The 72,089-nt window shown below is 38.0% G+C and overlaps 1 pseudogene across 1 annotated transcript; it reads left to right on the top strand.

The window, feature by feature from the left end:
- The first annotated feature begins 17,486 nt into the window (after positions 1-17,486).
- On the top strand, positions 17,487-62,691 carry LOC311605020 (lysophospholipid acyltransferase LPCAT4-like; annotated as a pseudogene). The gene is made up of 2 exons: positions 17,487-17,661; positions 61,053-62,691. The product of its transcript is annotated as a lysophospholipid acyltransferase LPCAT4-like (transcript).
- Positions 62,692-72,089: the final 9,398 nt, after the last annotated feature.

Below are 72,089 nucleotides of genomic sequence, written 5' to 3'. Positions count from 1 at the left end.
TTCAAACCATTTATCTACAGATATACCATCACATGATTCATTGCTCATCATTTACAGGAACAGATATCTTGATTTGAGTACATAAAACAAACTTTAGATACTTGAATGATATCGAGCTGACCATGGTAAATGATCTCTCAACTCTGTTGTTAAAGTGACTTTGCCAGTATTTTGTTTAAAATATTAGACTATGTTATTCATGGGTAATTTTTCTACAATGTTCTTTTTTATTGTGTCTATTTGTAGTATCAATGTAATATTAGTTCAGATAAATGAGTCGGGCAGTACTCTCCTATTCCAGAATTTTATTATTTATTTGAAATGTTAAGGAATTCAAATACTTTGGAACTTGTTATTACTAGAGAATAGAAATATAGAATACATAAAATACTTACATTATAAAATTACTCTATAAAATATAATGGGTTTGTAGTCTTCCTATTTTTTATAACCATACATTGATAACTCCATTTCTTAGTCTATAATACAACAATATTTTGCAAAAAATCTTTCACCACACATGCCATATTCATCTTGCTGTCCTGCATACACTCGGCTTCTTCACTTATTATCACCTGTGAGTTTAATATTAGAAGAAAGATAATCACATTGATAAACAGGATACTTTCAAAAGCTTCATGCATTGAGTGTACCTTTCATCACTCATATATGATAATGTTCTTCAAATTCCCATCTGCTGCATTTCTGTTTTGGTTGTTTGCATCAGTGAGATAGAAAATGTTAACAAAATATAATGAAAGATTTCCAAATATTGCTTTTAATGTTGAAGGCTCTGGAGGTGTTGTCACCTCTAAGCATTTGGGAGATGATATTTTACAGTGGAAGATATCCATTACTCTACCAAGCTCAAATACAGTTGGTTTGTCAGGAGGAATGACAGACCCTTGTCTAGAATGAAACATCTTTTTAAATAACTCTTTGTTACCTGCCATAATTTCAGGTATTATCTTCCTGTGAAGATTTCACATAATTTAATCATAAGTCTTGGAAGAATCAGATTGGTACTAAACTGGAAACTCTACTCTACAGAATTTCTCTAATCCTATTCCAAGGTCCTATGCATGATTAAAAAGGAAAAATGTTACCAAAAATTCTTATTCAAACAATGACCAGGCTAGCAAAATATTACTTACAGTACAATAGTGGTTCTAATATCTTAGGAGTGCCAAGTAACTACCTGAACAGACATAAGACCACCTAATACCAGAGAACGCTTGCCTGGTATTGTAAGCCTAGACAAGAACCCAGAGATGATGAGGAGAATCTACTGCTAGCATGTTGTTAAATTGGTGTCTTATCCAACTGCCTTCTAAATGCTTATTATATCCATATGTAAGTGTATCTTTTACCCTTCACCCAAAAATCTTCTTTTTGTCCAACTCAGGTATTACTTCAGAGACCCACAACTAAACAAAGTGCAGAGATTATGGTGTACATATCCAAATGGAACATCTATAACAAAACTACTACCCTGAAGACTACGGTAACACGACAGAAGGTGGGGAGCTGTAATGTGGTAAGATTCAGAGTGTTTTCTAGATCTGCCAGGGATGCTTCTTCCATAGGCTCTTAACAATGCTATTGCCTGTACAAGACATTCAGGACACCATACCAGTTAATATGCCAACACGGATCTTCATAAAATCTTATAACATCTGGATTTGTGAGTGATAGGAAGTCAGTAGATGAGGGAGAATACATTTTATACAATGATAAGCCCCATGTTAACTTTACCAATACTAATTGTAAGTTCTAAGAGTGTGTGTGTTTGTGTATATGTGTATATATGCATATATGTAATATATATGCAACACTAATCAGACTAAATAGGGTATTTGCACGGAATTTGTATGGTATGTAGCAAAAACAGTTACAGAAGAAGTCATGAATTAAGAAGAGTGTAACAAGGACAGAAAGGAAAACATTGGAGTCAGCTGAAAAGAGTGAAAATGACATAACTATAATATGGCCATGTAAAAAATTTCTCAAAAAATAAAGAAAAGTAAGTACAATTAAAAAAATAAAAGTTCTATTTATTTTAATGTTTGTTACTATTTATTACTTTATTTTTATATTTTTTATATTCTCAAATATGACCAAAGTTTCTGGCATTTTACAAACAATTTATCAACCAAGTTGGTGAAAGAAATGTTTATTTACTTCTCTATCACATTTCCCTGCAAGTCTGCAGCTGCTTGAACATGACAGTTTAAATAGAGCATTGCCCTAGATTTTTTCCTATGTCAAGGCCACTCAGCTTTGTATCATATAGGCTTGACTTAAATAAGACTCAAGAGGAGCAAGGTTCCCATCAGCAAAGAATATATCCCATGGGGCTGCCTCATCAGCTAATTCAGCTTCAATTTTGCATTGAAGGAATATCCTATGTTCACTGTCTCATGCAGCTGTCAGTCCCTCCAAAGCTATCACTAACTATTCATCCATCAATTCTTTCATCACTTCTCAGGCATCCAGAAACATTATTTTGCTGGTGAGAACATTGTCTTTATCACCATCGGGGAATGACTCCTTTCCTGGCTGAAGTTCCTTGGACCAGTGCATTAAACACAGATGCAAGTAGCCCATTAAGAGATCCATGAGGCTCGTCTGAAAGGCTTCTTTTATCAAATTTCCTTAAAGCAGGTAGGCCACAACTTGCTGACAATGAATAGGTGCTTCTGATTCGCATCATTCTCTTTGATATTCTCCCACTCCATTCTTGTTATAATATGATTTATGTATAGTATCCAATATCAATGAATGGCTACCTTCCTTGTCTTGGTTTGAAGGAAACTTCCAGATACCTAGACCAACAATTATCACCTTGGCTTTCATACTGAGCTCCACAAAGTTAGCCATGCTTCCTACAACAATTTTGCTGAGATAGTAGATATCTAAGTTCCATTTCTTATTTCAATTAAGTTCTCAATACAGTAGGGAAAGGAGAGAATCTGACATATTAAACTCTCTGTAACACGCAAACTCTCTGTGAAGCATTTGGCTTTCCTATGTAGTAGTTCTTCAATAGATAATGTAGGAGGAATTCACAGTGCTGCACACAGTAGGGGGCATTGAAAAAGAGGCCCATCTTTCCCTCACTCCATACTCCTCTTTAGAAGGTCTGTTGGTTTCATGACCTCTAAATTGCCTCAGATCCACTGTTTCGTCATTAGGCAGACTTATATATTAAATGGGTCCCGGGCTAGATTAAAAGTGTCTTCCCCCAAAGGCTCTCCTTTCCTCTAAACAAGCAATTTAAATTTATATTTCATTCCCTCAGGCAAAACTCTCTAATTCTGACATATATCAAGAATGCTACCTGCAAACTCACCCCTGCTATTATCTTCTTTCACCAGACAAAAGTGCAGTGTGAGCTACCGAGGGCAGGATAATTGCTCAATGCAGGAAATGCTAAATCAGCTTCACATTCCTGGAACTGGACCTAAACTCACCCATTCCTGTTCAATGTTCTAAACCTATTTTCAGATTGTCTCGGATTGATTTTCTTTGGTATAGAATCCACCGAGGCACCAGCATTCTACACCTAAGCAGGATATCAGTATTTACACCCTCTTATATTTACAGTTAACCCATGTTCTGAACAGAGGCTCAGGAACATAGCAACTGGCTAAACCATGCACATTTTTGAAAGAACTAAGGTTTGAGATCAGCAAAATTATTGTTGAATTTCCCTTTGCATGAACTCCTTGTCTACATTTACTTTTTCAGTCATCTTTGTGGATTCACAACCCCAATTAACATGACAGCCTCTGAAATTTAACGAATTTTCCACTGCTGTAAATATAATCATTTGCTGAATCTTTGACTGTAGAAGGAGTACAGTTCATTAAAGGTAAATTCTGAAGTTCTATCCTTCATCTATATTTGTCTGACACCTTATAATTAAAAATTAGTGGGCTTGTTGGGTATCCAGTAACTGGGAAATCAGAAATACCTACAAAAGAATTCTGAAGACTCTTCTACTTCCCTGCTAGCAAATATATGGAGATCTGCCAAGCCTATTGGCAATAAACACACTCCCCACAAAACAGGTATACGTAAAAGAGAAGAGAATAAAATTTAGGCTAGCCTGTCACCTTGCCCCTAGAACTTCACCACTGAAACTCTCTCACATTCCAATCTATAAATGGTGTAGCCCCAATCTATGAATCTACATACATCATAAAAGTACTTAGAAAGGTAGCTTAATCCTTCTCTCTCCCAATATGTTTTTCAGACTCCACTAAATAAATTCATTTTCTTTTATAAATTTGTTTTCTAAATATTTGGGTGGATATGTAAAGGTAATTCACAATGTTTGGATAGGTAGATACCAGGGAGCGGTCGTGTCTTAAAGCAGCCAGAAGCCAGGCTTAGATGAAACAGTCCTAGTGATTGGAATGGAGAGAATCCCCATGTATTGATATGTTTCCCATCAATTCAATCATCCTTGTGTGTTGTTTGCCTACAATTACATGTAGACGAATTTAAAGAGAAGAAGAGTTTTTGCATTTGGAAAGAGGATTTTATTGTTTGCTTTCCAGTCAATAAGAACCTAGTTCAGTTGCATGGCTTAGAATCTGGTGAACTCTCACAGTCTAGGTTAAGGTTTTTTTGTTGTTTTGTTTTGTTTGTTTGTTTGTTTTGTTGTTGTTGTTTTTGCATTCTTAGTGCCCATCTGCAAAAGGTGAAATTGTTGAATTTTGTTTACTAACATGAATAGAACATTCACAGTTGGCTTGACATAGTATTCAATATGTTTACTGTCCTGAGTAATCTATTTTTCCTGGAGTTATTCCGATTGTGGTTTAATCTCTATGCCTACATTTTAGAAACCATAGTTTAGAGTCATTTTGAATAATCTTGCTTTAGGTGATAAAAGGGGATGAGGTACTGCATTTTAGTATTGTGCAGAAAAGATCGGAATAACTTTTAAAACTTTCTATTGTAATTATGACAACGTATAAAATAATTATTAAGAAACTATGACATATTTATTCCTCAACCAAGAATTCTAGCTGAATTTCTGCCTGATAGAATTCCTTTTTAGCTAGTTCATTCCTGTAGTAATTAAGTTTGTAAGGTTGTTGTATATTTTTTTCAAAGGTAGGCATCACCATTTATTTTCTATGTGCCTGTTAAACACTCCAACTGTGAGGGTGTATGCATGCATTTCTCTTTAGAACCTCTCTGGTCTTGCCTAGACTATAGCATAGTATGGGAGAAACATAGAAGAGTCTGAGTAACAATGATGGCAGAGTAATTTGGCTTGGAAAACTGAATAAAGTAAGAGAACAGAAATAAGAATTGCACGTTAAATGGGACTGTTCCAAAGAAGAATTTCTTGAGAAGGCTTAAGAGGGAGGACAGTTTACTGAAGATGACCAGTGAGCCTATGTTTAGGTGAAGAAAATGTCTCTTGTTGGGAAATCCACCCAGGCATTTCTCATGAGGAATGGTTAGTGGTGCTTGCACATGTGATTGTTCAGCACTGATGACTTTTGAATGTGTTGATACTATAACAATATAGAAGCTACATTTGCAGTGGCATCGATGACTTCAGACTCTCAGTTGAGAAAGAGCTACATAAAAGGCCTCTGTGACAACTCCTATGCCCACGCCACACCAATCCCCTCCAAAAAGTAACAGCCTGGAAAGGAAACCATGCAAGAGAAGTCTTGAACATTGTGACAAGGATACTGAAGTTAGATCTTCATAACAGAAGGCTTCTGGCGGAGGTGCTGGTGGGGTGAGATCTGTTTTCTTTAAAGGGATGGCTACCGGGGATTTGACCATGCTCTGGTAAGTACGTATGCAACACCAATCGAACTCCTTTTTCCTTCTTCCTTTTGTGCGTGAAGTCACAATGACTGAGGGGCAGAAATTAGAGAATAAAGAAGTAAGTGTGATCAAGGTTCATGATGCAAAACTCCCAAATAATAAATAAAATTTTATGTCGAAAAAATATATTCAATGCTCTTGTTTGAGCGAATGCTGACGCTAATTAAGCACTGATTCATGAAAAAATTGAAATTCATCAGAGACAGGGAACAGGAGGTTATAGATATGGTGATAGAAATATTAAATTAGATATATTTATATTAAGGTAGGAATACAAAATTATCTATACCAAAGATATCATACCGTGTATATTTTAATTTGGGAAAAAACCTTAAGATTGTGAAATATGTCCTCTTGGGAGATCTGGAGTATATCAGAGAATTGGAGAGTATTACCTTTGCGCATACAATTGAATCGAACGTGCGTAATGATGAGAAATGACAGCCTTTGGCTGTGAACATTGTTCATGTAGCCCTCGGCTTTTTCGTCAGAAAAGTATGGACGTAAACAGGATGTGACCACAAGGTCAGCCTGGAGGCGGACAGACACACTGGAGCCAAGTGATAAGACAAAATTCTAAAGAAGAGAAGTGAAGTCTTCCACGTACTACTGGCTAGTCCAAGCAATGGAGATCCCTCCACCAATGCCTGTCAGTAATCAAGATGAGGAAGACTAGCCAATGGGTAATAACAATTGTCCAAATTGTGTTTATCATAGTTATGATCAAATACTTGATCAAAAATCTAGTTGCAGTGAGGAAGCATTTATTATGGGCTATATTGCACAGAGACACATTACAATATAGCAGATGAGGTAGGCAGCTGCTTACACAGCTCTCATTGTCAGGAAGCAGAGAGAGAGAGAGAAATTCTGTTGCTCCATGGTTTCTACCTTTTTTTATTCACTCAGAGACAAAGCACATGGAAGAGTGTTGTTCACACTTAGAGAGAACCTTCTGCTCTGGCATCCTCATATAAAATTTCCTCATTGAAATGTACATATATTTGTCTTTTAGGTGATTCTTGTTCATATCAATCTGTATTTGTCAGTCTGTATTGACCATGATAAATCTAAACCCTGTTAACCTGACTCAAGACCATACAATTTTAAGCCTCAAATTGTTCCTCATTTCCACATAAACTCATAAACTCATTATAAGCCAATATGCATTGAATCTATCCATGAGTCTCTGTCGCTTTTCACAGTCACAACACTGTTCATAAACCCACAATCTCTTCTGGGATCCAAAACAATCTAACTGTGAGAATCTATACAATTAAAACACAATTCACACTTCCAATGTGCAAGATCACAAAGGTCATTCCTATTCTAAACTGGAGAAATGGGCCACATCAAGGATGATACGGCCACAAGCCTTCAAAAGCAAGCAACAAATGCTGAAATTCTGTGCTTGGCATCTGGAATTCATGATGGAATCGCTTTGGCTCTATGGAGTTGTCTTGGCACCACCCCTCTACCTCTGATGCCTGTAGTAGAGATGACATCTCTCATTGGCTGGTTCCAATTGATGCGTGAAGTTTCCCCCATGGACAGTTTGATGGACTTCACATTTGTAATATACTGCGATCTCTACTGACATTAAGTTGTACATACCATTACAATTTCATCCAGTGGCCTTTCAGAACTCATTACAGGGAAGGCAAACATGCATGGTGGCTCTTTGGAATTTTGATGCAAACCCAAGAAGCCCTCTTTCATGTTGACAAAGCCACCTGTCACATGTACAATGTCATATGTACAATACTGCCAAAATGTGAGGCAAGCTTGAGAGATAGCTTCCCCACTTCTGCTCAAATCGTAGTATCTTAGGTGATTCCAGATCATGTCAAGTTGATAGTTCATGCTAACAATAACAAAAGTGTGCTTTCTAAGGCTAACTGCAGTGGTGCCAGGAATACATGCTATTGTGTATGGTACTGTTCTTTGGAGAAGACAAGTGAAAGAAGCAGCGAGATCTTCACTGCTTATTGGAAGGTCTTAATTTGTTGCTGTTTTGTTATTGAGAATTCCAGAAGAAAGCTTGTTTCCAACACAATTTGTTCTTCTTTGCAGCAGGGGACTCTTCTTTCAAAAATTCTGATGACCACCTATAAAAGGTTGCATTATATAACAGTAACATGTAATGTCCTATAGATTTGGAAAGCCATCTAAAAGAAAAATAAAGGCAGCATTTAAGAATCTAAAGTAAATACCAGGTATGGTTGGAATAAGCCCAAGTAAAATCCAGAACATTATTGAAAAATCCCAAGGCTGGGTTATTTAGGTTTCCTAAGTAACCTAGGTCACACCTGTACAACAGTGAGGTCCGATTGGCCTCCCATTAACACACACTACTACCAGTGGATTAGATGTAAATGTGCTAAAGGTAAGAGATTATGGCATGGGTTCGCTCATGTTCTTTTTGCTTGATCTATAAAAATTTAACTGAAACTGATCTAGTAATGGGTGACTACTTCTGTGAACTATCACTATGGACAGTTATCAGACCAAGTCTCACATATATACTAATCTAATTGTAATAAACATATTGTAGATGCAGCCAAATATGTTCATGCTATATTAAGACTGATTCCCTTGACAGATACTATATTGGTTACTATAATCTAGACTAAAAAAACAAATCTATGAAGTAGAGACAACCTAAGCATAAAGAGAAAGGAGTTTGGTGTTGCTAAGTTAAGGGAACATTGCTTGCACACTAAAAAGCCTCTATACATCTGTATTTTAATCCTGCATTACTACTCTAATGTGCCTAATTTGTGGCAGCAAATGATTAACTATCTTCCATGACTCACAAAGACAAAGGAAAGGATTCATAAAGGTTAAACTGCATCAAACTTATGAATGTTTTTTACATGATTTTGATTATTGTTTCTGTTTTTTCCAAGATATATATTATTTTATTAATTTGTTCTTGTTACATCTCAATGGTTATCCCATCCCTTGTATCCTCCCATTCTTCCCTCCCTCCCATTTTCCCCTTATTTCCCTCCCCTATGACAGTTCCTGAGGGGGATTTCCTCCCCCTGTATATGCTCATAGGGTATCAAGTCTCTTCTTGGTAACCTGCTGTCCTTCCTCTGAGTGCCACTAGGTCTCCCCCTCCAGGGAAAATGGTCAAATATGAGGCACCAGAGAAAGTCATATCCAACTCTCCACTCTACTGTGGAGAACGTTCTGACCGTTGACTAGATCTGGGTAGGGGGTTTAAAGTTTACAGCCTGTATTGTTACTATAGTCTTGCATTCAAATGCTCAGAAAGAAATAAAATAAATAAATGATCTGACTCAAGATTCAGTGAACATTTCAAAATAGGTTATTAAGAAATATAGAGAGCAGAATAAGGTAAGAGAAATATATGAGATGGGGAAATAGAAGGACCCAGAGGGTCCTAGAAACCTACAAGAAGAACATCATGATGGGTGGATCGGGACCCAGTGGGCTCTGCTCAAACTATTGCACTAACCAAGGACAATACAATAGTAAACATTGAACAACTACTATGATCTATCCAATGGACAGGACATTCTCCACAGTTATGTGGAGAGAGGGCACTGATAACTTTTATAATAATCTCAAAGTTGAAGGAATGGTCACTGAACTTTTAAAGAAATCACTGACTTCCAAATATTCTCCCTAAACTGGCCCCCTCCATGTTAACAGTCAGGATGCAGTATAGCCTAATAGGAAAAGCACAGTGATCCAAATGTCAGACAAGAAGCCATCACAAGGATAAGAACACAACAACTGTTAATCAATAGAGCAAGAAAACAGGTTCAAGTGTATCCCCTACTTTCTTTTCTGTCAGAATCATGGTAACAGGTTTATGCTGAGCTCCGTGATCCATTTGAAGTTGAGTTTTGTGCAATGTGGCGGAAATGTACCCAGTTTAAGTCTTCTCCACAAAGCTATCTTGCTTACAATAGTGAGTAAATGAAACAACCCTATATAGCCATCTCCTGATGAATTTATAATGAAAATGTGGCACATTTACACAATGGGATATAATTGAGCCTTTAAGAAAAACAGAATTATGAAATTTGCAACTGAATGACTAGAACTGGAAACAATCATTTTGAGTGAGGAAATCTAGACCCAGACAGAAAGACATCACATTTCCTCTCATTTATGGATATTATCTTTGAGTCTTTGTAATACACAAAGAGGTTGGAAAATTGCTAAGGAGATACAGAGGGTGGCTTTAAAGAGAGGGGAGGTAGAAACTACTCCTTATAAACTCAGGTATGAGTGAAGAAGGATTAAGCTAGGATGCATGAAGAAGATGGAATGTAGTAATATGAAAGGTGAAATGGCACTAATGAAGCAGGAAGAGTTAAACAGGAGAGGGTAAGGATATTAGAATAAAGAAGCGAGTGCAGAGAGAGAGAAGCAGAGGGTTCATTCATGTGACCCTCAGCATCTGCTACTCTTCTTTCCTCACTATTCCAGAAAACAAGGAACAAGGCCCCCAAATTCTAAAGCAGTCCACTGGCCTTGCCTCACTTTGGGTTATGACAGCCTCTACAGCAGGTATGCAAGCACAGCTGTAGGAAAAGATTGGCAGATCAAGCAACAAAAGTTATACAATATAAATAATCATTTATAAGTTAAATCTTCAAATTTATATTTTAACTGATCTATAAATTATCAATGGATAAAAGCCTCTCACCAAAGCCTACCCTCTAGAATGCAATATGTTATTCTGAACGAATATCTGAACTGACACTGATATTTATGGTTTAGTATATATTAATAACAGCTTATACACAGTCAGTGTTTATCATGTTGCTAATGGGGTCTGTTTTGGCAGAAGTTTATAGAACTAACCATTCACACCTTTTACTCACTTTCAGATCTTCTCTAGGTTTCACTTCTGTTTGCTGCTACATGTTAATTTCTAACTGACTTCTCTGCCTTCAACTGGTTAATAAATGAAAGTCATTTGAGAAAGAATTCCAATCATTTCTCTATTATACTCTTCAGCAGAAACCCTTCACCCCTGTGTAGTGATGAGTCTACATATCATACTAAATCTAATTTATAATGTTATGATTGCTCATTGTCTGATTTTCTACCATAAATCATCTGAAAATAATTTACCTCAACCATTATGTTCCACCCTATGCTTCCATTTACCAACATATCTGACCCACCATCCGTGTTTTGATTAAAGACAGAAGCACTTTGTGGGCCTAAAATTCTCACTTTTAAAAATGCAATATAAACAATGAAGTGTAAAAATGGAATTTGAGGAAAACATTGTCTTTTTTTGACAGTTACTAAATTTCTGAAAACTTCACAAAGCACTCTACTGGCCTTTCTGAATTGAACCTTTTCTAAAATCCTGCTACACAAGGTCGCTGGCTACATTTTACATCGTATCATCTACAAAGCTATGTTTCCAGTACCGATATGAATAACAAAGGGAAAATTTATTTCAGCGTCTTTAAGCAAAGCCCACCTCTATTTTTAACTGATATCATCTGACTTCAAAATGATTGTTCAATGATAGTTGCTTAGCAAGAAGTCATACTGAAAGCGGTACACAGTCTGTTGAGTGCCTGGACCAACCCATTGTACCATCTAGTGACTGAAATGTCTGTCATCCAAGGAGCCCCCACTGTTCTCCTATCTAAAACCAGAGAGATTGAGAGGGGAAAAAAAGACACCTGCTGAGAAGAAAGATAATGTTCAGCAAGGTGAGCAATCTGCTGACACTTTTTAGCTTTTCACTTGCTTAAGTCAGGAGGTCTGTGTGACAACGAATGAATTATTAAATGCTTCGCCTTGCGTGATAGGGAGAATGCTGAAAACTCCACCCTTCTAAATGATCATTTTCTCAGAACCTCACATCCAGAGATCTCAGTAGAAAGTAACTTGTCCTCACAGTAATTGGGATATAGTACCTTTCCTGCTCAGAATGGCAAATGCCCAGTTACCTCAGGAAATCTCTGTACAGTCATCCCTTGACTGTTTGCATCTTAAACCATCAAGTGCGAGCTTCATTGGTTCTAAGGAATGGGATTCATGCATTATTTAGAGAATTGATTTCATAGAAAGCAAGAAATAAACGTGATGTAATATCAGAACCCATGAGATACAAAGAATAATTCTGGGACTTTACAGGAGAAATGTAATATTCCTTTAGTAAAAGAAATGAATGAAACTATTGGCTTTACTGTCTCTTTGTCACATCCAGATCTAGAATTGAGTAGCAACTTGCCTCCCATTCATTTGTCAACTCTTGTAAAAGCATACTTTATATGAGATTTCACATATGCCAAAACATCTATCCGTTTGGGTAATCTGGCCCAGAACCATTAAAAAAATATGTATTGGACAATCCTTACTTTTCTCATATATATTCAGTATTTAGAAAGAATAGGGACCCAAAAATACTAAAATAAGTGTCTCACTACCTCACTGATTCCCTCCTTGGTGATTAGATTCAGACTGGAGTTGCAGAAAATTAGGAATGTCCTCTCTGACCCAGACTGCTGTTCCTGGAGTCAGTTAATGAAGGAAACTATTTGCTTTTTATAACCCATGATGCTACCTGCACGAACACTGCAGTAAGATTGACAATTATCTCAAGATCTTCAATTAATTAGCTAGTGGTCCATCACATTTCATCTCAAAAAATAAACCTGTGTTTGAAATATCCCTTGATGCATTGGGGTGAAGCATTCCTTAGTTTTTACCTTTAAAAGGTGTTGGGTTCAATGAATCTGTTCTCTTTTTTTTTTCACAACCTGGAAGCGTACAGTTTCATGTAGCCAGTGACTGCAGATCCTGAGCCACCTCAAGAAGTACACGACAACTGGTCTTGAGGATTTCTTACTCCATAAGAAAATTTCATTTCCTGAATATTTTTTATTAATTTATTCAGATTACATCTCAATTGTCATCCCCTTGCTTGTCTCCTGCCATTCCTCCCTCCCTCCCTCCCTCTTTCACCCTATTCCCCTGCCCTAGGTCTGTGACAGAAGGGGACCTCTTCCCCTGAGTCTGTTCTTTTAATATTAAAAGCTGGCACTTTAGCAATGCTGAAGTCTAAAAAGTGAATTGGTCATAATTTTTTACTGATGTAATACAAAATCTGTCTATCCCATTGTTATATTCTAGTCAAATGCTTCACAAATAACATCTTACGTGTGTGACTACATGATTCACAACTTATTATTAGAATGACAGAAAATCAATGTGTGACAAATTGTTAGACTCAAGGAATGATATTAAGAGTAAATCTACCAAATATATTATGATCTATTACAAAAGCCAGGCACTTTTTATGAGACCACATTTTCAGTGACTTGACCAACAATACAAATAATATGGAACTAGCTCATCCCTAAATAGTCCAAAAATTTTAAATAGTCTGATATATACCATAATACAACTATGAAGTGGCTCGTGATTTCTCTACAGCTGTCATCAACAATGCTCCTTTGTATTTTTATCTCTTTTGCATCACCTTAACAAATTTTATATGTTCTATTCAGACTGGATTAATATGGCTTCTCTAGGCCAATATTAACTTTAACTCATATGCAGTGTTTACTACTTTCCCTCTACCCCCTTTGCAGAATCATCAAGCTGTAAAGACTGATGTTTCCATGATGTTTCATTCTCTCCCTTATTCTGGATTCCCTTTTCTCTGACAGTCTGAGAATTTCAGTGCCTTATCATATGATATCAAAGATTTATTGTTGATTACAATTTAATTCATTCCCTGGAAGTAACAGGTGTCTATGTTGTTGGTTACACTAAAGAATCCCTAAGACATATACAGGTGGAAAAGCTAAAGAATTTAGTGTTTATCAGTGGAACAGTTGCATAGTATAAGCCATCCACTAAAATTTGCTCTTTCTGCCTTCATTGTGGAAGAAATTTGCTCAAAATTTGGTTTCTACCAATAGGCACTCAAGAACATTTTGGTTATCAATCACATCTTGTAATGGCAGTAGATCATTCCAGTTCCCCTTCTTGGTATTGAATTTTTTTTCTCCTTTAGTTCAAGTAGAATCAGAATTGATTTAAAAGCAAATTCTGGGACATAGGGTATGGCTCAGTGGAATAGGCCACTGACAATTCTGGAGGACGTGAGTTGGATTCCCAGCACACACACATAGTAGACTAGCCACCATTTATCAAAGTAGTTCCAAGGAATCTAATGCCATATTTGACCTCTGCAAGCACTACATGCATGTGGTGTGCAGATATACATGCAAACAAAATACCCAAGTGCATAAAGTAACAAAATAAATAAATTAAAATCACAAAGTGAGGTCTATATACAGAAGTTTACTTGAGGGATGGAATGCCATTATCTGTCCCTTTTGATTGTCCCTAACAGTAATTTATAAAGACATTGTCTTTACTCATATGCAGAAAGGTGATTTGTTGAGGGTCTCTCAGCTTTTTTCCTTCTTTAAAACACTAGGATTGTCTCTTCTCTCACTCTCGGACCTTTAAGGGCAAGTGTAGTTGTCAGACTCTTTTCCTGCATATATTAAGGATTTTATAGGAGTTTCTCAGACTATGAGAGACAGTCCAGAAAAAGTCCTCATAAACAGGACATGAAATGTCATGGATTAACTAAAGTGAAATGCACTGTGGGGTGAGGAGAAAAGAAAGACTACAAGGGAAATATGAGTAAAAGAGATGAGATGAACAGAGGATGTTGCCAGAATTCTAAACTTGATAAAAAGGTAAATCTATCTGAATGTAAGGCCTACTGGCAAAATTAATCTCAAAGTCTCCTTTGGCATCCCTTAATATTCTCATTTACTCCTGTAAAATTGTATTTACCATACAAATATTCTGGGCCTTCGTGTATAGGATGGCTGTAAGTCCAGGAGAAGGGAGAAGAATTTGGACATTCCACCTACTGATGAAGACACCACACATCTTGGACAAGAGACTTGGAGGAATTGGGCAGAAATGATATGAAAGCTTCTTCCCTGAGCAATAGTTCTCAGGGTACCAGAAGGAGCTGCACAAGCTGCTAAGAGAGAAAACAAGACATCAGTCTACAGCGCTCTTCATGTCTAGAAAGAACAATGAACAGGATGATGAAACATTCCTAAATGGTTATAATGAAGTGTATATTCTGGAGTTACTCAACAATCAGTTAATTGAATGTTACACTCCACTCAGTAGGAGTTAATTTATGCCTGGTACTCATTACCCATGGATAATATAAGAGAATTGACTATTGCCATTTCACTAAACTGGAATATTTTCTAACTATATTCTAAATACTTATTTTTATACACAGATAAATGTAGCCTAATCTTTTACCAAAGAAACTTTTTTCACATCAGACATAGTTACAGAAAGCCATAATAGCTCCAAACACAGAGAGCAATTGACTGTAATATGCAGAGCCCCAGTTGACCAATTTACAATACAACTCTTATACCTAAGTATAAGAGAACATCACAGAAGGAGTGAAAGAAAGATTGTAAGAGTACACAGACCTACCTCTGACAAAGGTCTAATATCCAAAACGTATAAAGAACTCAAGAAATTAAACACCACCAAACCAAATAACCCAATTAAGAAATGGAGCTCAGAACTAAACAGAGAATTCTCAACAGAGGAATATCAAATGGCTGAGAAACACTTAAAGAAATGCTCAACGTCTTTAGTCTTCAGAGAAATGCAAATCAAGACAACACTGAGATTCCATCTTATACCTACCAGAATGGCTAAAATAAAAAATTCAAGTGACACTACATGCTGGTGAGGATGTGGAGAGAGAGGAACACTCCTTCATTGCTGATGGGAATGCAAACTAGTACAACCACTTTGGAAATCTATCTGGCACTATCTCAGAAAACTGGGAATAGCGCTTCCTCAAGACCCAGCTATTCCACTCCTTGGAATATATGATGCACCAGCACACAACAAGGACATATGCTCAACCGTGTTCATAGCAGCCTTATTCATAATAGCCAGAACATAGAGACAGCCTAAGTGTCCCTCAGTAGAAGAACGGATAAAGAAACTGTGGTACATTTACACTATGAAATACTACTCACCTATTAAAAACAAAGAATTCCCAAAATTTGTGGACAAATGGATTGAATTAAAAATGATCATAATGAGTGAGTTAACCGAGAAGCAGAAAGACTCAAATGGTATATACTCACGTATAACTAGACAGTAGCCCAAGGGACATGTTGCATGAAAGTCTTCACCTACCAAAAAAGTGGGATAGATGTAGGACATCCTTTTGGGACAGTAGGTGAGAGAAGTGTGGGAGAATGGGTAAATAGAAGGATCCAGAGGGTCCTAGAAACCTACAACAGAACATTATGACAGGCAGATCTGAGCCCGCGGGTTCTGCACAAACTATGGCACCAACCAAGGACAATAAGTGCAGTAAACATTGAGCCCCTACTCAGATCTAGCCAAGGGACAGGACATTCTCTACAGATGAGTGAAGAGTGGGGACTGACTTTCACATAAACTCTGGTGCCCCATATTTGACCACGTTCCTTTGATGGGGAGGCCCGGTGGCACTCAGGGGAAGGGTAGCAGGCTACCAAGATTATATACAGGCTATGATTATACACAGGGGGAAGAGGTCCCCCTAGTCACAGCCATAGGGGAGGAGAATAGGGTGAAAATGGGAGGGAGGGAGGAATGGGATGATACAAGGGATGGGATAACAAATGAGATGTAATATGAATGAATTAATAAATAAATAACTTTGAAAAAAGAGAATATCACAGAAGAATTGAGTACACAGACCAGGACTGGATGTCTGATATAAAACACTAACTTCTATATATGGCAGGGAAGCTATTCCTAAGAAAACTTAACAATATGACTGCCTAAACAAGACCCTCCAAATTGATAACACCAATTGAAATGTCACAGATTTCTGGGAAATTATCATGTTAACAAGACAGTTTACTGAAGCGATGAAAAGGTACAGCTATTAACATGAACAAGCTAATGTTGTGAAGGAGACGCGGCTGTGTGAGACTCATCACAGGAATTTCTTCTGCAGAACTAGTCCTGCTAACTGAATTCAAACTGTAAATTATACAGGAGCAATCTCCTGCTAACATGCGTGCTGGATGCTTCAAATGCAGTAAGTCATTGATTAGAAATTCATGATGATTTTTTTTTAATGCATCAGACAGTGAGGAGGGTGGTGTGGATACAGAGGTGGATAATTTCAAGCGAAATGGATTAGCATAAAGTAGAAGTGGGTAATGAGGTCAACAAAAAGTATTGCACAGTGTATATTTTACGTTAAAAGCTTGCAGTATATGTCTTACTGGGACATATGATGAATTTTAGAGTTGGAGAACATCACCCAAGGAAGGGAAATTATCTGAAACTAACCTGTTCATGAGAAAGGAGAACCTTTACTCGTAAGCATTGCTCACTGAGCCTAGAACATCTTAGCAGACAGAAAACAGTGATGAACAGGTTGTGTTCTGCCTGTCTGGTGTCAGTCAGACAGAAGAATCCAGATGATACAGCAAAGTTTTATAGATAAAGATTGGCCCAATCTCATAATCACCCTGGGATGTTCAAGCAATGAGAGGTGCCTATACCTCAGAAACTCAGTGGCCCTGTCGATGTATCACAAAGTGAAGAAAACGATTAAGTTATTGATAATAACAAGTTCTCAGATTGCATTTATCACGGCTATGATCAAAGCCCTGACAGAGGAACCTCTGGTGAGGAAGAGTCTACTGCGTTTTGGGTTGCAGCAAGACACAATTTACCATGGCAAGGAAGATGAGGCAACTGGTAATATTGCTTCTACAAGCAGGAGGCAGAGACAGGTGAATGCTGTTGCCTCGCTTCTGTGTCTTTTTATTTATTCAGTCTGAACACATGAAATGGATTTGTCGATTATGTATAGCTGGGGAGATCAAGAATTCCAACAGCAGAGTGTTCAAATGTTCTACTCTCCAGCTATAAAGAAATGGACCTAGAAACAGTATCTGTCAAGCCTATAATTGTTGGAAATCATATATCTCACAAAGTCTGTTTGTATAATAGACAACCTGGATTTCTGAGATATCTTACCCCTAGGAATATTCCATTAGATTCCATTACATTCCTATATATAAGTGATGTAGCTCATGTATATATATGTATGTGTGTGCATATATGTATATATACATAAACTTGAATTAGATCAAGTTCTACCTCCCCAACATGTCTGTCCAGGCTAAATCAAAACAATCCATTTTATTTCAAATATTAGTTTCCAGAATCTTTGGGCAAAATAGAAAACTGAAGCAACAGATTTATGGACATATGTGGCCAGGAACAGTTTAGGATTAATGCAGCCAGGAGCTCAACTTTGATTAACTGTCCCCAGTGTTTGAGATGGTGGGAATTCCAATCTCTTGTGATGTTTTTGCCCTGTCAGACTCCCTCAAATTATAGCTACTTGTTGGAGATGATCACTTTAACTGTTCATTTTAGTAGCTGTCAACACTGTCTAGTTACATAGTTTCATCAGCAGAAGAGTCTTTGGTGAACTCTTATAGTCCGTGTGTGGTTTTTATACCTAGTACCCATTCCTAAGAAAGGGAAAACTGTTGATGGTTGTTTTGTTAAGTGACAGGAACATTTACAAACTCCTAGTGGCAAGGTATCACAGCACTCCAGGTTGTCACTTATTTCCATAAATGCACTCACTTCATTTCCTACTCATGGTAACCTATTTCTTGTCATTCTTTTGTTCAGATTATACATTCATATTTACCTCTCAATTTTAGGTACAATAGATATTTGACATCACTTGGGATAACACTGCACTGTGTGGTGACAATTAGAGACAAACTTTAAAATAGTAGACCAGATACTGATCTACATCACAAAAGTATTTGGGTCAGTAAACAGAAACTGGTGTCCAAGGTGGCCTAGGCTGTATTCCACATTGGCAGCAGACCGTGGCCATGTGTAAGAGTCTTCCTCACGGTACTTGTTTGAAGGTATGAATGAGTCATGCAGAGCAACAAAGGCTTGACAGTGTGTGGTAGGTTGCTAGCCCGCCATTAAGATAACTACTCACTGAAGTGCACCTTGGTTACATTTGAAACCTTGGGTATTGGAGATGCCTGTTTTGGTCCTGTTTGTAAAATGGAAACTTTTAGGATGGCTGCGATTAGCCAGCCATGAAGAGTCTCGGAGCTTCAAGAGTGAGATGACTATAGATGAGACTACAGGACAAGTTTGAAATGTAGGTAAAGGGATCATTTCCGTAATGTATTAATTTTGTTTTTCAAAACTTTTTCAATTAAATAAGTATCAAATGTATTAGCATTTTTGTATATTTTGTTTATTACAATTTATTCACATTACATCTTGATTGCTATCCCCAAGGTCTTATCTTCTCATTTCTACCTTCCCTTCCTCTTCTTTCCTATTTGCATCCCCTAGACCTCTGATACAGGAGGTGGGGCTCATACCCCACTGTCTGGCCACAGCCTGTTAGGTCTCATCAGGATAGCCTGCATCTCCTTCCTCTTGTGCCCGCAAGGCTGTCTTGCCAAGAGGCAGTGACCAAATCGTGGGCAGCAGAGCACATGTCAGAGGTTTACCATGTGGAGAATCAGCAGTCACTCAGCTACATTTGAACAGGGGTCTTGGTTCTTTGCATGCATTGTCCTTGGTTGGTGCATCAGTTTGTGCAGGATCCCCTGGGTCCAGATCCACAGGCCTTGATGGTCTCCAAGTGGAGCTCCTGCTCCCTTTCTGAACTTCCATGCCCCATCTCTACCCTACCACTCTCAGTGCTCTGCCCAGAGTCCAGCGTTGAGTGCCCATCCCCCACCAGATGAAGTCTCTCAAAGGAGATCTATTTTGTGCTAATATCCACTTATAAGTGAATAAATACCATGGGAGTCTTTCTGGGTCTGAGTTACCTCACTCAGAAAGATCACTTGTAGTTCCATCCATTTGCTTCAAATTTCAAGATTTCTTTGTTTTTAATAACTAAAAGATATTCTATTGTGTAAATGTACCACAGTTTCTTTATCCATTCTTCAGTTGAGGGGCATCTGGGTTGTATCCAGGTTCTGGTATAACACTGCTATGAACATAGTTTTGCAAATGTCCTTGTTGTATGGACAAGAATATTTCAGGTATATGCGCAGCAGTGGTATGTATGGGTCTTGAGGTAGAACTATTCCCAATTTTCTGAGAAAGCATCAGATTGATTTTCAAAGTGGCTGTACATGTTTACACTCCCACCAGCAATGGAAGAGTGTTCTCCTTTCTCCACATCCTTGACAGCATGTGCTGTTGCTTGAGGTTTTTTTCTTTTTTACATGTACATTTATATTATTGCACATAAATACAATAAACTACATACAGCAAGAAGAACTATGAAATAATAAAAAATTATAAAAATATTACATTCATAATGTTTTGGCTATTTGCATTTGACAGTCTTGAAGAGAACATCTTTCCTACCTTGGTGAGTCTAAAATTCTGAATATAAATGAATATCTATCATATCTCATCTCTTTCAACTTAAAATTTTTATATAGACCTAAAAATATCTTAACCCCTAAACAACTAAGCTTAATTGTAAAACTAAACTATCCGGTCTTCAACCCTCTCAGAAACTTGAGAAGGTATAAAATTACCTGAGTATACAGGAGGTGCAGATTATCTGCTTCCAAAATGAGAAAAGGACAGAGACAGTTTGTTACCTGATCAGTCACCCAGAACTGTTCTATAACGTTGGAACATCATCTTCAGCCTTCTGGCCTAATATATCTGAAAGACATATTTGTGAGGCAGGAACTATTGAGGACTTGCTTACCCTGTCTTGGCAGAGTATGGCCATCAAACTCTATTACTAGGCTATATTTATCACAAGAATATACATCCTGGGTTTAACAGATAGACAGGATTCTATAGATATATAAGGTAAATAGTTAGATAAGGTCCTCAAAAACCCCAGATACCTAAGGAATACGGCAGTTAAAGATATTCTTATTATTTTAAAGATTCTTTGACATCAAGACAGGTTAAACCCTGACAGCACCCAGCCTACCTCAAAGAAGATGATGAGTATCAAAGAACTACCTTATGGAGATGGCTTCAAATGTGGCAAACAAGCCACAAAGCAAAATGTCCTCCTTTCTGCCACAGACAGAATTCTACTTAAAAGTTGCTTGAGTTTTTGTTCTTAGCCATGCCTACAGGTGTAAGATGTCCTTTTGATTAGCATTTCCCTAATAACTAGGGATGTTAATTATTTTGTTAAGTATTTGCTATTCCTCTGTTGAGAATTCTGTTTAGCTCTGTACCCCATTTTTTAATTGGATTAATAGGTTTGTTGGTGTTTGATTTATTGAGTTCTTTACATATTTTGGATAACAGCCCTTTGTTGGATGTCAGGTTGGTGATCTTTTCCTAATCTGTAGGCTGTCACTTTGTTCTGTTGACAGTGTCCAGAAGACATTCAGCTTTATGAGGTCCTATTTATAAATTGTTGATCTTACAGCCTGAGCTATTGGTGTTCTGTTCAGGAAATTGTTTCCTTTGCTCTTCCTTTCCTTCTATGCTCTTCCCCACTTTTTCTACTAACAGATTTAATTTGTCTAGTTTTATGTTAAGGTCTTTAATCCACTTCCACTTGAATTTTGAATAGGGTGATAAATATGGATCTTTTTGTATTTTTTATATTTTATTAATTTATTCATATTACATCTCAATGGTTATCCTATCCCTTGTATCCTCCCATTCCTCCCTCCCTCCCATTTTCCACTTACTCCCCTCCCCTATGACTGTGACTGAGGGGTATATGGATCTTTTTGCATTTTTCTACATGTAGACATCCAGTTAGTTAGACCAGCACCATTTGTTGACGATACTATCTTTTTTCCATTTTATGGTTTTGGCTTCTTTATCAAAAATCAAGTATTCATAGGTGTGTGGATTTACTTCTGTCTCTTTGATTTAATTCAATTGATCAACCAGCCTATTTCTATGCCAGTACCATCCTGTTTTTATCATTGTTGCTTTATAGTACAAATTGAGATCAAGGATGTATATTCCTCAGGATGATCTTTTATTGTACAAGATTGTTTTCGCTATTCAAGGTTTTTTGTTTTTCTAAATTAAGGTGAGAAATCAGGAATATGAAGCACATACCTAAACATAGTAAAGGTAATATAGCAAGCCTATAGCCAACCTCAAACTAAATGGAGAGATACTTAAATCAAGGAGAAGACAAGACTGTACACTCTTTCTGTATCTCTTCAGTATAGTACTTTTAGTCCTAGCTAGAGCAATAAGACAACTAAGGGAGATCAAAGGGTTATAGATTGAAAAGGAAGAAGTCAAAGTATCACTATTTGAGGATGATACAATAGTATACATAAGTGACCCCAAAAAGTCTACCAAGGAACTCCACAGGTGATAAACACCTTCAGCAAAAGTTGTTGGATGCAAAAGTCAACTCCAAAAAGTCAGTAGTCCTCCTATATACAAATGGCAAAATGTCTGAGAAAGAAATTTGGGGACTACTTCCTTCACAGTAGCCACAAAAAAACCATAATCTTAGTGTAACTCTAAGAAAGCAAGTGAAAGATTTATATAAACAAACTTCAAGTCTCTAAAGAAGGAAATTGAAGAAGGTATCAGAAGATACTCCAATGCTGGAGGATAGAGAGAATCAGCATGGTATAAATGGCAACTTACCAAAAGCAACCTACAGATTCTCTGCAATCCCCATCAAAATGCCTACACAATTTTTCCATACATAGAAAGACCAATTCTCAAATACATATGTATGAGTATTTCTGACCATTGATTTGTTTTTACAATTTGCAATACAAAAGTCATTGAATTTTTCAATGTTTCTAGGGGACAAAATATATTAAGGGATGACAATTCAAAGATATGATTGTTGGCAATTGTCACACTTCTCTTGGTGCTCCAGAAAACAAGGAACAAGCTAAATGGATTTGAGTGAGTCCTCCTTCATCATAGTTGAATTCTTCTGAAGCAATATACTGGCTTTGGTGTATTGTTAGTTGTACTAACTACTCTATAGGAGAGTTCGAACTGATGATGACACTCAAGTTTAAATATACATTAATGGAAGCTTTTAGGATGCCACAGATATATATATATAGTGGTCTTATTGCACCTTATGTTGCAAGAGTCTTGTATGTTGACTAATTCACCAACTTCTCTTGGTCTTCAAGTATCTGATGTCTCTATTTCTGCTGTTTTTCCTAAGAGTTGAATCCCGATTGCTTTGTCTATAACCTGGGTGGTAATTGAAATCCACCTGAAGAAATGTATCCAGTATATGAGGTGTGGTTTTTCTCATCATACAGCTGCTCCTCTATGTGATGACATATCGTTATATTATGTCAGCTCTAATGCAGTTGCTATCACATCTTTCTTCTGATTTCCTGCTATAAATTACTTAAGATGATTTATATTGAACATTATCATATATCCCTATGCCCATACATACTCCTACACTTACAACGTATCCTCTATGTCTTGCTCAATGGTATAAGCACTCTAAGTCAAAAACTCTCCTTTAAATAACTGTGAACTAAATAAAAGACAATGAGATAAAAGTGAGATGGGGGATTGACATACATGAGTGTTTCCACTACTCTAGAAACTTCACAAAACACTTTACTGTCATTTCTGAAATTAATCCTCTCTAAAAACTAAGTTAAATCCCCTCTAACATATCTCCAGTGGATACATTTTACACTTCTACCTCATCTATTGTACTCAGGAAATGTTTTAAGTATGCATGTGCATTGTCAAGGAAAACTGTATTTCAGCCTTTTTGTACAAAAGCTTTGTCAATCTGCTATGTTGCTCTAGTTTTAGTATGCTTCAATTCTGTTTTATTACTCATGGACCTTACTGAGATTGGTGCCCAAACTACTGAATGCTGGACTATCCCTCTGTATCATCTCAAAAGTTATCATCCAGCTTATATGTAGGTTCTTATTTTCTTTTGTCTAAGGCTAGATATATTCTGGAGAAAAAACTTTAGACTTCTATGAATTACTAGGAACATTCTCTGCGAGGTAAGAAGTCTATTCGTATTTCTCTTCTTTCCTCATAAATTAATGAGGAAACCTATACGATTATGACTAAATTTTGAGAAACATCTTTTTGAAAAAAAGACATTTAAGCATCCAAATAAGTGAAAGCCTCACTATCAACAGATGCTAGTATTCCACTCTTTTCAGGGGTGCTCTGCTCAGAAACTCACACCTTGGGATCCCAGTAGAAAATAGCAGTTCCTTGTAGTAGTTCACTCTCATAGCATAAAGGCAAATTTCTAACTATGTTAACATATACTATTTGCCTATAACCCTTTGATTATTGGTATCTTAATCATGTGCAGCCCTTATTGGGACTAAGTTTTAGAAGACAGAACTAATTTGCCATGAAATAAGGAGGGAAAATGCTGTAATGCTAGATTGCAGTTAGAGACCGAGGACACGAAAAGTTTCTTGTGTAGAAGGAATAGGGAAAAATTATAAGTTTCCTTCATTGTCATTTTATTTAATTCATGTCTAAAATCAAGGAGCAATTTTCTGGTTGGCTGGCTGTCAACTTCTATAAGAAAATATTTTATTATATTATACATGCAGAAAGCCTATTCATGTTGCATAATTCTGTTGAGCCACATGTATGGAAACCCACGTATGTTTAACAAATCTCACTTTTCAAAATATTTTCATACACAGAGAGAGAGAGAGAGAGACAGACAGACAGACAGACATACCAAAATTACTGAAATATAATTGACACTTAGCTAATTCTTCTCATGGTGATTAGTTTCAGATTCAAGATGGAGGGAAAAGGAACTACCCTGCCTGGCCTAGGCTGCCGTCCTTGTAGGCATATACTGAAAGGACTTGTACTTTCACTTAGTATAACTTCATATATTGTCATAAAGATTACCAAAAGATTCTCATTTACTTTGAGGTTCTGAGGTGTCATCATCTCCCAGAAAACTCTCACTATGGTAACAGAAATCATGTTCCCTGTGATGTTCCTTGTTGCCTTGCTATTGTGAGACTTAAGATCTTTCCCTTTAGTATGCATGCTTGATATGAGGGATGTCTCCTTTAAAAAAAATACAAGCTGAGTCTTTGAAAAACCAAAGTCTAAAAAGCCAGTTGGTTGACTTAATCCAAAAGACACCTATGCCAATGGCGTATTCCAACCAAATAATACAGAAACAACAGAAGCAAGACATGCAATATTTTAAGGACCCCAAAAGAAGATCATGAACAATTTTGTTAAAATTTGAAACAAACCAACAGGGTAGACAAACTGTGAATCTTGTCAGCCACCTGGAGGAAGGAAAACTGGAAGAGAGAAAGCCCCATTGCTGTTAACCCTCCAAGAACCTAGCAAGATCAGCTATGGAATTTAGCAAGCATCTGTCTAGTGGAAGTGATGGCAATGTCTCAGAGAAGGTGAAGGAGCATGTCCAGAGCATCAAGTGCAGCATATCTGGCTCTGGCCATATCTCGAGGGGGAAGGAAGAATAGAAAGTAAGAAAGAGAAGCACTAATGCTTCTGAGTTAGACCTCCGAAAAGCAAGCAAGTTGGTATAGTGATGCTCTTTGCGCGCTGCTGAAAGCATCTGCAATAAAACAGGAAGGAGTTTTGGAAGCAAAAGTTCAGTAGTTCAGTACCTGTTTAAGAAAATAATTATTTCTATTACATAGCTTAGACTGCCAAGTCTCTGTCTGGGTCTGAAATAAAAAAAAGCTCAGATTCTGTTCTTCTGACCAGGAAGAAGTAGTTTTATCATAATAAGCTACAAGAAATCCCTGAACTTCAAACATTTTATATGGCAATTTACACTCTAAAGAGATACTTCATTGTTCAGGAAAATGGTAGGTACAAGGGAGATGTCCATTCTTAGTGTCCACATAGCTTGTTAATATCTGCTTAGCTAAGTCATAGAACTTTCTAAACAAAGAAAGACAACAAAATCCTCATAGACATCTATAAGAGTTGTGAGTACAATAAAGTAAGCCAGGAAGGAAGGAAAGACAATCAGAAAAAAAATTAATGAGAGGCAAGGAAGGCACAAAAAGATGCTAGTAAACGTAGTCTTGCTCAAAATCTAAATCTACCATAATATTCTCCCATGTTCTTCTTTCACATCTATTACTACTCTCACTTGTTTTCTCCTAAGTTGATTTACCACAGAATCCTTTGCCTTCATGTGTCCAATGACTATAGCTCCAGAAAAAAAAAAAGTAAAACTTGGGCACTCTGAGCCAGACATCCATGTCCTCTGTAGCAGTGAAAGAACAATTCCTTATATTTACAGGTCCACTATCCAGCCAATCCAAACTCTCCCCTCATACCGCAAGTTTTTGTTTGTTTTTGTTTTTGTTTTTGTTTTATATAAATTCTGTTTCTGCAGTTAGTGTCTGTGAACCCATTCTTTCAGAATATTTGGGAATACAATGCCCCAAATTAGTCTATCAACCCCTCAGTTTTCTCTTGGATGCATGTGAAATGGTAGCTCTGTCATCTCTCACCTTACCCCCACCCTATGCACTTTTAAAACACAGAAGCTTGTGTTCAACATTCTATAATAGTTATCTAAGACATTCGCTTTTAGAAGCACCAAATTCTATTTTGCTTACTATGTAAGTTTCTTCCATCAATTTGAACATTTCTCCAAGGCTTTGGTGTTATTACCAAGATTCAAAATTGGCAATGAGTGAAAATAAAACTATGAAATATTTTTCAAGTGTGCATTTAAGACTTTTGTCAAATCACCAATTTTTTTTTGACAAAAGTCCTCTGCATAGTAGTATTTAGCTGGATTCTGTAATATTCTGGAAAGACTGAGTCAAGACTTGCATGTTATACAGAGTGAGCAAGGACTAGCTGGAAAAGATGTTTGGTGATATACAAACTATTCTCTTTTCAGAAAAAATGAATCTTCTTTCTTGCTCTTTTCCATCTCTCACGGATTTTAAGGATGATTACATTTCACTCAAACAGATGACTCAAAGTAAAGAACAGAACTAATTATTCTGATAGAAACACAGGAAATCTAAACGTTGATAGACCCCATAGGTTATCAAATAACACACTATGGGGACAGTCTGAACTAAATGAGCAGTTATGAAAGTCTGTATTCCAGAATCTCTGTTGAATTTTTTAGAGTTTCATAGGGATGCAAATTACTAAGCTTGGCTCAGTAACGTACCTGATGCTAAACACGAGACAAAGTAAATCTAATAAAGAGTGAAGATAACTGCGTGTGGGACCAAAAAGTTTATGCGAAGTTTCATGGTAATGACCACCTTGAGAGTGATTGACTTCTCAAACTTTATTTTTTAACAGTCTTAATAATATTAAGGTTAAGCTACTTTTGTGCAATTATGTAGCTGTACTTTTGACATATCCACTCTTAAAAATACAATGCTTAAAATCACAGCTGTAACAAAAAGAGTCACAATAAGAGGGTACAAATGAGGAGGCAACTACACACATCATTCCTACAGCAAATTATCCCTCCGCATCCTTTTCTGTCCTGCCTCCCTATGTAGCTGATCACTTCTTGCTTATAATAGTCCTGTTTCAGCTTTCATATAGCACAAACAGACATACACAGACTAACAAACACACAAAGACAAAGAATAAAATCTAGCTTCTCCTTCTCTCATCTTGTCTTCCTCCCTTTAGGACTGACCACTGGCCACAACCCTGTAGCTCGTAGCTTCCAGTTGGGACACTGTAACTACCACATGGGGTACAAACCCAGGTAGCCTACGTGAATTCTCTCTCCACTCTGTCCACTCCAGTCCTCTATACAAAATCAACCAACAGGCCTAGTCCTGGTTGTACCACCTGTGCCTGGCTTCAGTGGGGTGGCTTCTCTATACCCCACCACACCAGCTTCTTCCCTGACCCCATGACCTAGCCACAGTTTTATATCCTGAACAAAAGTCTGGCCTTATGAGCTCCTGAAACCATAGCTAGCCTGCACTACAACCAACCATGAGGTGTTGCCCCTCATATATGTCTATGTATATATCCACCTTAAAGAGTCATTGGAACCACATCTGCCAGTGCCATAGCTAAACCGTAAACCTTGCCTCACAGACTGTACACTACCCTAGTTTCAGACAGCCTGGACACTCATACAAGACACACATTCAAGGAAATAAGTCAGTATGCCCAGGGTCGCATCATAAAAACATGATAATATGAAGGACAGAGGCAGCATGTCTGCCTCTCAAATCCAATCAGTCTTATGGAAATGTGTTCCAATGAGGATTGCCTAAATGAGCCCAAGAACACAATGCTTCTTAAAATCATAAATTGCATGAAAGAATTTAAGCGCTTTATAAAAGACAGTAACAGTTCAATGAACCGAATGAGAAGAGGACTATTATGAATAGGAAAAGGGCATATTATGGATGAATAAAATAGTGAAGAAAGTCCAGGACTTAAAATGTAGTGGAGAGATGGAGATATTGAATATAACTCAAGATGAAATTAATATGCAATTGAAAAATATAATAACCCTTTTACAAAAGTAAGCAGAAAGCATTTCAAGTAGATGATGTAGGAGAAAGAATATCAGGCTTTGAAGATGAAGTATAAAAAATCATACCACAAAAAATTATATTTTCAAAACAGAGAAGCCAGGTAGATAGCTGGTATAAAGAACATTTTCTTCTTTTCCAGATAGTCAATTTTTAGTGTCCAGTGCAGATGCAGCTGATCACACCCATGTGTAACTACAGTTCAAGGGATTTTGATGCCCTCTTCTGGCCTTCTAGGTCACTGCATTCTTCTGGTATCTAGAGTGGGAGACAATCTGCAAACTGAATATCTAGCACAGGATTAATATCCAGAATACAGAATGGACTTCAAAAACAAAGAAATAGGTGGGCAGTGCTGGCACATGCCTTTAGTCTTAGCACTTTGGAGGCAGAGGCAGGCAGATCTCTGTGAGTTTGAGGTCAGCCTGCTCTACAGAGTAAATTCCAGGACAGCCAACACTATATCGAGAGACCTTGTCTCAAAGGGGGAAAAAACAGGAGAGAAGAAAACAAAAGACCCAATAAAAATGGAATAGAGATAAGAACAGATTATTTCTCAAAAAAATTTTTTTAATGGTTTAAAATGTCTTAAGAAGTATTCAACAGCCTTACCAATGGAGAAAAGGCAAATTAAAAGGAATCTAATGTGTCCCCTCACTCCAGTAATTACAGCTTAGATCAAGAAAACAGTTGACGTCAAATGCTGGCAAAGATATAGGGAAAGAGAAACCTCTGCTGGCTGTTGGTGGAATTGCAAGCTGGTGTGCTCACTGTAGAAATTCTTGTATAGAAACCTCAAAGACCTGAAAATAAACATACCATACGACCCAGCTGGTCCACTTCTTTGTACTTTCCCAAAACGCGCAGCATCCACCCCTCAAAAACTTGCTCAGCCATATTTGTTACTGCTCTAGTCTCAGTAGTGCAAAACAACCTAAGTGTCCTTCAGCTGATGGCTAGACAATGAAAATATGGTACTTCTACACAAGGGAATTCTATTCAGCTCTAAAAAAAATGAATTTTGGAAATCTGTAGGTAAGTGGATAGAACTATAAAATATGATACTGAGTGAGATTGACCTGACTCAGAATATCAAAGGCTATGTGTGCACTCTTGTGTGTGCTTCCTAGTTCCAAATGTTTAGATGTGTTTATGTAACCTGGAGTAAGCATAGGAACCAGAAAAGTAAACCTGGACTTGGGCAGAGGGGGTACGGAAGGAGCTCTAGCGATTGTAGAAGGTTGCAGGTTCTATAAAAGGAGAACTGTGATGTTTGTTTACTGAAGAGTAGGGAGAGGGGACAGTACAATAGAGGGAGAGGGAGGGAACTGACACTAAGGATCTTTGAAAATCTCCTAGAGATTCACATTATTTTTGTTAATCTAAAATTGTGTGTGTGTGTGTGTGTGTGTGTGTGCGTGCGTGCGTGCGTGCGTGTGTGTGTAAAATGAAGGTACACTGCTGGTTGTGAAAATGATTCCCCCAAAAGCTGACAAAATCCTCTGTACCAAGCATAAGAATCATCCTTTTATATTCTTAGTCAAAGGAATCCAAAGGATTTCCCAAACAGCATGGACTGTTGTTGCTTTTCATCTCCTCTCTGATTTTGAGGGTAAATCCTTACTGCTGAATATCCACACACTTTGTACTCGGGAGTGGATCAATAGGACTGGAACTGACCTGAAAGCCACCACCCTAGCACCAGCTCTGAAAGTGTTAGAAGGTTCTGTGTAGGCCTCTGAGAGAGAATAGCATTCAGCCGTCTTACCCATCTACAATGCCTGTGACAATGGCCAGTGTGGAAAGATTCCCCTAACACTTATATTTTGGTGGTAACCATCAGCTGTCTAATTGAATTTAAGGTCTGCTGAATGGGAGTGAATTAATGTCTGGTTCTGTAAACCTAGCCAACTGCTGAGGCCCAGTGAGGTCATGGAACTTACAGAAGAATGTACTACTGCTGCATGCCCTGATGAATATAAGTTTTAACTGCATCCTAAAACCTTATACCCACAAATAAGTAGAGCTCTTACTCCTTATCAAAAACAAAACAAAACTCCATTTGCAGTACATAGGATTTTTTTTTAAAGCGGACACATTCCTCATCTTTTAATTTAAAGGAGGACAAAAGAAAAGTCAGATTTCCATTTCACTGTTATGTTCACAGTCCAGAAAATAGTGTTCCATCTCTTTTTCCTGCATCATCAGGTCTATTCTCAGTAAACAACTACTATTCCAAGTATTTGGAATTTATCAAAAAGCAGGGATGACAGTACAGCAAGCCTGAAGAGAGGTTGAGGAAAGACTAAGGAGGAGGAGTCGGAAGGGGTAGCGTCCGAGAATAGGTGACTGAATGTGATCAAAGTACACTATATACGTGTAGGAAATGTCACAAGGAAACCTATTATTTTGCAGTACAAATGTTTAGAAATCTGGATCTTCTTTTGGAAAAAAATGCAGTAAAGCCATTCTTTTCCTCATTACCTGTTGTCTCTTGAGTCATTTTCAGCTTTTACCTCTCCTGCATTGCCCTCTCTATTTATCTCTCATGCCATGCGTGTGTATTTATATTCAGATTTAAGTTGATACCTCATCAGACCCCACAGTCCTTGCCTGTGGTCAGACTGTACCGGGTCTTGGGAGGGAACTCTGTAATACCAGGTTTGTGGTGGCCTTGGAGGAAGGTTCTGTCAGCAGAGACTACTGTGCACATGTGTGATGAATTTACCCCCAGAAAGGCTCCTAAGGCTGGCAGTCACCCACCCTCCCTAAAGGTCGGGTAGAAGACATGCTAGTCATCACAGGCAAAGCAAAAGCCAGAATATACTTTTGAAAGTTTGTGCTCCTCCATCACTGAGCTCTGCTAGGATGTGCCAAGAGGCTCTCATTCCTCAGCACAGCAGGCCACCACTGCCTCCCTTGGCATGGTTTACCCTTGGCAGCATCAGCCTTGGTGACCTCTGCTTTGAAACCAGCTGCTTCTTCCTCAGAGCAGCTGCCAGTGCAGCCCAGGAACAGGATGGTCTTTCCTCTCCCTCCGGACTCAGCCTTTCCAGAGTCATGCTCCACTTGATGCTCACTCACTAACATCCTTCCAATGTGTTTTATATTGTTTTGATTGCCTTCTTGTAGAACTGAAATTTGACCATAGATTTTTTAAAAAGATACTCTATAAGAAAGAAAATAGATAATGCCTGTATTTCCAAAATATGTTAAATTCCACTTCAATGCATGTTTCTCCTCACTGCATAATGTCTTTCTTTTGAGCCACATTAAATTATATTTTATGAGTATTGCAAGTACTCATTTTCTTTTTTTTTTTTTACTGACAAACATCTAAGCTCTCTCCATATCTGTGTAATGCCAATGGATTTGTAACTATCTCTTTAGTAAGTTGCCCCAGAATCCTCTTGGTATATATAGATGGATCCTATGGCAACTCTAGTTTTATTTTTTCAATAACACCAAATACTAATTTTGATAATGGCTAAGGAAGTTTATATTTGCAAAAGCCATGGAGAAATTTTATTATTTCCTCACATCCTCAGCATCATTTGTCTTCTAGATGACAGCCATTCTACTTGGTGCTAGAAGGAATATCAAATCACTTTAAATTTCTAAGCAGTGTAGCCTAAGCATGTTGGCCACTAAAAATATTTAATGGTCATTTGTATTTCTTCCTTTGGTATCTCTATATTTAATTTCTTTTGCCCTTTAATCATTGGGTGTTTTATTTATTTTATTTTATTAATTTATTCATATTCCATCTCAATGGTTATCTCCTCCCTTGTATCCTCCAATTCCTCCCTCCCTCCCATTTTCCCCTTACTCCCTTCCCCTATGACTGTGACTGAGGGGGACTTCCTCTCCCTGTATATGCTCATAGGGTATCAAATCTCTACTTGGTCAAATATGAGGCACCAGAGTACGTGTGAAAGTCAGACCCCACTCTCCACTAAAACTGGAGAATTTCCTGTTCCAAACAGCCTAAGTGTCCCTCAGTAGAAGAGTGGATAAAGAAACTGTGGGACATTTACACTATGGAATACTACTCAGCTATTAAAAACAAGGAGTTCCCGAAATTTGTGGACAAGTGGATTGAACTAGAAATGATCATAATGAATGAGTTAACCCAGAAGCAGAAAGAGTTAAATAGTATATACTTACTTATATCTGCATTCTAGCCCAAGAGGCATGTTCCATGAAAGTCTTCACTAACCAGGAAACTGGGACAGATGGGAGGACATCCTATTGGGACTCTAGGTGAGAGAATCATTGGGTGTTTTATATTTTGATATTTAATTTCTTTATTTCTTCATGTACTATGGATATAAATTCCTATACAAAGACATATCCAGGAATGCTTTTATTCAATTTTGTTTGTTTTATCAGCACTGCTCTTCATCTGCATAGATTTTTAGTTTTATACAATCCCAGTAGTCACTTTTTAAAAATTATATCATGTGATATTTGAGCATAATTTCAAAAGTCTATGGCTAGGTATGTATTTTGCTGTATGTTCACCTACCAGCATTAGAGTTTCATGTCATATATTAAGGCCTTTGAAAGAATTTGGTGTTTATGCAAACAGAGAGAGAGAGAAATGTCATTTCATTCTTCTGCAAGTGAATATACACATTTTACCACACAATGTATTGAAGAGGTTGTGTTTTGCCATATATGGTTGTATAAGTTTGCACTCCCACAAGTAATGGAGGAATGTTCACCTTTCTAAATATCCTTAAATCTATCTTATTGAAAACATTTGCCTGTATGCTCCTCAGGTTTCGGTTTTGTGTGTGTGTGTGTGTGTGTGTGTGTGTGTGTGTGTGTGTGTGTGTGTGTGTTGAGTGGTTTTGGTTTGAGAGTGATGGTGTCTTTAGGAACTTAGTTTAGTAGCAATGCCTCCATTTGTCTTTTGAGTAATACCTTGAGTTGGATTTGTTACTGCATATTTGACCACAATTCTTTTTTTAACTTTTGATGGTTTCCTGCATATTCTTTGAATATATCATACAATATATTTTCATCATACTTTCTCCTCTCCAAATTCTCCCAATTCCTCTTCCACAACCCTACTCACCCAACTAATTTTCTTTCTCTCTCTTAACAAAAGACAAACACAAAATCAAAAGAAACAAAGCCCAAGAAAATCCTCTGGAGTCCAATTTCTGTCGGCCAGCTATCGCTGAGCATGGGGCCTTATACCTATGTCACTCCACCGAAGAAAGCCTTTAATCTTCTAGTAACTGTTTTAAATATATTCTTGCCTATGGTTTAGACTTTTGCCCACTTCCTCTCTCCATGCTGCAGTTTTTTTCTGGCTTGAGCGTGTACAGGTCTTATGCAGACTGTTGTAGTTTCTGAGTTAATATTACATCAGCACTGTTGTGTGTAAAAAAATGTTTTTCCTCTTGGTATCAACTACTACCTCTGGCTATTATTCTTTCTATTTTTTCCTTCCACATAGATACTTGAGTCTTGAGAGGAAGGGTGGGATAAAGATATTTCATTTCAGGCTGAATGTTCCAGAGTCTCTCAACCTGGATATTTATCCAGTGTGGGTCTCTATGTTAATTACCATCTATTACAAGAAGAAATTTCTCTGATGATAAGGATTGAATGACTTATTAATCTATAATTAGATTTAAAATAATTAGAGTTATTTTATTGCAATGTTCACTTAGCATAATAATTGTATGTTTCCCCCTGGGGCAGTAACCTATATTGCCTCAGGTTTTTGGTTTCATTAACAGGGTCAGGTATGGATTCCAGCTCATGGATAGGTACTAACACAATCAAACAGTGGCTGGTTACTCTCATATCTTTTGTGCCACTCTTTCACCAGTGGGCCTATCTTGTAGGCAGCTTGTTATTGTAGCTCATCTGGTACATAGCTGGGTGAGGGTGGTGTTCATTTTCTTCTTTGTAGAATGTATAACAACTTCCAGCACTGTTCATTCTGGTAAGTAGAGATGAAGCTTACATTTGAGTACAAACTCAATATCTCCATACTCGATGATGTGTGTGTGTGTGTGTGTGTGTGTGTGTGTGTGTGTGTGTGTGTGTGTGTGTCTTCAACAATAGGGTCTTACTGTCAGGTTATAAGTGCAACCAATAGTACTGGCCGAAGTCTGTAATATTTGAGGAAGTCTGTAGAACCCTGTTGGCCAATGACCAACAAGATGTAACCTATTCCTGGTAGTGGCTATCTCCATGTAAAATAAATATATGCTTATGATGTTTATAGCAATGGATTTTTATATGAATTTTCAAAGGGCCTTTAGTGTTAGTTATTTCTTCCCATACTTCTTCCTCTATTTCTCTTATTCTCTGCATCCTTTGATTATCCTTTGTTAATTTCCCTTTTATCCATTTTTAAGCAATATCCTGTTTTCCCTTCATTGTAAGATTATCTTCACCTACCTGATACTCACTAGCTGCCTAACCTCTGTGGATATTCTAAGTGAAACACATGTAAATGAAGCTTTAAAACTAGCATCCACATATAAGAAGAAATGCAATATTCGTATTTTGGAGCCTAATTAGGATGATTGCTATTAATTCCATTCATTTACCTGCAAGTCTTACGTTGAATAATAACCCATCGTGTAATGTACCATATTTCTGTGTGCATTAATCACTTGATGAACATCTAGACCATATCCAGTTTCATATTATATTATGAATAAAGCAACAATGACAGTGAATGAGCAAATGACTTTTTAGTAGACATAGAATGCTTTGGGTATATGTTCAAAAGTAGTGTCTCTGGATCTTTTGTTGGTTTTTTTTTTCAATTTTTGAGGAGCCTGTGCAGTAGCTGTCATAGCAGCTGTACAAGTTTACCCTCCCACAAGCAATGAATAAGTACTCCTCTTTTCTCTCATTCTTGACAGAATCTCTGTGATTTGTTTTATCAATCAGAGATGTTCTAACTGGAATAAGATATCTCAAAGTCTCTTCCCACATTCTCTTCCTCCACTGTCACCACCACCACCAGATCCCTCCTCTTTCCATCCCCACCTACCCCCAATCCACTCATAAAACGTGTTCTATTTTTCCTTCTCAGGGAGATCCATGGGTCCTTGTTACTTAGCCTCTCTGGGCCTGGGGATTATAGCATGATTATCATTTAATTAGCAGTAAAGATCCACTTATAAGTGAGCATATATTGTTTGTCTTTCTGCATCTGAGGCACCTCACTCAGGATGAATTTTTCAACTTCCAGCCATTTTCCTGACAATATCATGATGTCATCTTTTTTAAAGCTGAGTAATACTACATTGTATAAGTGTACCACATTTTTAAAGCCATTCTTTGGTTGAGGGATATATAGGTTGTTTATAATTTCTGGCTAATATGAATAAAACTTCTATGAACATTGTTGAGCAAGTGATTTTGTGGTATGGTGGAGCATTATTTGGGTGTATGCCCAAGAGTGGTCTAGAGGTGAATTACTTTCCAATATTCTGAGGACCCGCCATATTTATTTCCATAATTGTAACAGCCTGTACTCCCACCAGCAGTGGAGGAGTGCTCTCCTTGCTCCACATCCTCACCAGCATGAGCTGTCACTTGTGTTTTTGATCTTAGCCATTGTTACACAATGGAATCTCAAAGTGGTTTTGGTTTGCATTTCCTTGGTGTCTAAAATGTTGAACATTTCTTTAAGTGTTTCTGAGACATTTGAAACCCCTCCATTGAGAATTCTCTATTTAGATGTGTACTTCATTTTAATTGGATTATTTAGTTTGTTGATGCCTAGTTTCTTGAGTTCTTTATATCTTTTAGTTACTAGCCCTCATTGGATTCTGTAGACTGCTCTTTTGTCCCCTTGACCATGTCCTTTGCCTTATATAAACTTTTCAATTTTGTGAGGTCCCGTTTATTAATTGTTGATTTTAGTACCTATATATTTTATCAATGTTCAGTTCTTTGCATGTTCTAGGTACTAACCTTTCATTCCGTTCTATAAGCATCCTTTTCACTTGAATGCTGCTCTCCTTTGCTGCACAGAAGCATTGTATGTGAATCCACTCTTTAAAGAATAGAACTTGATTTATTTGGGTTATTGAACCCACGTTTAATTTAGTTTATGCACCCTTCCATTGGAATTTTACTCTCACTCATAAATGCATTTCACCATTAGTTCTTGTGGCTCTTTACATCTTCTGTCTGCTTCATTCTCCCTATAAATTAATAACTTTGTAGTGTCCTCACGTAGTCCTACTTTCTACCTCAATCAGTAATTTTTGGGTTTGGATTTTCTTTCCTTTTTTCAATATCTTTTACTGGTCAAACTCTGAATAACACTATTGTGTAATCAATTTCCAATTTTAGCAGATTTGCTTTCTTGAAATGACATACATTGAAATTCTACTTTTAAAAAGAGTGTACAAGATTCTCAGAATGATATACAGTATACCATGTAAGAAGGAATTATTCTCACCAGAGTTTTCTTATTATTGTGTGTGCAGTATTTTGTGCATCCTAAAGTAAAGAGTAAAATACTACATAGTGCCTAAAATACTGAGTACATCCCAATATCTTATATTGATTTATGTACTGAAATCTCACCTTTCTGTTTGCATCACTTTAGGATGACATTATCACTATACTGAAGAAGAGTAAAAAGGATGGACCTCTTGATATTGTACTTGATTTTAGAAGATATGTTGTCAGTTTTTCTTTTCTTTTTATCTAAAAGATTATTCTCTCATACAATATACCTCAATTCCCCCTCCCTCTACTTCTCCTAGCTCCCCCAACTTACTCTCTTTCTCTTCCAAGCCCACCCCTCCTCCATTTGCTCTTAAGGTAAGAACAGGCTTGCAAGAGACTACAGTCAAAGAGGACAAAACAAGACAAAGTAACACAAGGCAAACATTCTCATGTTGAAGCTGGATAAGGCAACCTAAAAGGGAGAAAAGAATCTTAAGAACAGGTAAAGGAGTTGGAAATACACCTCTCTGCACTGTTGGAAATCCCACAAACCCACCAACCTAACAGCCATAACATATGCACAGAGGATCTGGTGCTAGTCTTTATGGTACTTAGCAGAAAGTGAAACCTGGAGCTCAGCCTAGTTACAAATCCCTCCACCTACAACCTGTCCTGCCTGCAAAATGTGCTTTGGCAGTGCTGGCACAGAACTTGTGGTTGTAGCCAACCAGTGTTACCTTTAACTTAAGGCCAAGTCCACGAGAGAGAGCCCATACCCTATACTTCTTGGATGTCCAGAAACCAGAAAATGGAGGGCCCAGAGACCTAGGATAGAACCAAACAACTGGCAAAAGAGGCAATGAAATGATTCCTAATGATATTCTGCTAGGCTCATAGATCAGTGCCTTATCCAATCACAATCAGAGAGGCTCCTCCTGTAGCAGATGGAAGTGAGTACAGAGACCCACGGCCAGATATTATACTGAGAGTCTAAATTGGAGGTCTCCATCAGGTGCCTCTTCTTAGAGAGCACAGAACCCTGCAGAAGAAGGGTACAAAAGACTATAGGAGTCAGAAGAGGATATGTCCCACCTAATCAAGTAATCAGGGCTCACATGTTTTTAAAAAGGCTAAAATGGCAAAGAAGGGCCTGTTGTCAGTTTTTTCCCATTTATCATCAAGTTGGTTAAACATACTTCTTTTATTTGTCATATACATCTTTTGCTATGTTATATTTAAGTCCTTCTATCACTAATTTTATAAGTACTTTTGATGTTGGAGAACATTGAACAAATTCTAAAATAAATTTTATGTGTACAGAGACAGTCATGTGATTTGTTTCTTTGAGTCTTTTTGTTAACTGTAAATCCTTATTGACCCATATTTTGAGTGAGTCTTGCATCTTTCCAATAACAACTTGTTCATCATCAGTAATATTTTCCTTTGTTATTTGAACATCATATTTGACCCAATATTCTATTGAACATTTCTGTCAACAAACATGGCTCTTCTCAGTCTTGTCTGACAACTGCAGAATTCACTAAATTGTCACCATTGTGCAGAACATTTTCATCATTAGCCACATAGTGATTCCTCAGAAGTTTCACACTCATGGTTAAAAGAATTCATTAACAAATTACTAATCCCAACAACACAATCCCCTGTATGCAAATATGTAAAACTCAAGGGTCAAAGAAAAATGTGGAGCAACATAGATTTTCATATTTTCAGTAAGAAATAATCTTAGATACAAAATAATATGTTGCTGCCACACTCTCCTGACTTCTAAGAAAACAGAAAAAGAAAACAGAAAAAGAAAAAATAATAATTATCATGAAGGATTTAATGAAGTTTGCAGGTATTATATTCTATAATGGTCTAAAATATTGAGCTCCTCACAGAAAGAGGAAAAACTAGGATTCCAATGAGATCAACTCTGTGTGATGGCTGTTCTTGGATGTCAACTTGCCCTAAGTAGGGAGGCATGTCTCTAAGGAATTCTTTTTTGTTGGATTTTTTTAAAGATGTAAAGAGCTACCCTAAATCTGAATTATTAAGGTGAGAAGACCCAACTTAAACCTGGCCCACACCTTCTGGAAGGTATGGAAAGGTAATAGAAGAACACATTTGCTCTTTGCCTGATTGCCTTGATTGCCCGACTGCAATGAAATCTTGTTGGCAAGTTCATTTCTTCACTCGTTTTAGAGTCAATTTCTTTGTCTCTGAGACATCCAACCTCAGAGACTGAACAATTTTTGTCTTCTTGTTTTTCATGGAGAGGCAGCCTTTAGTGTGACCATAGCCTATACACCACTCTAATAATAGTGTGCGTGCGTGCGTGTGTGTGTGTGTGTGTGTGTGTGTGTGTGTGTGTGTGTTCATTCTATCCAGTTCTATTTTATTAGCAAACCCTGACTAGTATAGATGTTGGTATCAGGAGTGGTTCTAGAGCAACAGAAACATAAAGATAAAAAATATCTGGACTAGGCTTTCCAGTTTGCCATAACCTACTTAGTAAAGCCTTGCCTAGATGTATGGAGGACAGCTTTTAAAAGCATGGTTTGAGCTGGGTGGGATGGTGCACACCTTTATTCCCAGCACTTGTGAGGCAGAAGTAGGCAGAGCACTGTGAATTCAAGGCCAGCCTGGTCTTCAAAGTAAATCCAGGACATCCAAGGCCACACAGAGAAATCCTGTCTTAAAAAAAAAATCTCATGGTTGGAACTATTTTACAAACTCATCAGACAAATTCAATTGATTGCGATGATTCACCAGTTATGAGAAGCCAGGAATTTAATGACTTTCCATTATTTTTGACAACTTGTGGGAAAATATGGAAATAATGATGCTTTTTGGTTACTCCTAGCATCTCTGGAAAAATTTATGAAGAAAAAGAATGTGTTCTATGACAAAATTAACTATGATATGAGGATATAATGGTAAAGGTCGACAATGAACTTGGCGATACAATTAACTGGATCCAGAAGCCTATAAACAGTCTATGGTTTTCTAAGTTGGCCTGGAAGGGAAACTTCCTTCCCTCAGGCACAGAACTCAAGTTTCAGAAAATCAACTTATAAGGTTAGCTGGATTACAGCGAAAATTCAAGTTTCAGTTTCAGAGGGTATGGTTAAAGTAAGGACATTAATTGATAAAAAGTGGAATCCTGTCATGGGATGGAGATGTGTACAAGGACCCTACTGAGGCCACAGATTTTGAACCCTCAGATTCTCAGGTGTTTTTCTCACCTGAAGAAGTGTTCGCCCTTAACGGAAGGTACACTCCATTTCCACAACCTGAAGTATTGTTTTGTCTGCCTCTGCCTGAGGAAATTAATCTTTCATAGTGATAAACCAGGAGTGAATGTCCCCAAAGGAAGTGTGATACAAGGCAACACTGATGTCTCTCAGGCATCAATAATTGCCTCTAGACCTATATCCAGAATTAAAGCTAAGCTGTCTTCTAGAGAAGAAATAGATTGAGAGTGTAGACCCTGAAGAGGTGTGATACGCAATTAAAAGGCTTAAGTAGATATCTGGGCAATATTCTGGAAAAAGATTTTAAGGGTTGTTTAATAATGGTGAAAGGAACATGACACTAGGTTTATTAATATGGTCCAACTGAGTCAAATTTCTAGGTTGAATATGGAATCTGACACAATTTAAAAATAATGTGTAGAAATCTTGTTTGATTGGTTGGCAGAAGTATTTGTCAAGAGATGGGCTTCTGAAAAGTGTCTGGAGAAGCCTGATATCCTTAACTTAATGCTAATGAAGGAATTTTAAGACTCAGGGAAATGTCAATCCTAAAACATAACCCACTCCAATGAGAATGTCCAGAAGACATGCCCTTCAATTATCCCATATGATGCAAAATAGTAAGAGGGGCATCAGCCTACTGAAAAGCTTTGTCATCACCCTTTGAAATGAACCAGATCCTAGGGTCAGAGATGCTGCTGCTCAGTTGGATGAATTAAATGCAATGTAATTCATTGGGCCATGAAGTTATAAGGGCCAGGTGGCAGCACTGAATCTCGCAAGGCGAGGTGATCATAGTTATCATAGGCAACACATGCAAACTGATTTTTATAGAGATTTTATTTTATTTTTGGCATATAGATTTATATTATTACACATAAATTTAAAAATTACATACAGTCAGAAGAGCCACAAAACAATCAGGGACTACATGAATGTTACATTCATGGTATTTTGGCTAATTGTATTTGGCAACCTTATAAAAAACATCTTTCCTATCTTGGGGATTCTAAAATTCTGAATTAGAATCAGTACCTATCATATTTTATCTCTGTCAACTTAAAACATCTATCTAGACCTAAAAAGTTCTTAACTCCTAAACAACTAAAGTTAATTGTAAGACTAAACTATCTGGTCTTCGACCCCATCAGAGACTTGAGAAGGAATAAACTTAATTATTTGAGTGAACCAGAAGAGCAGGTTAGCAACTTCCAAAATGAGAAAAAAAAAATGACAGAGACAACTTGGTACCTGAACAGTCACCCAAAGCTCTCTATAACGTTGGAGCATCATTTTCAGCCTTCTGATTCAATATATATAACAGACATATTTGTGAGGCAGGAACTATTAAACATTTGTGTAGGCTGTCTTGGCAGAATTTGGCCATTGATTCTCCTGCATCTGCAAATTGATTTTTATGGTGGCAGAAATGGATACTATACATTGAGCCTCAAAAACATGCACATCCACTCACCAAGGCTGACATCGCTACAGCTCCTGCTGAGTGTCACAGCAGAGACAAACACTAAGCACCTCTCTATGGCACCATTTTCCAGAACTACATCCCTACTGGGAAGGACAGAACTTTGTCCTTAACATAGTAGATACTTATTCTGAATATGGTTTTATGTTTTCTGTGTGCTTCTGCCCGAGCTACCATCCATGGACTTAGAAGATGCCTTATCCACCATCATGAGATTCTAAACAGTATTGCTTCTGAACAAGGAACTCTCTTCACAGCCAGAGAAGTGAACCATGGGCCCTTAGTCATAAATCAATTGGTCATCACATACTCCTCACCTTTCTGAAGCAGCTGGCCTGACAGAACAATGGAGTGGCCTTTGAAGACACAAGCAAAGTGCCAGTTAGGTGACCACAAATTGGAGGGTTGGGATAGAGTTCTCCAGACCGTAGCAGTATATGCTTTGAATTAGCATCCAATGTATTGTATGATTTCTCCCATAGCCAAGATTCATGGGTTCAATAATCAAAGGATGTAAAAACAAACAGTCCCATAGTTCCACCCATTGTCACATCTAGTGCCTCACTAATAAAATGTTAGCTTCCTGTTCTCACAACCTTGAGTTCTGCTTGGCTAGAAGTTGTGGTTTCTGTTTGTTTGTTTGTTTGTTTGTTTGTTTGTTTTCAGAGTAGGGAGGACTCCAGCCAAGAAACACAGCAAACATTCCATTGAACTACAAGCTCAGACTCCTCCCTGCCCACTTTGGGCTTCTGGTGCCCTTAAGCTGACAGGCTAAGAAAGAAATAACAGTGTTAGGAAGGGTGAGTGATCCAGACAAACAAGGGGAAATTGCATGGAGGTAAGAGATCCTTCAGGACATTTCTTGGTGCTACCATATCCTATGATTAAAGTCAATGGGGGCTACAACCTAATCCAGACACAATGACAAAGGGCTGAGACGCTTCAGCAATAAAGGTACAGGTCATTCCTCTAGGAAAAGAACCAAGACCTGCTGAAGAACTTGCTGAGGGTGGAGGAAATACCAGGTAGATTGTAGAGAAAGGCAGTTTTATCAGCTAAGAACTTATGACAAGTTCCACAAATTAGGATTGTTGACATGAATGTTTCTGTCATGCCTTGTTAAAAAATGTGTTTGTGCAGATATTTCTGTTTTCTTGTCTCAATTTCTTTATGATATAATGTAACACAAATTCAGATAATATCAGTGGTTAACATATTTAAATTTTGATATACTAAAGGACTGCCCCTCAGAGAACTGTGGCACCTAATCTAAAATATATAATGTGTTTGCATTGTACACAAGCTAATCAAATCATCTTAGGCATAATTATGATCTGTTTAGTGTTTTTTTATTAAGCTTGGCATAAGGAGATATGATTGTGTGTTGAATTGAAAAGGCATGGTCTCTTCTTGGTTCTCATTTCACAATCGAGAGCGAAAATTTGTCATATATTACCCACACTGAGGTGATATTGTGCACCATGAGTATTCATCCTTATCAGTGTTGCCTGAATTGAAAATGTACACTGTAATTCTGATGAGGATGATGTCACACTTAAACAACCTCAATTTTTTTTCTTTTCACATCTGTCTCCACATCTCTCCATAGCTTGTTCACTGCCCCAGCTGAATTTCAAAAATTCCATGAATTTATACTCACTTGGCTAAGATATACAGCTAGATGGAATTCAGCAAGTTTTTGTGCATAGAAATTTGTAATAAACACATTGTGGTCAAAAAATCCTTCCAAGAGTCCATCAAATAGAAGGACCCAAGTGATATAGCACAAGCAAATCATTTGTGGGTACCTACAAAATATATCACAACTATGATAAGAGCATGACAAAACAAACTGTAGCAAGAAAGAATACATTGTGCATTATATTGCAAGCAATCACAGTTCATACTGGCAAAGATGAGGTCACTGGTCACACAGCTCCTACATTCAGGGAGCAGAGATAAGTGAGTGATATTGTCCCAATTCTTTTGTCTTTTAATTAATTCTGAGACACAGTACATGAAATGAAATGGCCAACATTTAGATGTGTAACCATAATGTAGCCTAATGTGAGAGTGTAAATTCATGGCATCACCAAGGATATCACTGTAAAATATGTTTAGGAAGCTACAAAAAATTCTACTGGCACAGCTGTGTCACTCTTGTGCATAGATCCAAAGTCCTCTGTATCCTACTATACTATTTTAGAAGCCTCATAAAGCACAGATGTAGTTTTATATCACAAGGTTGTGTGTGGAGCTATGGATGTTCAACAGCACAGCCTCACATTCACATACAGATTGTCTACACTAAGTGGATTCAGTGAGCTACAAACCAACAAATGATGTTATTTTATTGTGCCTTGAACATTTGAACAAATTTAAGAATTTTTATTAAAAATTTAATGATCATGAAAAAATCAGTGCCTATATGGCCCTTATAGAGAATTATGGCTAAATTGTGTTCTTTATAGACTTCCTTCTTGCTAGGTCATTCAGTTCATGATAAAGAAGGGAAGATTATTGTGTATTTAATCCAATATAAGCTTCAGCTTCCAAGTAATTTCTACTTGGTAAACAAACTAACCTTATGAGGTTAAACATGGCAATAGGACAAGAGGTTCAATTCTAAAGCTACAAGATCATTCATTGTCTTTGTAAATGCATACATTGACTTCTGGCTCCCTTCCATTAACGGTCTTCACAAGAATGGTTGGGATGAGATTTAGTGCAAAGGAGAAAGGGTCATGAGCCAAATTGCAAACAATGTGGCTTCATAGCCAGAAGAAAGCAATAGATACTATTATATGGGGTAAGAAAATATGAAAGTAAAATATTTGCCAAAATACATTGGTTTTTAAAAATATTTTATTAATTTATTCATGTTACATCTCAATTGTTAGCCCGTCCCTTGTATCCTCCCATTCCTCTCTCTCTCCCACTTTCCTCCTACTCCCCTCTCCTATGTCTGTGACTGAGGGGGACCTCCTCCCCCTGTATATGCTCATAGAGTATCAAGTCTCTTCTTGGTAGGCTGATATCCTTCCTCTGAGTGCCGCCAGGCCTCCCCATCCAGGGGATGTTGTCAAATATGGGGCACCAGAGTTCGTGTGAAAGTCAGTCCTGACTCTCCACTCAACAGTGGAGAATGTCCTGTCCATTGGCTAGATCTGGGTAAGGATTCGAAGTTTACTGCCTGTATTGTCCTTGGCTGGTGCCATAGTTTGATCAGGACCCCTGGGCCCAGATCTGCCCTTCATAATGTTCTTCTTGTAGGTTTCTAGGACCCTCTGGGTCCTTCTATTTCCCCATTCTACCATGCTTCTCTCACATAGTCTCAATAGGATGTCCTCCCCTCTGACCCACTTCCCTGAATTTTTTTCTTTTACTATTTTTTTTGAAAATCACTTTGTTTTACTCTGGTGACATAAGGTACTGAAGAGCATGGACAGGGAGAGAATTGATTCTCTTTCCGTTACTTAATTAACATATTTCTATTGGCATTCTTCATTTGGGGCACTGTAGATAAGACATTAAAGGAAATCAGCAATATATTAAATTATAGTGATTAAACAGAGTGACAAGCATTGAGGTTATATCTATACGTGAAAGGAAATTAATAATTCAACAGGGATAGGGGAAACTTCACAAGGCCCTGCCATAGTTGAAGAGCCATAGGTAATCAATAGCTGCTGAGAGAAGGAAAGTCAGTCATCTTTAGGAAGGAATCTATGGTACTTTTTCCAGTCCCAAGTGTCCATCCCTAAATGCAGAGCAAACAGACTCAGACAGTCTAACGTGTGTGTGTGTGTGTGTGTGTGTGTGTGTGTGTGTGTGTGTGTGTCTATAACTATAGAAGAAGAGGTCATGAATCTAACCAAAATTAGGGTCATAGTAGAAGGTACAGAGGTGGGGAGAGAGAGAGAGAGAGAGAGAGAGAGAGAGAGAGAGAGAGAGAGAGAGAGAGAGAGAGAGAGAGGTGGAAATGGCATAAATAAATAAAATTATTATAATTTAGATATCTCCAAATACCATGAATTAATTTTTTAAACAATTACATTGTGACATAATAAAACAAGGTCTGGTACAGATAGACAAATATGACCTGTCTTAATAATCAAAGCCCATTAAAGGCTGTACGCTGCTTATCCTGGTTAATTCAATGAAGCCAGAAGGACTAAAGAACTCCACACAAGTACAAATGTGCCTCAATGTCATCTATTTATATTTATGTATTCCTGTCATTTATTTTTTTTTACCATTCCTTTTGTTTTATGGTCCATACTTATAACATCTTAACAATCCTTTCAGATTATCTATAACTTGAACAAGATTTTTTTTCTTTTCTTTTCTTTTTTCTTTTTTTTTTTCTTTTTCTTTTTTTTTTTTTTTTTTTTTTTTTTTTTTTTTTTTTTTTCTGTTTAGTTTCTAATCTTATGCCAAACTTAACACAAATTGAAGTCATTTGGAAAGAGGGAAGTCACCTGAGGAATTGACTATAGCAGATTAGCTTGTGGGCAGGTCTCTGTGGAATTTCTTGATTGTTAGATCATGTGAGGTGGTGCATCCCCTGTGGGCAGAACTACTAATAAGCAAGTGCTCTTGGGATGCAATAAGAAAGCAAGCTGAGAAGAAGGCAGAGAGAAAGCCGGGGAGCAGTTTCCCTGCACAGTTCCTCTCTCTTTTCCTACTTGAGTTCTTATCCTGATTTCCTTCAACAGTGGACTGTACTTTTAAAGTATAAGCTGAAACAGCTCCTTTCCTGCCTTAGTTGCTTTTGGGAGGAATGTTTCGTCACAGGCTCAGAGAGCAAACTAGAACAGAAAGCAGCAGCAGGAGAAGCAGAATACTGCTGAGGTGCACCTGATTATGTGGCTTGGGAAAAGGATTAGGAGAGTTTTGGAAGCTTTGGTCTGGAAATTCACTTAATGCTCAGAGCGTAAAACACTCCTGTTCTGTGGGCACTTGTGAGATGATAATGTTGGTTGAAGTGCAGATGACAGAGGACTGGCTTGTGATGTTTCAGAGGATAGCAAAGACCTTCTCGGGGCTATCCATGTAATGTTTTAGATGAAGAGTGTGTGGAAGGGAAACATGTGTTCCACTGGGTGTTCTGGCTAAGTTTCTATTGCTATGATAAAATCACTGGACCAAACCTGCTGGTGAGGACAATTTATTTGGCTTACACTTCCCCATCACTGTCCGTCACTGATGGAAGTCAGGGCTGGAAATAAAGCCGGGACCTGAGGTAGAAACTTAAGTAGAGGTCATGGAGAAATGCTGTTTACTGACTTGCTTTCCATTGCTTGCTCAGCATACTATTTTATGCCACTTAGTGCCTCCTGCCCTACGATGGCATCACCTCCAGTGAGCTTGGCACTCCCACACCTATCAATAATTAATAAAATGCCCCCACAGACTCGCCTACTTTTCAGGCTAATGAAAGCCCTTTCTCAACTTAAGTCTTCTCCTCCAAAATGACTCTGCCTTCTGGCAAGTTGGCAGAACCCCAGCCAGCACACTGGGATAGTGGTAGCTGGCAAGCTGAGACTGAGGCTGAATACTAACAAAAATTCAGCAGCATTAGGAAAAAATCTCCTGAGATGTATTTTTGGGGGGAGTCTGCAAACAGAAAATGTGGTCCAAGATGACTTAGGGTGCACATCAACCTGGCAATGAAACATGGCCATGTTGAGAGCCTCCCTCATGCTGCTTACTTCCTCTGAACCCCACAGGGTCATGGATAGCACTGAAGGTTTGATATTGTGGTGGCTTGGTGGCCTCACAGCATGACCCTGAGAGGCCAACACGAAGGTGCAGTCTTGGTTGCAGTGGAGATTTGAGGTTTGGGAGATACTAACTTTAGTCCTGTTTCTCAAATGATACCTTGTAGAATATGTGAGAATAACCAACTAGGAAGACTCCAGGATATTTGAGAGTTGGATAATTATAGATGTAACTCCAAATCAATGTTTAAAATTTAGGTAAAAAGAATGTTTTCTTAGTATATTAATTTAATTTTTCAGAACTTTTAAAATTAAATATCTATCAAATGCATTAGCACTCTGATCATTGATTAGTTTTACACTTTGGAATCTGCTAGAAATGGAATATTTTATTATTTCCAGGACACACAGTCTGCACTACTATTAGGGCCAAAATCAGGGTCTTCAACAGATGCCATAACTCTTTCCTTCCTACTCCAGAAAACTGGGGCAAGCTGGATGGATTCACATCCATAGTATTTTTCTGAATTCATTAGAGTTCTACTGAAGCCAAACATTGACTTTGATATACTATTGATTGTCACAGAAACCATAATAGGAATATTAATCACACTTGCAGGAAAATTAGCAACAAAAGGAAAATTATATTATACAGCTGACAAATTATAAATGAAATCTAATAAGTAATATTTTAACAGTATGGGTGTCCTTGCATAATACCTACAGCTTCAAAGCTGTACTTACTACTCTGCGTGAAACTTTGAAATGATATTGACATTTGTGCTGAAATATAATATAATATAAGCTTCTGTGATGTCAACACAACACAATGTTACTATTGCACCCTGTGTTGGCAGACTTTTCTATACCTATGAGTTCACCAACTTCTCTTGGTTTTCAAGTATCTCCTGTTTCTATTTTTGTTCCTTTTTCTAAGAGTTGACTCCTGCTCTATCTACACCTGGGTCATAACTGACATCAACTTGAAGAAATGTATCCAGTATATGCTGTGTGGCTCTCCTCATCTTACATCTGCCCCTCTGTGTAGTAAAAGGTCTTCGTATCATGTCAGCACTAATACACAGTTGCTGTCATTTCTCACTTCTTATCTCCTGCCATAAATTACCTATGATTTATATTGAGCATCAGTATATGTCTCAATATAGACCTGCATTTAAAATCCATCCTCTATGTCTCACACAATGGCATAAGTCCCCTGTGGGTCAACAATTCTCATTTAAATAACTATGATATAATGGAATGAAAGCGAGAATAAAAAAGGAAATGGAAGAGATGATATTTATGAGTGTTAGCACTTGACTAGAAACTTCACAAAGCACTCTACAGACATTCCTAAATTTAATCTTCTCTAAAATTCTGTAACACGTGGTCAGTGCCTATATTTTATACCTCTATTGCTGTCATTTTCAAAGAAATATTTTAAATATGCATGTGGGTTACAAAGAGAAACTGTACTGCAGCCTCTTTGAGCCACTAGGTGAACCTGCTGTTTTCCTTTTTTTTTTTTTTAAGCAATTATTTGATTCTAGTTGCTTAAGGCACAATTTCTACTAAAATTGGTGTCTAGAATACTAATGCTTGGAAAACCCCTTGGAAAGATCTGATAACTGAAGCATCTTAAAGAAATGGATCCCCTTGTTTCCTCATCTCCGATTTCAGATATAGTAAGGAAAAATTAAACAACAACAAAAACCCAGAGGATTTAGAAGTTGTTGCACAAATATTCCCCAACTTAGGCAATTGCCTTTCTCGTTCTCACTGAGACGTCCTGAGCTAAAGTGGCTGAGTTTTGAAACACTTCTCTTTACAAGGAAGAAATTCATTTTATTTTAATTTGTCTTCATAGCTGCTTTGTTTAGTAAGTAATAAGTTTGTTTTCAGGTTTGAATAAAAAACCTGTGACTCGTGACCCACTGAGTACACGTGGACTCATTGGGAGTGGCATAGGAAGTGTGGCCCTGTTGGAGACTGTGCGATATTGTTGGAGAAGCTGTGTCACTGGGCTTTCAGGTTTCAGAAGCTCAAGTAAAGGCTCCCTGTCAATTCTTCTGCCTGTTGATCAGGATATAGAGCTCTCAGCTACCTCTCCAGCCATGTCTGCCTGCACACAGCCATGCTTCCCACCATGGTGATAACGGACTAAACCTCTGAACTGTAAGCAACGCCCCCCCCCAATTAAATGTTTTCTTTCATAAGAATTGCTATGGTCATGGTGTCTCATCATAGCAATAGAAACACAAACTAATACAATTTTTATCCGTTAAGAAGTTTAGCCTCAGTTACAAATAAGAATAAAACCTATTTCTATTTTCCACTATAAACTTAAAAATTAAATACTCATAATCCACTGGGGAGTAGCCTTCCCTGTTCTCAATTCTATATTTAATTCTTAAAATTATCTTTCTTTTTCAAAGCATATCTGTAGGCAGAGATATATTAATTTATCCATATCCTTATGAAATATGATCATTTTGCATTAAAATAAATATGCACTGAGCCTTTTGTGATACAGATTTAGGGTAATACAATAAAAACTTCTATCTGATAATCTGAAATAGTCTATGCAAGAGATTTCATACAGCTTACATACTTCATACTTCAACTTTGAGCTCAGACATACAGAAGAATAAAGTCACTCAGAAACATAACTTTTCTCCATTTAATTAAATTTCAGTTGACTCTATAAGTCAAAAGCCCACTATTTCAGAGGTGTTGACAACTTGAACTTTCTGGAGGGCACTTCACACAGAAACTCCCATCCAGGCATTTCAGAAGAAAATAGCCTCCCCTGGCAGTTGTTTACACTTTACCTTCCTGGGCAGAAAGATGGATGCCCAGCTACCTCCACACATCAACTACACCAGCCATGCCTTGACTATTTGAATCTTAGTCATCGAGTAAGCTTTTATTGGGCCTAAGGTTTAGGATACTGAAATGATTTGCTCTGAAATATGAGGAATAATAGTGATAATAGTGCAACATCAAAATTCATACTATATTGAGAATTGTTAAAGAATGAGGATATGTCAACGTCATTCAGTAAAATAAGTGAAACCAGTTTATTCATTGTCCATTTGTCAAATCCATGTCTAAAATCAAGTAACATCTTGCTGGATGTCTATCTGCCAATTGCTGTAATAATATATATTGTATGATATGTTATGCATAAAGGAAGCCTATTTATTTGTGTTCCTAGTCTACATGCATGAATTCATATTTATGTTTTACAATATAATATGTTTATGTATTACTCATACATTGTATTTATATATATATGATGTATAACAAATATATAACATCTATGTGATGAAATTATAATGTAAACATATAATTATAGCTAATATATTCATATCTTATATATATAATTATATGATATATTACATCTTTCCTTTTCACAAATCTTTTCATATATCTTCAATTTTGAGAAGAAATATCTATCAAAATTTCTAAGCATATGTGATACTTGACTGACTCTCCTGCTCATTAGTTCTAGATTAAAAATGGAGAAAAGGAAGACTGCCCTATAGTCTGGAGTGACATCCTTATGGTCAAAAAACAATGACACTAGATTTTGTTTATTATAATTTTTATACTGCCTATGCAACTATTTCCATAAGGTTTACACTGATCTGAAAATCCTGAGGTCCCACATGCTCCATGGCAACTCCTGCAAAACTAGCAGAAGACATTCTATATGAGATACCCTTCGGTGATGCATTACTGAGGTGAGACTTCCTTTATATTATTACCTTTTGAATGTATGCTTGGTACAATGGATCTCTTACTTAAAGATAAAACTGAGTCCTTTAGAAATACCAAAACCTAATAAACTAATTGGCCAATTTTTTTTTGCTGATTTAATGTAAAAATCTACCTATACTATTGGTATATTCCAAACAAATATTACTGAAATAACAGGCATGCAACAAAAACATTTTGCAATTTTTTTAATAATCAGAAATATAAATGTGCGTCAAGCTGTTATGTAAAAAAAACCAATAATTTTAATCATTCTCTGCAGCTTTTCAAAATGATAGTGGTATCTATTATGAAAATTCACCATTCTTGTGGCTATTCAACCTGTATTTACAGACAGAATGTACAGAAGAATAAAGTCATTAAGAAACATAACTCTTCTCCATTTAATTAAATTTCAGTTGACTCTATAAGTCAAAAGCCCACTATTTCAGAGGTGTTGACAACTTGAACTTTCTGGAGGTTACTTCACACAGAAGCTACCATCTGACCCATTCTGACAGACAACACAAGTGCTATGCAACTCGCCTCTCCCTAAGTACTTTGAAACTTTATCTTTTTATTTTTATTTATTATAATTTATTCAGATTACAGCCTGAATGTTATCCCCTCACTTGTATCTTCCCACACTTCCATTCCCACCCTCCCTCCCTCTTCTGCCCTATTCTCCTCTGCTAGATCTCTGACAGAAGAGGACCTCCTCCCCCACCACATGGCCACAACCTATCAGGTCTCATCAGATAGCCTGCTTCCCCTTCCTCTGGGTGCCTACCAGGTCTCTCCACCAATTGGAAGTGATCAAATCAGGGGCACCGGAGTTCATGTCAGAGGCAGTCCCCATACTCCCCACTACTGTAGAGAATGAGCTGCCCATTGGCTAGATCTGAACAGGGCCTCTAGGTTTACTACATGCATTGTCCTTGGTTGTTGCAACAGTTTTGCAGGCCCCTCCTGGTTGCAGAGTCACCAGCCTTAATGGTCTCCTTGTGGGCCTCCTGAACCCTCTGGGTCCTTCCATCCTCCCATTCTTCCATAGCACTCTCAGTGTTCCACCTGGAGTCCTGCAGCACATCCCAACATCTGTCCTGATCTCCTGCTGGGTGGAGTCTCTCAGAGGACATCTATGTTGAGCTAATATCCACTTATAAGTGAATATATACTATGTGTGTCTTTCTGGATCTGGGATACCTCACTCATGATAATCATTTCTAGTTTCATCCATTGGCCTGCACATTTCAAAATTTCCCTTTTTTCTTTTTTGATAGCTTAATAGTATTCCATTGTACAAACGTACCACAGTTTCTTTATCCGTTCTTCTCTTGGGGGACATCTAGGTTATTTTTAGATTCTGGCTATTACAAATAAGGCTGCTGTGAACATAGTTAAGCAATTCGTAACCTTTGCAATGTGTTTAGATACACATATGGAATGGATCTCAGTTTCTCTATATTTTATTTCAACAAAACTTCTCTGACTTATTCTTCTTAGCATCATATTAGACTTATTCCATGTGTTCAGTTGTAACTCATCAAGGCAATTTAATTTTCCAAAAACACAGCACCAGAACCCAAAACATGCTAGCAAGGACATTTAGCAAATATGGCTTCTGCCTTTCATTCCTGCCATTGATGGTGACAATTTTGTATCCCAGTGGTGGGAGCTCAAGTTTACAAGCTGATCTGATTGGTCAATTGACACAAAAGGGAAAGGAGAGGTTCAGGAAATATAAGCCTTTGCCAAACTGAACCCCTTTGATAGAAAAAGATCTTACTCTGGACATGAGAGTGAACATCTGTAATCCCAGCACTTGAGGAGGCAGAAGCAAGCAGATCTCTGTGAGGTCTAGGCCAGCCTGGTCTACAAAGTGAGACTAAGACCATGAAGGCTACACAGAAAAACTTTGTGTCTAAAAAAAAAAAAATCTTATGAACATATGAAGCTTTCTAGGACAAACAAAACTGCATCTCGTAGTTAAGTTGCTTAGCACTAGCCCCTCACTTCCTGCATCTCACACTTGCATTGTGCTGTGTGCACTATTGCCTATTTCCCTGCATCTCACAATTATCTCATTCTCTGGTGGTTGAGTCACAAATCTAGAAAGACGGGGATGAGCAGAAACGTCTGTGAGGTTTCCTCCCCTTCTTACTTATGAGTGTCTATTCTTTTGACTTTCTGATATTTGGATAGAGAATTGGGAGACGAGAGAAAATTATGAAATTTATTGCTGATTAAAACACAAAATTAATTCCCTGAGGACAGCAAGATCCTCTCACGAAGGACAAGCTAATTATTTCCTTAGACACACAGTTGAGATGACTCAGAATTCAGTGCTTTCAGCAGTTTGAAGAAACAGTGCCGGATATGGTGTCTCTTACAGTCATTGATGATTCAAACTATGGTTTTTACCAAGAGGCCGGCAGGAACGTCCCAACTCTAAGACACCCCTTGTGAAGAGCACCAAATCACTCCTGCTTCCCTCTTGGGTCCTCTACAAATTCTTATTTCTTCCGTTCAAGTTTGTTTGAAATCCAAAAGACTTTCTTCACCTGAGGAATGACATGTCACCTTCCCTTCCTTTTTACCCTATACAAAATTTCCTCTACCCAACAATCAAGGAATAAGCTAAGACGATATTTTCTTCATAAAGTCGAGAGAGAAGCGGTATGGGGGGCAGCTCATCTTATCTTCTGATTCTAAGGAACATAAGCTTTTGACTTCTTTCACTCTTTGATCTTTAATGGCATCATGGTTGCCAGATGATCTCACAGTTCATGACGTTACTAGAAAGAGTAAGTGTTCCTTCCAGAGTTCCCAGTCTTATCAGTAAAAGAATTCTTGAGCAGACTCAGGAGGAAGTTTGAAGACAATTTTAGTAAAGATTGAAGGGAAAATGGAAGAGCAAGCAAGTTGTGAATCTTGACAGTTGCCTGGAGGAAGAGTAGCAGGAAGTAAGAGAGAGAAATCCATGTCCTGTGAATTAGCATCCAAGAACCCTCGCAGTTCCAACAGTGGAATCTGGGAAGCAGCTGTACTGGGCAGCAGTGGAGTGAGGACGCGGAGCCCAACTTCATCCGTTTGACCACAGCATTAGCAAAATTAAAAATTGTATCTTGTCTTTTTGTACTAAAATTTCAGTTTATATTTCTGTATAATATAACAAAAAATTGAAAATAACAACCTAAAGAGGCTTGAGGAGAATTTAAAAAGAAAAGTAGGAATAAATTGAAATAAAAAAGTATTTAAAATATTTCATGTGATAACTAAAATTATGCAAATGGAATCGTATATTTCTTAAATCCCCATGCAAGCCAAAAAGAATTTAACCCAAAATACCATCAACTAAAATTAGATTATCTTGAAGTTTTCACCTAAAATTATTTATTGGTACAGCCTAACACTGTTACATCAGAATTTCTGCAGGACGTAGTAAAAACTAAAGCCTCCCAGTAACTTCTTCCTCTGTGGAACTGTTGTGCTGTGATTATTTTTCCACTTGCAATAACCTGAATATAAATTTTCATTCCTACACAGGAAACCACAATTATATAATTATTTTTCGGATAGTTCTAAATATCCCATTACATAGTAGGAAGTGTTTTAAAACTCAGGACTAAAGCTGTCTTATAATTTAAAGATCCCAAATCTTAAGTTAAACCCCTTAAGTTTATATCTTTAAAGGTTAATAACCACTGCTTATTTAATGGGTTTTGTCTATTCTTTGGTTTTCTGCTTTGCCTTGGTTTGAAAAAAGATCAGCCTCTGGCAAGAAAAAATAGTTGAAAGAGGCTCCTCTGTTAAAGGCATTGTCTTATATGATATAAAGACAATTTTTATACAGCATTCTAAACTGCTAATGCATAATTAGTACTGAGTGGCCATCAGCTTGACATCTGGAAATATAGCTATGTCTTCGACATTCTCTGCTGTTAGATATGTCACGATCTATGCTTAAAGTGCACTACAGTCACGCGTAATGCCGCTCCCTAACTAGTCAGCTACAGACCACAGCCCCAGGCATACCATGGGACCTTAGAAACTCCAGAAAACTACCACTGCATCACTCTGAAACTTGAAAATGAAGTTATGCATTTCCTTTCTAGGACTCTCAAAGAAGTTAAGCACTATTAATAATGGTCCTGCTTGTGCTAGCAAATGATTTGGGAAATTTTAATATTAATCATGTTACTGAAATCTCTTGCTATCCAAAGAGTCAAGCTATTATGAAATGACACAAATCAGATACTTAATTGACAAATAAATAAGTAAATAGATAAATAAATATGAGGATAGCTACACTGACCTAAATCCTCACATACTATTTAGCTATAATAACTTTAAATTAAAAATAAGTTTTATTTTAAAGGTTAATGCTTTTTCCCCTGTCTCAAAGCATCTTCCCTAAAGGAAACACAACCTAAAGTAAATGCTGAATAAAAACAAAGGAGCCTGGTGTTCTAACATTGAGGCAAGGGTATGCTTAGGTCTGTCCAGAAAGTGAGCAGAGTACCAGATGGACATACAAAGACCACTAGACGATGAGACATCTAAAACATCTGACCAGAGACCACAGGATGAATGACGCATCTGAAGGCAAATGACAAATCCATCAAAGGAGGTGTCCTAACAGGAAGAATAAGCTGACAACCTGGAGAGACATCAGAGCTTTAAGTCTTCAAGCCAAGCCTTTGGGAAAACAAGTGACTGTGTCACATGTTAATTTTTGTCAGTGCAGATTTCAAATGCCTTTGTCAGGGAAAATAAAGATACACCTATGAGAGGAGACAGTATTATATTGTTTTGCCATGCTAAGAGTTATTTTTTATTTTTTTTATTTTTATGTATTATAATTTATTCACATTATGTCCCGATAATTATCCCATCACTCTTATCTTCCTGTTTCCACCCTCCCTTCCTCTTCTGTCCTATTCCCCTTCCCTAGACCTCAGACAGGTGAGCCCACTTCCATTACCATCCGACCTCAGCCTATCAAGTCTCATAAGGATAGCCTGCATTCCCTCCCCTCTGTGTGCCTGCCAGGCCACCCCACCAAGGGGAAGTGATCAAATTGCAGGCAGGAGAGTTCATATCAGAGGCAGTCCCTGCTCCCTACACACACACACACACACACACACACACACACACACACACACACACACACACACACACCACGGAGAATGAGCTGTTCATCAGCTACATTGAACAGGGGGTTCCTTCTTTGCTTGCAATGTCTTTGGTTGGGACATCAGTTTGTGCAGGCCCCCTGGGTTCAGATCCACTGAGCTTAACGGTCTCCTTGTGGAGCTCCTGACCCCTCCAAGTCTTTCCATCCCCCAATATATGTGGAATAGGCTATATCACATCCCTTTTGGTCAAAGCAAAAATGCTAGCAGAAATTAATCAAGAGATGGGTAAATTAAGGATGACTTTCCCCTTTCCACAGCCCTCTGTTAACTACTATTATAAATCTCTTATGGTTGCCTGTATTAATTAAACTACCCATATCAAAGGTAATGCATTCAACACTGGCCCCTAGTATAGCCACTATTTTCTTTTTTAAAAATTAGAAAGGAGGGGATATTGGGGACACCAAGGTCTTTGTGCGCTAGTACTTTGTACACAGACCACTAGGAAAACCATGAATGTTAAACACACTGAGGCCTCTTCTCAATGGAGGAGATTAAATATCTATTTAATATCTGCAAGTATGTGGAGGAATTTTAAATATACTCTGGCAAAGAATCACATCTGAAGATGTGGACCTGTGTGATCCTGCTGGAATACAAACAGGCCCTTAGTATATACCTTTAATTAATATTTAAGTAATATTAGTCCTCTGGGTGGTATACTCACCTTTAATTGCTCTCAGTAGAATATAGGTGTGCTTTTATTATAACCTTCGATGCCAAACAATGATGTCTAATTGAGGGAAAGATAAAGTGACAAATCAGAAAAATATTCGACAGAATGAGTCAGAAGTAGTATATGCCCAACTGTCACCAAAACTGACAGGAAAGAGAAACTGCCTAAGAGAGCATCAGAGAGAGAGAGAGAGAGAGAGAGAGAGAGAGAGAGAGAGAGAGAGAGAGAGAGAGAGAGAGACAGACAGAGACAGAGACAGAGACAGAGACAGAGACAGAGACAAAGACAGAGACAGAGAGACAGAGAACAATACAGTTAGGTGCCGTTGAGTTTGTGCAGTTCAATTCATGGAGTTCAGGGCCAGTTTTTCCAAGCAGAACAATTCAGTGAAAAGTTGAGAGAAGCCAGTCTTGATCACTCAGTTTGGGGAGGAGTTTTGAGCCAGAGCAGCTGAATTGAACCAGTGACTCAGAGTTTAGAAAGGGTGGGCATATTCAACAGTAAGTCTCAGAGGCTGATAACACTCTAGGCATAAGATAGCAGGCAGAGGCTGGAAGCTGAAGATTTCAAGGTCCAAGCTTGCAGGAGATTAGATTGTTTGGAGGCTAGAAGTTTCCAGGCCTCAGCCTAGGGATAGCTACAGAGAAACAATCTGGGCTCAGCTCAAGTCATGTGTTAGTAAAGCTTGGATATAGTTCTCATGTCATCCCATCTTCTGAAGGAATAAAAAAAAAACATTTACAGGAGTGGATTTTGTTAATTACCTGGTGACCTTTTTGCTATTGTGGCTGCAGACCTCAGCCACCTTTTGCTGTAGAAGCTGACCTCATCCACATTCCCCACAATGATTATTCCAGACCCTTCCTTCCATAGACTGCAACCTGTCTTTAGAGGAGATGTCCATGTATTTATATCATGCTGATCTACCTTAATGCTATCAGAGACCTCACTAGGTTCTAAGCCTTTTGGCTATATAAGCCACTCTCACGGTCACATGTACCTTGTAAAGGAGTTTCCATGTGGTTGCATCTTAAGCTTCATTGTGTGCCTGTAATTGGAATGATTACTTCCTGAGAACCTTTTTCCAAATTGTACTGTGTTTTAAATATGCTGATAAGGAACCACCTGGCACTGGACTCCCAAAAGTCTGGTCCAGGTTGATGAAGTTATTCTGAACTGGGTTTGCATTCTTGTCTCTTCATGGGTCACTGCCTGTGTTGACAGATGCAGGTCCACCTTCAGTCAGTGTCACCCAGAGCATAGAGACCTGAAGATATAGTATGAAATCCAGCCATTCTTGGGCATCTCTTGCAGTGTGCTTGCCAATAAGACAAGTGTAATGCAAGTGCTCTATCTCAACGTACTGTGATGCTTTTAAAAGTTTACAATGTGTTGGGACAGAAACATGAAGTGGCTTATGAATCCTCGTCTCCCCAGTATCATGTTAGACAGGTTGGCAGCATTCTATTCTCACTGAACCTAACATGGCTTCTCTGGATTCTTTCTACTTCATCCCATCGTGACATTATTTAGTACTTGTTCCAAATCTTCTGGTGGCTAATGTTACATAATAGGAATGATGTGGCTTTGCAGCTCCTACAATGCTGCTGCTTCTTATTTGTTGTTCTAAAATTTCATCCCTTTGACTATGTGAGAATTAGATAGATGGTTCAGAGAAACTCTCAAGTTCTCGCATCACTGATTTATGGCACGATATCAAACATTTCTTGTATACTGGTGCTTAAAATGAATTCCCTAAGAGACAAGTGCCTGTCATGGGCACTCTAGTGATTGTTACTGGGTATACCTCAAAGTATCAAGTGACTTTATCAGAAGAAATTCCATGGTTACATTCTCCATATCAACTCCATTCTCTGCCATCTGTTCTCTCCTTTACAATCTTTTCTTATGCCCTCACTACCACAGAAGGATGACTCAAATCAGGACTTCTGCCAATGGACACAGTAGCATCCTGTGCATCCTGACAATTTCACTGTACTGTTTAGCTAAGGCTGCCATCCTGAGTTTCAAGTATGATTTCTTTCTTGTTCATCTAGATCCACTGTGGATCAGAAAATAAACATCATGGGAATAAACAGGTCTGAGGAAGGACTTGCCACTTTGACCTTCTTTAAACCCCAAGAATAGTGTCCTTTATCATCAGTCATCATAAAATAAACAAAGTAGACCTTTTCTATATCCACTTAGGAGAGACATGATGGGTTGACAGTAGATCAGTTTGTCAACCTGCTCCTTGGCAGCTTAGAAAATGGGTTCTTCTCACCATTATATCATCATAAAAGGATTGCCATATTTGACCATATCCCCTAGACGGGGAGGCTTGGTGGTACTCAGAGGAAGGATAGCGGGCTACCAAAAGAGACTTGATATCCTATGAGCATATACAGGGGGAGGAGGTCCCACTCAGTCACAGTCATAGGGGAGAAGAGTAAGGAAAAAATGGGAGGGAGGGAGGAATGAGAGGATACAAGGGATGGGATAACTATTTAGATGTAATATGAATAAATTAATAAAATATATTTAAAAAGAATACATTGCAGATATTGCAGAGATCTCTAAACAATGGGAGAGAGCCCAGTAAACATCCTCACAGGCTCATTGTTTCTGAGTTCATTGCTTTGATATATAGAACACAGAAGCTTTAAGAAAAAAAAGCAAGATCTTTTGGTAGTTAGCTTGAGAGCTGCTCACCTTTTCTGTATGTCTGATAAACACACTGCTTTTGTTAGTGCACTGTGGTGATAATCTGATAGAAGGGAGAAATTTAAATGTTTCACTGTAGAATAGCTACTCACTCACTGGCTATGACTTCAGCCTAGAATCACGTTTATAGTGGGAAGTTTTGGGTCATGCTGAGTGACAGACAGGAATGGAAATCAGATTAGTAGGATGCTAAGAAAAAAAAGTCAATTTTTGTTGTCGTTGTTGTTTTTTTTTTTAGAAAGCAGAAAAAAGGTACATTGATTGTGTTTACCTTCAAGCAGGGTTTCTTAGAAACTACAAATGCAGGGGGTGGTATGTTGCTCATCGACCTCAGGGAAGCTACAAAGTCTGAAGGACAGTTTGCTGATGGGAGGAATTTGGTGCAAGTAGTTTCTCCAGCAATGTGTGGAATGTAGCTGCTTTGGTGAATGTCAGACCAAGTGGGAAAAAATCATCCATGACAAAATCTGCTAAAATGTACTGATAAGTAATGAGCATCCGTTCCTGCACATAGAGAAGAGCAGTGATAGTAACAGACTTTAGCACGTCCTGGGTGGGCGACAGGCCCTGCTTCAGCTAATAGAGAGAGTGTAGATTGTTCTTTCCTCCACTGAAAAGAAATTATGCTGAGCAGAGGATTCGCTGCTAAGACTCATCGTGTATACCAGAGTTAGAGACTTCTGTCTCCACCATGTGATGTAGCAGGAACTTGTGTAGGAAAGAGAACATTTGGGGATGGAAACCACACAGCCCTGGGCCTTTTCAGCAGACAGATCTGAGCAGTAAAAAGGCGATGACCACAGGATAGCCTAGAGAGAGTGGAGATAGAATCTTGAAGACACAGGAAAGAGTACATCCTGTCTGCTCTTGACTCTGGCCTACGCCAAGCAATGTGATCTACTCTACACTAACCCATTCCAGGTAATTAGTCAAAAGCCTCACTGATAATGATGGTTAATTACAGAGAGCTAAATAATGTGCTGTCTCTCATTTACCCAGCTATACTCAACAATGACTGTAAAAAAAAAAAAGTAAAGAAACAAGTAATGATATATTCCTGTTTTTACTAGAACACTCTTACTTTATTATTTTAAATGCTAAATACTAATATCAGTCTTGTTCTATATAATGCTTAGAGTCTCAGCCTGAGGAAGAGAGAAAAGGAAAACCCAGGAGATATAGATGTGGCAGGCAAAAGCCAGACTCACTAGTTGAGCAGTCAAACAAACAAACAAATAAGCCAGTCTTCATTTGAAAAGTACATATGGTCCCGCAAGAAGACTCTTTCAGAGGATAGTTTTTGAAGTGCCTTGTTCTACAGAGCTGGACCGGAAGTGGGAGTGGCTTCTGGGCTGGCAGCAAGGGGCAGCAGCCCTCACCCCTACTTCTCCCACAACGAGCCAGGGAAGTTCTAGGTCCTGGGACCCCTAGATCCCACCTCTATGCCCTCAGCATCCCCGAACCTATTCGTGCATGACTTACACCTCTCCAGCCAATGAGAGTTAAGTTCTGTTTCCTGGAGGTAATGCTAGCCCCAATCTGCATGCTTGTAGCTTTTATCGTCCTCTTTCTTCTTTGACCCTTCACATGGCTCCAAGTAGCAGGTCTCACTGAGGAGCAGCTTCAGGAACCAACTGCAGGATGGAGGAAGACTGGTTGCCACAATGGGCTCTTAGTCTGAGCCGTCTGCTTCTTCCTGCTTGGCTTGCTCTAGATCCTTTCTGGGGACAGGGAACCTCTCGCCCTGAAGTCCCTGCCCTGGTTGCTGGCTTCCACTCGACTTTCTTTGACCCAATTGCTCTATTCCCCTGTGACTGTGACCTGCCTAAGGTTGTGTCTTGAGTTGAGAATCTTTGCGTGCCTGTCATCGGAGCCCTTCTCATTTCCATCAAGCCAGCCTGGTATGCGGGCATGACCCAGCCTCTCCACACCAAGGACGTCAAATGGTTGAGGAGGCCCAAAGGCGGAATACCTCAAAAGACAAGTGGCCTTGGGTACTGTTTTTTTTTTGTTGTTTGTTTGTTTGTTTTTTTAAGACACCTTTTACAACAAGAAGGCTTTGCTGAAGTGCAAACCAGGAGCCTTTATTGCAAGGGTGCCTGTTCTCTTCTAGTACCCCAGGAGTTTGGACACCACTGGCGGGGCAAGGACGGGCCCTGGCGTACCCAAAGTTCTCTGGCTTGCAGCTTCTCAGCCCTGTAGCATCGTAGAAGTAGAATTCAGCTCAGCCCTAATGAGAGTAAGCACTCCCTCCCTTTATGCCAACAATGCCTGTCCAGAGAGTCATGGCACAGCACCTGGGCAATCTAGCCGCTGAATGTGAGTTTTTTGGGAAGCATACCTGTGATTGCGGTGGGGCAGCTGTGGGTAAGACTGGAGCCAGGGCTATGGGAACTAGGAAAGGTGCTACGGGAACAGAAGGCCGGGCTGTCGCCTGGCTGTGTAGACATCGGGGCAGAGGAAGGCCAGAGCTAAATCATCAAGCAAGAGGCATTCGTTGCCCAGAAGCTACAGCTCTCAGAACCTCAGACTATGGCTGATGCCTCCCATCTACTTCCAGCAGGATGCTAAGCGTTTGGTGGACTTCTGACATGTGTCCCTGGATGGGGCCTTGAGCCTGGCGGAGCTGACTCTGCTAGCCTTTGAGATCTTTGCTGAAGAGCAGGCCGAAGGACCTGACCACTTGCTGTACAAAGATGGCTTCAGCGTCCTCTTCCTGGGGCCATAATTTTGCACACCAAGCTGTGCCATTCTAATTGCAGCCAAGGCCTTTCCCTTTGTCAATTCCAGAATATCTCCCTCCGCGACTTTCTGTGTGGAAAGCTTTTGAGCATCTACCTATGCCCCATCAACAAGCCAAGAAGCACCTCCCAGATGCCAAATGCCTCATCCTCCACCCCCACAGCGTCACTGCCCTGGCCAATGTGACTGTGCAAGGCCCCAAGCAGAAAGATGACTGAGCACCTCAGCCCCCTATTCTTTCCTCAGCTCTAATGCAGGATTGCTCTCAGGCCAGGTCAGAGGGCTACTGAATGCCTCAACCCCATCTCGGCTCCTTTTTGTTTGTTTGTTTGTTGCTTGCTTGCTTTTGTTGTTTCTTTGTTTTAAGTTAAATTTAATTTTTTCTTTGGTGGTGATTTTTTGGTAAAAGACTATTTTACATATGATTATATATCTATCAAAAATAAAGCTCAAAAATAAACAAACAAAACTTTCTGAATGCACTAAATCATAAAGTCAACCAAAGAATTGATAACTTTCCTGGATAGCAATAATAAATTTCTCTAAAATGTAATCACAAAAAAATTACATTCAAATAGCTTCAAAGTCATGTAAAATAACTAGGAATATCTCAAACCAATGTAGTGAAATGCTCAAGCTTTAAAATTTTAATAAAATAGAGATATGAATTGAAGGACAAACTAAAACTACTAAAAGATAGGAAAAGCCTCCTATACACATTGATTAGCACAATGGACATTGGGGAAATGGTTCTATTACCAAGATTTATGTACATATTCTATGCAATCCTATTAAAATGTGAATGAAATGTTTTCCAGAACTACAAAAACAAACAAAAAGAATCTGCTACCCATAAGAATTGAAATTTTCTAAGTAGCCAAAGCAACTTTCACGAAAGAGCAATGTTGAATATTTGTCTACAACCATTTTGCATTTTTTAAAAAATCAGAATCTTTGTATCAAAAACTCACAGAACCAGTACAAAAACAGACACACATAATACCGTAGAAAACCCAGAAGGAAACTCATGCACACACTACCACTTGTGTTTCAATATATGCTCCAACATGTGTGTTAAAGAAAGAGCCTTTCCAACCAACAACACGGGGGAATATTTATCTCTATGTAAATAAAAATCTAGATCCATTTCTCTCACCCTGTAAAAAATTCAAGTCAAAATATATCTGACTTGAATGGAAGACCTAAAACACAGATGCTGCAATGTTAAAACGATTTCAACTTACACACAGAAATAAGAATTTTCTCTCATGGCTTACAGTAGCAAGTCAGGGTGTCTTCCCACTACCCAAAGACAAATGGAATTATACAAAAATTTAAAACATTTTCATATTAATAGAGAAATGCTATGGAGAGGGAAGATGAAGATGTACTGGATGAGTGAAAAATAGTTCCTAATACTTCTGACAGGGATCAATATATAGACAGTCTACTTAACTCAAAAAATTAAATACCAGAAAATCACCCAATCAAATGTCCAAATGAATTACAGGTGCTAGTCAAAGAGAAAAATAAATATTTAAAAACATGTTTACTCTAGAAAACAGGAAAATTGGAGGGTCTGCTCAAACTACTACCCACATACCTACCAACACTTGATTTTTTTAACAAAGAAGCCAAAACCATATAATGGGGAAAAAAGCATCTTCAACAAATGGTGCTGGTCTAAGTAGATATCTACATGTAGAAAATGCAAAAAGATCCATACTTATCACCCTGCACTAAACTCAAGTTCAAGTGGGTCAAAAACCTCAACATATGACCAGAAACACTAAATCTATTAGAAGAGAACGTGAGAATAAGCCTTGAACTCTTTGGCACAGGATACAACTTCCTAAACAAAACAGCAGCAGCTCATGCAACTAACAACATTTAATAATAATAACAATTAGTAAATGGGACTTCATGAAACTGAAAGTCTTCTGTAAAGCAAAGGCTACTCTCAAAAGAATGAAATTTCAGCTTACAGATTGAGAAAAGATCTTTACTAACCCTACATCTGAAAAAGGACCAATATCCAAAATATATAAAGAACTCAAGAAATATATAAAGAACACCAATGAAAGGTAACAAAAATGGGGCTCAGAGCTAAACAGAGAATTCTCAACAGGACTATCAAATGACTAAAACACATGTAAGAAGTGCTCAATGTCCTTAGTCATCAGGGAAATGCAAATCAAAGGGATTCTGAGATTCCCTCTTACACCCATCAGGATGACTAGGATCAAAAACTCAATTGACAGCACATGCTAGTGAGGACAAAGAGCAAGAACACTCTTCCTTTGTTGATGGGAGTGTACAACCACTTTAGAAACCAATCTGGTACTTTCTCAAACAACTGGGAATAGCTCTACCTCAAGACACAGCTATACCACTCAGGCATATACCCAAAAGATGTTCTGCCATACAACAAGGGCATTTACTCAACTATGTTCATAGCAGTTGAACTGTTAAGTACATCTGGCCAACTAGAAAGAGATGCTATAAAGTTATCCTCAGTTTCCGTTGTGACGTGAGCCTTTGTAGGCTTTCAGCTCTTTTTAATCTGATTTACCTTGAGGCTCTCTCAATCAAAACCTGGAGCAGTTATGTATCCTGGTGTGTCTGCTCCTGCTGAATCATTCTTGCTCTTGGGACTTCAAGTTCCTGTCCGTTGGTCATAGAGCACGGCATCCGAGTTGAAGCTTCTCATATGAAGGGGAACTCTGCATTCGAGGCTAGAAGTCGGTTAGTTCCATCTCAGCAGTGTGTAAACTGAGCTATATTCCTAGCCTTGCATGGTAATGACAAATGTGACTATAACAAAGAAGAGACACAACACAAGAAAGAAGAGGTGACATCACTGAACAAAACTCAGAAGTGCATCTGGAATTGTTGTTTGGGCATTGGGAAGTCTCTCTGAGGTACTAATGGGGAAAACCAGCAGGGAGGGTAAGAAATGATCCAGAAGATCTGACCAAACATGACCTAAATCTCACACTTCAGTTTAAAAACACATTGTCCACAAAGAATGTGGCAAAATCACCAGCAAGTTAAACAATATACTCAAACATACATCAAAGTCCAATAGGCTAAAAGTCCTGAAGCTGCACGAAGTTTGCTCTGATTGTGATAAGCAGTGAAACCACCCATTTGGATGACTCTGTGAGCAGAAAGAGAAGGTTCCTGGAGGAAGAAAATGGCAGCCTCTCTCCGAGGACAGAGAACAGCAGCCTGAAAGGATATTCACCAGAGTGGAGATCTTGGCACTGACACAGGCTGTTTAGATTGATCAGGAATTTGAGGAGTCAGGCTGAGGTAAACAGTATTACCAGTACTCCCATGAGGGGTAGAGGATCTCTTTGGTTCTTACAATTATAATGACACAGAAACAGAAATCAATAAACTAAAAGTGAGAAAAAAATCTAGATTCACTTGTTAATTAAATAGGAAAGTTCTAAGAAAACCACAGGTAATGAAGGGGATCTCAGAAAAATTAAAAGTAGAAAAAGCTAAGTAAAGTATATTACATAAATATAAGAGGCCAGCTAAAGCATAGCTATAAGGAAAAAATGTAACACTAAATAAAATTAAGGAAAAAGGCTAAATCAAGCAACATCTTGTTTGATAAACATAAAAAAGAAATTTGGAAAAAGAAAAGAAAAAGAAGGAAAACAAATAAGTATAGTAGAGACCAATGATATAACAACATGAAATAGAAAATCAGTGTAGCTAAGAGCTGATTCCTTGGACGAAAAGAGCCAGGCTGGAGAGGTGTCTTGGTGGCTAAAATCACTTTCTGCTCTTTCCTAGGACCTAGTTTAGATCCCAACATCCACATTAGACAACTCACAACTGCCTTTAATTGCAACTCTGGGGAATCTGATGCCCTCTTTTGGCCTCTTTGGGCACCTTCACACACGTGGCAGACACATGGACCACAGATAAAAATAAAAATAAATCTCAATTAAAAAAAGGAAAGAGAAAAATCAGGTTTTTAAAAAACTCACAAACCACCAACTACCATGGGTTGAATTTAAAATGTCCCTACAGGCTCCTGTGTCTGAACACTTGTTCCCCAGATGGTAGGGAAAGAACCTTCCAAACACATTTTAAACTCTACATTTCAATTGTTACTGACTGAGATAGACCAATTTTTCAAAGAGAAAACAGTAAAATTAAAAAGAAATCGAACAGAATGTCATTAATGCCACAAATATGTCAAAATAGTCATCTTAATAATGCTCATATATAAAAGATACTGTGAAATAATTATTTTCTCACACAGTAAGTTAAAATCTATAAATATAAAACGAGCACACATATATTAGACAGTTATTTATAGGAATTCTAGGAGCTGCCTTGAGCCCTCCTCCTCGCTGTGTTTGTAAAAGCTCATCTTCATGGCTATAGCCACCAAATTTAGTGCTAGGTAAGTATATTGGATCAGTAGTATGTGCTGCTCCACGGAAATTTCTATCTTGGATTTTAGATAGACATGTCAGATATGTAAAATAAAAATTTCCTAGTGGAGCACATAGCATCTACATCATGGCTCAAGACTTGCAACAACAGCAGTGTGTTGTAGTTTAAGGTACAGCGGCGGCATGATGACCAACATTTTTCTGTGAGATGCTGTACCCAGGACTTCCAAGGCAAAAATAGGCATATTTTCCTTCTCTGTTCCCTGGGAGACTGCTGCACATCAATGGGATAAGATTTCCTGAAAAGTCCTTAAGAACCTGACCATGGAGCGTTGCTCAAATCTCTAGAGGGCCTATAATTCTTTGAATACAGTGTATCTTGAGTAGCCAAATCTCTTAGTGTTGTTGCTTCAGCTATCAGACTATCAGGTCCAGTCAAGCCAATTATTATGGGGAACTGAGATGTGGTTGCCTCTTGCCCTGCATCACAGATGTACTTCTGATGAGATGTAAGATCCTCACCTACTCCAAGTCTGCTAAATGCCTTTGTTTCAAGGACCATTCACTTGGTAAGTGCAGAGTGGAAGACTTGTATTATTTCTTGTAGGGATCCGGCCACCCTCCAAATACTGCATGCTCGATCTGTTTATCTCTGCACGGTATCCAGATGTGGTTGTCTGTGTTGGTTTCAATTTGTTATAAATAAAGGCATCTTTGTTGAGGGGTGGGTACTATACTTATCTGTGGATATAAGGGTATGATTTAGAATGTAGTTGGGAATTATGTTCAGTACTAGCAAAGTGTTAGTAGGAGATTCTTTTATAATGCCCATGACCTCACTAGCCTCAATAGGCTAGCTATGTTTTCAATAGCAGGCATGATTTTCCTCATATAGATTGGGCCTTTATTCCAATTCGGCAGTGAGAGCTACTTAGTGCATCTTTATGCACATCTTGCCATGCTGGTGATTGTCATCCGGATAGGGTTGTTTAATTACTTCCCTCCCTTGGCAGTTTACATAGTATTTTCTACTATGATGAGTGTTGATTACAGGAGACTTTCAGGTCAGATCCAACTCAAATTGTCTTAGGCTTGTGTCATAACTATGCAGTGTCTTTAGCAAAACTAGCCAATCTTCAACCCCTAAAGAGGCAACCAAGGGTTACACCAACAGTCTATGTTGTTTTGAGAGTCACTTGGACTACCCCAACCAATCATTTTAAGAGAGATTTCTCATGCCTGGTAGTGGTATTTGTGTTAGTCTATAGCTCTTATAGGGAGTAGTCAGGCCAAATGACTTAACTTCATTTAAGCTATGCACACACACACAAATAGTGTGTAATTCTATGTAAATATAAAATAATATGATTTCTTTGGATTTATCAAACAGCTTTGGTGTTATTGTCTCCCTTGTCTGTCTGTACTGGTCTTTCTCCCTCCTCACTATTTGGACCCCCTTCCTTGTTTTTCTTTGTCCCTATCAATCGTATCACCTAGATAGTCAGCTAATATTGGTCCACAAGCACAAAGGGAGCAAAGGTGACAGATGCAGGGTAGGAGGTGGGGGTGCCATGGGGTATCTGGCAGTAAGAAGTGTGCTGGAAAACTGACTTCCAGGAGCAGCTTCAGTGAGACAACTAAACTCTATTCAGGATGAACAAGGGTTATGTAGTTCTTGGGGGATGAGTAAGGAGCTCTCAGGGCAGGTATGTACTGTTGGCTGGGGCTCAAGGTGTCAGGAAAGTGTTACATTCCAGGAATTCCATATATTCAATGGGCAGGTTCTTATCAGGAGAAAGAATGTGGAACCTGCATTTTGGTCATGGGCTATGTGACCTCCCTCGGGGGTAGGGGATCATGCTCAGAGACATGCTCTAGATGAATTCAGCTAGAGAGAAAGAAGCCCCCTGCTAAGAAAGTGTGTCCTTCGTTCTGCACTAAGCTTGGGAATGCTGTTTGGACATGGTGGTCTTCAAACAGAACCACAGATATTTTGGGGGTCTGGTATAAGTCACTCAATATAATCTTTTCTAAGTCCATCTACTTACCAGAGACTTTCATTTTTTTTCTTTAGACCTGAATAATACTTCAATATGTATATGTATCACATTTTCACTATCTGTTTATCTGACTTAACACATTTAGGTTGTTTTCATTATCTGTCCATGATAAATAGGGTGGTAATGAACATGCCTGAGCATGTATGTATGGAGTAGGATATTGTGTCCTTTCAGCATATGCCATGGAGTGATAGAGCTGAATCATGTGATAGACTCCTTTTAGTTTTCCAATGATTCTCTACACTGAATTCCAGAATGACTATCAGTTTGCATTCCCATCAAAGATGAAAGTTTCTCTCTTTTTTAATATGTTTTATTAATTTATTCATATTTCATCTCAATTGTTATTCCATCCCTTGCATCCTCCCATTCCTCCCTCCCTCCCATTTTCCCCTTACTCCTCTCCCCTATGACTGTGACTTAGTCCACAAACTCTCTTAGTCCACAAACTCATTAGCACAGACATACTAACACAATAACATCAAAGGCAACAATATGACTTGGAATAACCCTAACCAATGAGACAAATGACTTCTTCAATGAAAGATTCAAATATTTGAACAAAGGCAGTAAAAGTATAGGAGCATCCCGTGTTTATAGCTGGGCAGAATTAAGATTTTTGAAAACGGCAGTTCTATCAAAAGCAATCTACAAATTATATATTCAGTCTCAATGACAGTACCGAAATTATTCACAGAAATAGGCCAAACCATCCAAAAATTCACATGGAAAAATAAGGGACAGCCAAAGAAGTTCTAAGCAGTTATAACAATGCTAGAGAAATTACCATTCTGATTTCAAGATACCATTATATAACCGTTGTAATACACACAATATGGCATGATACAAGAATAGAGGTGCAGACGTATGGAAGAAAACAGAAGACCTGAACATGACTACTCATAACTTCAGGCGCCTGATATTTGACAAAAAGAGAGAGAGAGAGAGAGAGAGAGAGAGAGAGAGAGAGAGAGAGAGAGAGAGAAATAATAGTGTCTTTAACAAATGACACTGGGGAAACTGGATAACAACATGCAGAAGAACAAAATTATACTCCTAACATCTGCTAAAACACATTAAGTCCAAATTGATCAACAATCTCAATTTGAAACATGAAACACTGAAACTGCTAAAATGAGAAATACCCCTTAAGATATAATGGTGTAGGGCTAGAGAGATGGCTCAGTGGTTAAGAGCACTGGCTGTTCTTTCAGAGGTCCTAAGTTCAATTCCCAGCAACCACATGGTGGCTCACAACCATCTGTAATGAGATCTTATTTTTCTCTTCTGGTGTATGTGAATACAGAAAAAAAGAAGATGTAATGCTGTAAGAAAGGACTTTCTGAATAGGATGTTGTTTGTCTATCCTATTGGAATTGAGGAATTAAAGCCAACAATTGACACCTGGGACTTCATAGAACTAAAAAGTTTCTGTTCCACCAAGAAACAATAAATTGAGTGAACAAGAAAATCATGGAATGGGACTAGCTATAGTTCTCACAGAGAATTAACATCCAGAATATAGAAAGAACTCAAAAAAACCAAAGAGCCAAGGAAACAAGTGGCCCACTTAAAAAAAGTGAGCTTGGGATCTAAGCAGAAATTTCTTAATAGAATAATTAAAAATGAGTAAGAAATACCTCAAATATGTTTATTATCCCTAGAATTTAAAGAAAATGCAAATTAAAACAACTTTGAGATCTCATCGCACCTCAGAGTGGCTAAGTAGAGAGGTTTTTTGTTTTTGTTTTAAATATAGGAATGACTATTTTTACTTCAAAGCTAAGGTTTTGTGTAAAACTTTTTTTAATTTTTATTTGTTTTTTATTAAATATTTTTTACATATACATTTATATTTTTACACATATATACAATAAACCACCAACAACAAGAAGGACCATGACACAATCAGGAATTATATAAATGTTACATTCTTAGTGTTTTGGTTATTTGTATTTGTCAGTCTTGAAAAAAAAATCTTGCCTATGTTGGTGAGTCTAAAATTCTGAATGTAAATGAATATCTATCATATCTGAACATTATCAACTTAAAACATCTATCTAGATTTAAAGTGTCTTAACCTCTAAACAAGTAAGCTTAATTGTAAAACTAAACTATCTGGTCTTCGACCCCCATCAAAGACTTGAGAAGGAAAAAACAGGATTACCTGAATATACCAGGAAAGTAGGTTAGTAGTTTTCCAAACGAGAAGAGGACTCAGGCTGCTACCTGAATAGTCACCCAAAACTCTCTATAACATTGGAGCATCAAATTCAGCCTTCTGGCCCAATATATTTGATGGGCATATTTGTAAAGCAGGAACTATTGAGGACTTGCTTACCTGTCTTGGCAGAGTGTGAACATCGAGTCCGCCTACATACAAGCTTGCTCCTTTTTAGGCAGAATTATGTTAGTGGTAGAAACAAGGACATTTTTCCCAGTGGCTTGTTTGACACATTTGAAGCCATCTTCAGAGAAGGTTCTTTGATGCTCACCATCCTCTTCAAGGTAGGTGGAATATTGCCAAGAGTTAACCTGTCTCATTGCCAGCGAATCTTTAAAATAATAAAAACATTTTTAAGTGCCATATTCTTACATTTGAATTCTATACCACTGTATCTAAAATTAAACTCATTTTAAATGTATATATGAAATTCTATACCAATCAATTACAAATAACCTTGTGAGTAACAATTGAAGCGTTAAGTTGGGGAGTAGATTTAGTAATCTACATTTTTTTTCAATCTTCCCTATATATTTCTATATTCCTCCTTTCTTTTCAACCCCTATCTCCAAATCTAAGAATGGAAGATAGAGGAAAAGAGAGAGCTCTCTGAGTCCAACCTTGTTTTCTCTCTAGATAAAACCAGTAATAACTTGTAACCAACTCCCACTGAAAATAACTCTCAATAGTCCAAGAAAGCAATCAAAAACATACCTGATCCCCATTAAAAAGAAATGGGGCATCATTCTCTTAAGGTTTCTTCTGGCTGATTTAGGAGGAATAATACCTTTGTAGGGGCCAAAAAAGGAATAATACCTTGTAGGGGAAATGATTAAACAAGCTAGAAATAGCATTTTTTTTGGTCCGGTTTCTAGTTTTTTGAGAGTATATGTGGATATGTTCATCTTAGC

Source organism: Acomys minous, assembly GCF_964271855.1.
Source record: "Acomys minous genome assembly, chromosome: 9".
Taxonomy (NCBI): Eukaryota; Metazoa; Chordata; class Mammalia; order Rodentia; family Muridae; genus Acomys; species Acomys minous.
This window is presented reverse-complemented; position numbering and strand designations above follow the sequence as displayed.